Below are 72,089 nucleotides of genomic sequence, written 5' to 3'. Positions count from 1 at the left end.
AAAGGCGTTCGACAAGAGGGTGCGCCCTAGAGAGTTCCATGAAGGCGAGCTAGTCTTGAAAAAGATCTTACCTATACAAAAGGATCATAGGGGCAAGTGGACTCCAAATTATGAAGGCCCGTATGTGGTGAAGAAAGCATTTTCTGGTGGGGCACTAATTCTCACAAGGATGGATGGAGAGGAGTTACCGTTACCGGTCAATTCTGATGCGGTCAAATTTTTTTTTTTACATGATGATTCCTTGATAGGAAGTGCTACTAGGGGATATTGACATTGTCTCCAAATTTTGTTGTATTCTGCTTTGTTTTTCATTCAATAAACACCATTTAGTTCTCTCCATAAATTTAAAGCAATGAATATCACGCTGAGTTCATAAAGAGAATAATAAACAGAAAGAAGGGAATAAAAGTATGTGGATACCAACGAGGCATCACGGGTACATTCACTAAGAGCAGACTCATTTTTGGAAGGTGTCGTGGAAAAAAAATTAATAAGTAAAAGGCAAAAAATAAAGCCGCCTATACATTTTATCCATGCATCCATGCATTTATGCATCCTCACTGCATTACATCATTTGCCTAAAGATTGAATCTTGCTGGCTAAGCATTCAAGCAGTGTTTACTGACACATCAAAATCAAACTTCGGGTTCTCCTTTCATATATAGACATTCTCCCCTTAGTTTTCTTATGTTTACATCAAGGCCATCTCCGATGGAATGGTCATTGATTTTCTTTCTTTACATCAAGGCCCTCTCCGATGGAATGGTCATTGATTTTCTTATGTTCACATCAAGGCCCTCTCCGATGGAATGGTCATTGATTTTCTTTCTTTACATCAAGGCCCTCTCCGATGGAATGGTAATTGATTTTCTTATGTTTACATCAAGGCCCTCTCTGATGGAATGGTCATTGATTTTCCTTCTTCACGTCAAGGCCCTATCCAATGGAATGGTCATTGATTTCTTTGTCATAACAGCATCCTCTCCTTCAGAATGGTCGAGTCTGTTTTCTTCTTTGGATCATTACCCTTATCTTTGAATTGGTCATTGTATATGCTTGATTTGTTTTTTTCCTCTTTTCCTTTAAAACCCAAACGAAATTAGTGTTTTTATCTTTACTCATCTTTTACTTTGATAACCTATGAAAGTTAAAATTTCATACTATAAAGTAAAATCTAAGTAAAGAGGGGCAGCTGTCAACATCCAATTTCGTCCGGGTAACAATGATAAAAATAATAAACAAAAAAAATTAATTAATTAAAGTTCAATTGAGAAGAATAAATAAATAAAGAATTAATAAAAAAAAAGAAAAAAATATGTTTTAGTTTGAGAAAAAAAATAAATATCTATGTTTATTTTATTATTATTATTATTATTATTATTATTTTTAATTTAATTTTGTTTTATTTATTTATTTATTTGGGCTTATTTTATTTTCCTTTCTATTATTACAGCTCCATTTTTGTTTTACGTCTCTCATTCTAGTTTAATAAAAAAGAAAAAACAACAAAACAACAAAACCAAAAAAAAACAAAAAAAAGAGTAAAAAAAAGAAAAGGTAAAAGGGAAAGAAAGAGGTAACGTAAGGTCAGACCCATGCATGCTATGCTATCATGGTTTTGTATTGGGAAGGGCCTGTAACATGTTCATGATGGCTGAAGGAGCAGGAAGCGACATCTGCTCTCAGTCTTATCCCAAGTTTCGCGGTAAGTGTTCTTAACTCCTCCTTAACTTATGTTACCGTGACTTGATATTGTCGTTGATATTCATGGATGTGTGAATTGGAGCTTCTGTTAACGTTTTGATATTACTGTATACAGTTAAGAATAGAGTACAATTTATTATTATTATTATTATTTTATCTGCCATTGTTACGATATGTTCTTGTTTCGATTCTGCTATTGTTTGGGTGTTACTACTGCCCGAATGAGTGCTGAAAAATAACCTCATCCTCAACCATTCACTGCCATAATCATTATCTCCTTTCCTGCCACATAACACGAATTTTATCTCCTTTCCGGCCCTCACTCATTTTCTTTTCTTTCCATCATCCTGTTGCATAAAAGCAAAATCATTCATAATTTCAATCCAGTATCCCGCCCATCAATCTTCATTGTCATCTTCGATCATCTTCCTATTCCCTCATTCCGCCACCTACACGAAAATAAAAACAAAGCAGAACTTTATTCCCTTCACCTGTACAAACAAAAATAGCCAAACCAGTTCGCCTACCACCTCTTCTCCATCCAATACGCAAATTCATTAGACAAACCCAAGCAATCCTTACCTCTGTCACGCCACTGTACCTACACAGAACCACCGCCATTTTTGCATTCCACCTTCTTCCTTACCATGTCATGTGATTCATAGCCCGAAAGCAGAGAGGAAAGAAGAAAAGATTGATGGCGAGGAGTCGGAGTTCGAATAGCACACTAGGGGTGGCGGCACCGAATCACAGTTGTGGCAATAACCTCGACGTGCTCACGACAGCAGCTTCTGCCTCAACGCTTGCAAAATAGAGGAGAAGACGCACCCCATGTCCGACGCAGCGGCGTCGGCGATTCCCTCGACGGTGACGGCGGGGTGAATCGAGGATGGAGGCTAGCGGAAGAAGATAGAAGGTCTAGCAGAAGAAGATGATGGAGGCTGGGTTGTCGCCGGCGGTGGCTAGGGTCGCCGACAATGGCATCTGGTCGAACGGTGTCGGAGACGACAGCTGGAATGACGACTGTGATAACTTCATGAGGCTTTTCTGAGCGAGAGAAAAAGATGATCCCTTTAGGGTTTCTGTTTTGAAAAAAAAAGAAGTTGGGTTTGGGCTTGCAGACCCCTCTTTATTCCATACACCCCTGCTTTCAATCTTCGCACACCTCCTTGTTTTATGTTTTGGATCTATTTGGGTTTACACAGCGCTCCTCTTTATTTACTGCATACACCCCACGTCATTTTATTTCTTACACCTCTTTCTCATTTTATACACCCCACATGTCTACTTCGTGCACCTCCCACATATGATAGTCTTGCACCCCGTGCCTTTGTCTATTACTCATACACCCTGTATTTTTGTTTTCCACTTTTATCCATCTTAAATATTTTCATCCTTTTATAAATCTATTTATTTATTTTTATTTTTATTTATTTTATTTAAAAAAAAACAAATATATTTAAAAATTATTAAAAATTACAAAAAAAAATAGAAAAAATCTAAAAAATGAAAAATATTCTCTTTCACTTTATTGTGTCTGTCCGGTCGCTCGCACCGTGTGACACTCATTTTCAAAAATACTAAAAATAGTTTTTTTTCCCTTTTAGTGTTTGTCTGATCGCTCGCATCTTATGACATATGTTTTTAAATAATTCAAAAACACCAAAAAATATATAAAATTTCAAAATACAAAAACATCAATGTTTTTAAACAAGATATCTTTTTAAGAACTACGTGATCCTTGATTCTCCACCGTGAGATACGTAGGAGCAAGGCCAGTCCTTGTCAGGTTCACCTCCAAAAAATTTAAATCTTTTTGTTCTTTTCAAATGGTTTTCCAAATCATTTTTTTAAAGAACTACGTAACCCTGATTTCTCATTTTTAATGAGAATACGTAGGACCAAGGTCAATCCTTGTCGGGCCCAAAAAATTAAAAAATATTTTTTTGTTTCTTTTTAATATTTTTGTCTTATTATTTTTGGGGAAAATTAATATTTTGAAAACCTCATCAACTTTGCATTTTTAATTAAAGATACTGCCCTCGGGCGGGCGCGGTAGGGTGCTAACACCTTCCCTACGCGTAACCGACTCCCGAATCCAAAATATGGTTTTTCGCAGACTTGTCTTATCTTTATGGTTTTCGATAGTTTTCCAGAATAACTATGGTGGCGACTCCTAATCCTTTTTTAAAAAACTCGTTTTTCTTTTCGGTTCGCCTTTCCGTCGCGATTTCGGTTGCGACAATACCGAAATATATTACAAATATATCCATTACCTTAATAGATATTTATGTTGATAATTAACATTCTAAAATTTGTCGAATTCTTTGTTACCGTCATATTGTTTTTTATTTGTAAAATTCCATCAATAATCTAACATTTGGTAGTGATCTAGCTAGCATTTTAATAATATTTGATACTTTAATCAATGGCATAAAAATTAGGCTTAATTAATTGAATAATACCCATTTTCATTTGGAAGTTTCAGTTTGATACCCGCTTTTAATTTTTTTTTAATTTCGTCAAAATTTTTGAAAAATTGTTTCAATTAGGTCCCTTTCAGAAAAAATAATAATAATTATTAACGTTGTTAATGACATGCTACATGCCAGCCTCTAGTTTTTTTCATTTAATTTTTTTTAATTTGTTTTCAATTTTTTTATTTTCAATTTTTTTTGCCATGTGTCAGATCCTTCGTGTGACACGTGGCAAGGTACTGCCACATGTCAATATTTCTGCCAAGTGTCATTGTCTTGATTTCATTTAGTTTTCACATATGTCTATTTATTTCAATTTAGTCCCCACATATGTTTATTTGTTTCAATTTAGTCCCCACTCTATTTGTTTCAATTTTGTCCCAATACTTTTTTACAAAATAGAAAAGTATTGTCTCTCCCTAGAGCTGGCAAATAAACCCGCCCCCGTGGGTATTGTCCAAACTCGTCCTCATTTTAATGGGGAATCTCCGCATTGACTGGGTATGAGTATGGGTATGGGGAATCCCGACTTTTTCAATTGGGTATGGGGATGGTTATGAGGATGTACATATCTCCGCCATAATACCCGTCCCCGCCATATCTCCGTCATCATTTAAATTATTAAAATATTCACAATTAATTAAGTAACCTTATATATATATTTTTTATTTTTTTTTCAATTTTTTTTCTTCTAATTATTTGGTTTGTCATGAAACTCATTCACATGTCTAATATATTTTTCATCTTATCATAACATTTATGTAATTATGTTAAAATGATGTATGTCAATTAAAAATTTTGTATGTCTCATATTTGAATATTTTTATTATTTTTTAATATTTTTATTTATTGTATATTTTCTTTTCACATGAGTATGTTTAATACTCTCAATTTAAGTGTTTAATAGCATAAATCTTCCATTTACTAGGTAATATAAAAAAAATTCTTTACTTATTTTTTTTTTTTTTGTTTCATTTGAAGAACTCTTTTGTTTTGCTAAAACAATTATTTCTCAACCATTGAGTATATATGTTGATATTTGAAAAGTGTGCTTAGATGTCTAAGGTATTTTTCATCTTATCATATCTAGGGATGGCAACGGGGCGGGACAGGGATGGGTTTCGCTATCCCATACCCATCCCCGTAAAAGAAATTCATCCCCATCCCCATACCCAAACCCAAACCCAACGGGTATTCAACTTTTGTCCCATCCCCATCCCCACCGAGTAACGGGTATAATCTCGTACCCATACCCATACCCATTTTCTTACTACTTTAATATTAATTTTAATTAATTTTAATAAAATAATAAAAAAATTACGGTAAAGGAAACATAATATTGTCAAATATTTAATATTAGGAGGATGGTTGTTTCTTCAATATCAAATACTTTGAAATAAATTATAATTGTTTACATTTTAGATTATAATACTAAATAAAATTTCATGAGAACATAAATATTTATTAAATTTGCAAACATTAATGAAACCTAGTTGATAAAATTTAAAATTATTTTAAAAAAATATAAAAGGAAAAATATTCAAATTAAAATATATTTTAAATGTTTATTTACTTCAATTTTTTAAATTATAATGAATCTTTTTTTATACACTAATAAAATGACGCAAAGAACAAACAATAACCATAATAATAAAATTTTAACATAGATCTTGTATCTTTTGAACTTCAATATATGTTGGATGGTGATAAAAAAATATTCATAGCAATTACATTAAATTTTTATATTGTAGTAAATAAAAATTATGTATACAATTACAGTGAAAAAATTAAAGTATGATTGTAATGAGTTAGAAAATAAAAAATAATTAGATAAAATATATCGAAATAGTATTCTACATGATGCAAATAAACAAAAAATAAAAATATTAAAAAATTAACAAATTAACAAATGTGTATCTTATAAACAATTTGGAGACTATTGAAAGGAATCGCACAAAGGAAAACAAATATATAATTAAGGGTATGATAAGATGAAAATCTTAGAGATCTAAGAAAACTTTTCAAATATCAACATATATACTCAATGGTTAAGAAATAACAAAAATTGTTTCAGCGAAACAAAAAAGTTCTTCAAATAAAACAAAAATTAATAATAATAAGTGATTTTTTATATATATTACCTAGTAAATAAAATGTTTATGTTATTAAACACTTAAATTGAGAGTATTAAACATTCTCATGTGAATGAAAAATGCAATAAATAAAAATATTAAAAAATAATAGAAATATTCAAATGTTAGAAATAATTTTTTTTTAATTGATATACATCATTCTAACATAATTACATAAGGGTTATGATAAGATAAAAAATATATTGGAGATGCAAATGAGTTTCATAACAAACTAAATAATTAAAAGAAATAAAAAATAGAATATAAATATATATATATATATATATATATGGTTACTTAATTAAATAATTAAAAAAAATAAAAAATAGAATATAAATATGTATATATATATGTGTATATATATATATATATATATATATATATATATATATATATATATATATTTATATATGGTTACTTAATTAATTGTAAATATTTTAATAATTTAAACGAGGATGGAGATATGGCGGGGACGGGTATTATGGCGGGGATATGTATATCCCCATCCCCATCCCCATACCCAATTGAAAAAATCGGGGATTTCCCATACCCATACCCATACCCAGTCAATGCGGGGATTCCCCGTCAAAACGGGGACGGGTTCGGATAATACCCACGGGGACGGGTTTATTTGCCATCTCTAATCATATCCTTAATTATACATTCATTTTCCTTTGTGCGATTTCTTTCAATAGTTTCTCAAATTGTTTCTAAGACATGCATTTGTTAATTTTTTAATATTTTTATTGTTTATTTTCATCATGTAGAATACTATTTTAATATATTTTATCTAATTATTTTTTATTTTCTAACTCATTATATCAATCATATTGTAGTTTTTCACTATAATTGTATAAATAACTTTTATTTACTACAATATCAAAATTTAATGTAATTGCCATGAATATTTTTTTATCACCATCCAACATATATTGGAATTCAAAAGATACAATATCCATGTTAAATTTTTTTTATTATGTTTATTATTTGTTATTTGTGTTATTTTGATTAAGTGATGTATTATCATTTTTATTAGTGTATAAAAAAAGAGATTCATTAAAATTTAAAAAATTGAAGTAAATAGATATTTAAAATATATTTTAATTTGAATATTTTTTTTCCTTTAAATTTTTTTAAAAATATATTTAAATTTTATCAACTAGGTTTCATTAATGTTTGCAGTTTGCAAATTTAATAAATGTTTTAGTTCTCATGAAATTTTATTTGGTATTCCAATCTAAAATGTAAAAAATTATAATTTATTTCAAAGTATTTGATATTGAATAAACAACCATCCTCCTAATATTGAATATTTGATAATATTATGTTTCCTTTACCGTAATTTTTTATTATTTTATAAAAAATAATTAAAATTTATATTGAAGTAGTAAGGAAACGGGTATTGGTACGAGATTATACCCGTTACCCGGTGGGGATGGGGATGGGATAAAACTATGATACTCGTTGGGTTTGGGTATGGGGATGGGGATGAATTTTTTTTACGGGGATGTGTATGAGATAGTGAAACCCGTCTCCGCCCCGCCCCATTGCCATTCTTATCTCTCACTTAAGACCAAATTTATTATTTATATAAATGTTATATTGATATTTGTTATTAAAAATGACTTACAAAATTAATTACTCATATTTATATTAAAATTTAATAGTAAAAGTCATAAATGAGGTCATAACATATTACATTTTTTCTTAATTGTTAATTCATGTTTTGTTATTCATGACTTTTACCACTAAGCTTTAATATAAATATCAATACTTAACTTTGTAAGTCATTTTTTAATAACAAATACCAATATAACATTTATATAAATAATAAATTTTGTATTAAGAGAGATACAATATTTATCTATTTTGAAAAAAATATTTAGACTAAATTGAAACAAATATAGTGGGGACTAAATTGAAACAAATAAACAGAACTATATTGTAACAAATAAACATATTTGAGGATTAAATTGATATCAAGACAATGACACTTGGAAGGGACACACGTGGCAATACCTTGCAATGTGACATTGACAATGCCACATGTTACACCAAGGATCTGACACATGACAAAAAAAATTCAAAAGAAAAAAAAAACAGAGATTGATACATGACATGCCGTTAACAGTGTTAATAGTTTTTTTTTTTTAAATGGACCTAGTGGGTACCAAACTGAAATTTCTGAACGAAAGTGAGTATCAATCGACTCATTAAACCTAATAATTAAGATTTTTCTAAACTAAACTTCATAAATATATTACTCGTTACTAGATTGCATTTCCAAACATATATTTAAGTTGAAAAATCCTTAGATAGCTAAAGACTTACGGTTTAGAAATTAAAAAGTGAAAAATAATTAATTAGATTAATTACTTCAACTTTTATATATATATATATATATATATATATATATATATATATATATATATATATAATTAAAGAATGGTAATATTTTTTGTGATTGTTAACATTGTCATAAATGTGGTCTTTTGAAGCCTTCGGATTGATAATGATTGATGAAAGTTTGTTGTGATCTTCTATCATTTGACATCCACCATTTTTATCTTGCCTTGTGGATTTTCACCTATTCTCTTTATACTAATTACTTAATCAGTATCAATGCAATACATTAGACAGGAGTGACAGAATTATACTCTTTCAAGTATTTTTTACACACTTGTTTTTAATAATTAATTAAAATCTCGTAAAACTTATAAAATAAAGAAGAAACATGTATTAAATGAAGGAGGGTCACAGAAGTTTATAATTCTCAGTAAATAATTGTAATAGATAGTAAAAAGTTTGTTTAAAGAAACGAAAAGAAGTTGTGATTAAGAAATGAAATGATATTGGCTTGATGTGCAAGCCAAGTAAAGATACAGCACTTGGCTTCAAAGTATCAAATATTTCCCATCACACTAATCACATTGCCCCACTAGGCACTACCCTATCTCAATAAAAAATACACACATTATCATTGTTTTACATATATGCTTCCAACCACTACACCTTATAGCCTTTATTATTTGGGTCAATAATGAAACTCAAAAGATTATTAGCTTTTTGCCACTGCCGTCTACAACCTCTATTTGTATTTCTGATCTACCATGGCCAATTTCATACATTCATATAGTAATGGAGTACTCTATTATACACAAATTTTTCATCTTGGGTTTTCTTTGTCTTTATCTCTCTTCACAAGTGTGTTTGATTAAGTGTGTTCAAAGCTAAATTTAAATTGATAGAAAAAAATTGACAACCCTATAAAATAGAATTTTTTTACCTCAATTTAAACATTTTTTTTTCTTTTCAGAATAATGTTGTTCCAATTTATTTGTATAGAAATTTGAAACTAATTTAAATGAATGGAATCATACTTAATTATTTAAATATTATTATACTATTTATTATTATATTTATATGTGATATATATGTGTTGGTTTTCAAATGCGTTTTTATCAAATCTCACGAGTAATATGAATAAGGGAGTAGAAGACAATTATAATAAAATTGAATAATTTGATTTGAGAGTGATTATCATAATTTAATAGTCTCTTAGTATATGAAGACTCGGGTAATTACGTAACATTAGAAGGCTCACAATTAAAAAAAAATTAAAATGTTTGTAATTTTTGTTAAAAAGATTGTTTGAGAAAATTTACAATATTTGTCAAAAATATTATATGAGATAATTTGCAGTTTTTATTAGAAAAATATTTTAATTCATGCCAAAAAAAACATAATTTGACGTTTTTACCAAAGTAATTGCATGTTAAATAATAATATTATTGATGAGTACGTGGATATAACCGAGAATTTGGAGACAAATATGATATTTTTAATTTGATATGTGTAAATAAATATATATGATGAAAGAATAACTATATTTTAATATATAAATGAGTTAAAAATCTGTCCTAATAACATAAATATTATATTATTATAGTTTTGGACAATAAAATAATAAAACAGAAGGAAATATTATTAAAAGTAAACAAAAACACGATAATTATTTTAATATTTATATTTTGAATTTTATACATATTTATAAAAAATAATTCTTATAAGTTATACAGTATTTATATCTTAATAAATAAATATAATACATATTTTAATAAAAAAATTTATATGATAAAATTGAAAATGACCTAAACCATTACTAATTGATTTAGTTTTGCTATTTTTTTAATATTTAAACGAAACAAAGCATACATAAATTTTATTTTTATGTTCAATTAAAATATATTTTGAATTAACATTGCAACCAAACTGCATGAAAAGTGACACTCCTTTAGTCTATTTCTTCTTCAGTGATTGCAATTTCTTAATTAAAAAAATTGACACCAAGACTAAAAATCAACCCATAATCTTTCCTTCTTGTTTTGCCAAGAAATCCAGGAAACGACATGTAATCAATCATAGAGATGGTATAATTAATTATGTGTGTTTAATACTTCTTATTATTATTTTTTATTTTATAAATAATTTAAAAAAAATATTAAAATAATAAATAAATAAAAATAATTAACTTAAAAGATTAATTCTGTATATTGTTATTTTAAAATTTAACTTTCCTATATATTAAAAATTTGATAATAACCTTTTACTTTTCCACATTTTTAATTTTAATTTATACTTTTAAAAATTGATAGCTTATATGAATTATTTCTATACTTTTACTTTATAAATTGATAATATTAATAATATCTATTACAATTTCTTTTATTTCAATCTACTTACCTTTTTAATTCAAATAACTTTGTTCTTTATTTTTTATTTTTTTTACTCCTTCAAATTACTCTTTCAAATAAAATTTATTACTTTATTCTACGTTAGTTCAGTGAAAACTTTTTATATTGATTATAAAAAATACTATATTGATTCTGAAACCGTAATAAATATGGTCGATATAAAAACCAATTTCGATGTCATTTCAAAATCCATAATTGAAAATCAACTTAGAGAATAAAATATTTTATGATAAAAGTGATTTTCTGTAATAATTGTGGTCATAATTGACATAGAAAATACTATTTTCTTTTAATTATAATTTTATTTGTTTCTCAATCCATATAATAAAATTCGAATATATATTTAACAAATCAGACCAAAATTGCAACACAAAAATTAAGATTCAATTTCAATCCTAATATATATATATATATATATATATATATATATATATATATATAATAAGGAAGAATGAATCGGTATATATCGGTTTTTCACCTTGTAAAAATTCGAATTAAACACAAAAAAGTGATTGAGTTTGTTTTAATTTAAAGAGTTAACTAGGTTTTTCATTCTTAAATATTAATAAAAATTAGAACTAGATCTATTTTAAAATTTTAGATTAATTTAATCTTTAAATTTTTTAAAAGATTACATAAATTTAATTTTTTTAATTAAAATTTATGAAATTTATTTATAGTTTTAAACACATTTTTTAATTAATATAAAAGTAAAATATATTAAATAGTACAAACAAATCAATTATCGTCATGAAATAATGTTTGAAATAACAATTAAATTTAACGAATTAAAATACATATTTTTTAAATTAAAAAATTAAATTAGATCAAAATTAAATAAAAAAACTAATCTAAATTTCAAATTAAAATTAAAAAACCAAAAATATTTAATACTAGTTTAATCTAACATTTCCTTACTAAAACACGTAAGATGTGATTAGGTTTACCCCAAATTATTTCTGGCACTGCAATTGTGTGACCCACGGAATAGTTACACATACCTCGTACAGTGGATGCCACTAGAGATGCATTGGAGTGGTTATTACTCTCTTTCTCAAGAACATCATGCCATTGTTGATATTGAGTGATGCATTTATGACGTCTATGCAACATAATTATGAAACCTATAAACTATACACTTTCTTTTATTCTTTCTATTTTTTCTTAAATCGATTTTCTATTTGTTTTAATCATTACAATTTTTTTTATGTAATTCCTTTATTATTTTATTCATATTGATTATGTAGGAAGTCTAAGAGACTAGTAACTTTTTTTAACAAACAAATTTGAAATATGATTATACTTTTAAAAAATCATATTATGTTTTATTCTCAGAATACATAGAATATAGATTTAAAATGATATTTGATTTCCTGAAAATAAAGTGTAGGTCTGTGCATATATTTTTTGACTGCATTAAAATATAAATCCAAAGTTTAATAAGTATTCTATATTCTTATTTAATATATTATGATGATATTAGATCTAGATGACACTGACTTTATGAGCTATTGAGTAATTTTTTTTCCAGTAAAGGAAAAGTGAAAATGAGTGTATAAATAAGTATTTTACTACTTTCACCAACCTCATGTATACTTTTATACCTATTATTATCACATACTAACCCAAGCACAGGTCAAGGGTATGTGGGTATGCATTTCATACTAAAATGTCATAACTTTTAAAATTATAAAAGTATTTTTTGTTGTGAAGAAGTTTTTTTTTTTTTAAGAAAAGATAGAGAGTTATAAAGTTATTTTTGAAGTAAGGAATTATATATATGGTTAAGTTGAGGAATTAAGTCGTTATTTATGGATTATTCAATTATATATCTTATTAAATAATGAATACAATAAGAAAATTAAAAATTGAGACAAAAGAAAGTTAAAAAGAAAGTTAAAAAGCAGTATCTGTTTATACAGTAATAATACGGATTAATGAGAACGAGCATTTCACATTTGAAAATTAAATAATAATAAATAAATATGATTGATTTGTAATATATTAATATACGCATGAGTTTTTTAGAAAGTGTATATAAAATTGTGAAAGAAAGCTGAGAATAGACGACAAAAATAAAATGTAACACAAAAATAAACACAACAAAATATATCCCTTTATATATACTTATATATTAAAAAATATATTATAGTTGCAGGTTTTGTATTTATCATTTAAAAGTTATAATTATCTTTTTATTTTTTTTTCACTATTAATCACTCCACGTTACAAAGGCCAAAAGAAAAGTTTGTGAACATAATAAAACCACATGACATTCTATTATTATTTTTTTAAATCACAATATCTTAATTAAACCAGTGCAATATTTTAATTAAATTGATATAATTATTGATTAAATTCATCTTTAAACTAATATACCACAACATATGTAAAAAAAATTCAAATAAATAATATCAAGTTGTGTAAACAATTTTTTTTAACATCTCATTAATTGAACAATTTCAATTTAAAGGAAAACATTACACATGTAAAATTCAGAAGGATGCAAATTATTCCTACATAACACTATTACAATTTTTCATAATATAACTCAAAAACACCTAGACAGAGGCCAAACTAAAAATTCAAGAACTGGAATAATAAATTTAAAGCTAAACAAAAGTTCTTCAAAATAACAGTTTTAGCAAGAAAATATAACCACTAAAAACTAGACAATCTTATTGCTTCATCCTCTCCTCACACTATAATAGTGATAATTGCAAAAGAAGAAAAACAAACACAAAAATCAAGGTAAGCTAGCTATAAAAAAACAATCACACATTAAAAATAATATATTTTATTAAGATTATCATAAGCGATAAAGATCACACACATGTACTTTATCAAACTTTCTAGAACTCCTCGATCTATCCAGATAAGTGCAACTTTAGTAGAATTAGAGATGCTATGCATTTGTGGTGGTGTAACAACTCACCTACCCGAGCTACCACACACAAGATAAATCCTTTTTACTGTTATAGAATCATGTGGTTGTTCTCATGACAAGACCTCATGTCACTCTCACTACCTAATCATCTTCCTCTATATGAGTATGAATGACTAATAGAGATCATGATAACTTCCCAAGATGTAACATTCCTATCCTTAATGCACACCCTAAAGATTTAAGCATTCAATGAGATTCCCTCCCTGGGAATGCCCTCACATTATCACTAATTTCTTCAATCTAAACCAATTACAATTATCGTAACAAAATCTTCACAAGATCCTCATATCCATAATCATACATCAACATACCTTATCATATACATTTTCACCAATTATTCTATACAACTCAACTCATCACACCAAAACATACAATAATATGGTGCCTATATCATTCATTATTCAACATAAGCAAAAAATGTCAAAGCTATAAACAACCTAATCTATCGAAGCCTTATGAGAAACACTTCTCTCACTACAGGCCTCTAATTCGAGATCTGACTGGTCAAAATAAAGAACTATGTATCTTGGACCTGTTGTTAAAATTTCAGCTCAATCCGACGATAAACAAAACAAAAATTCCCATTTTTTCCAAGATGGCCCAAACTAAAATAGGGTGGCGCTCGACGACACAAAGTTAGTACAGTGGCACCCGACAACACTATGACAGCGCCCGACGATGTATCAAAACAATAATTTTGAAAAATATTGAACCTAAGTAATTGACTAATTGGGTACCTTTTCTCTAGTGTTTTGTATTACAAATGGTTTAAAGGATTCAGGATGATACCCAATTATTCAAAATCCATATTTAAGTTTTTCCCCAAATCAAGACCAAACATAATCAAATAATCAAATAACAAATAACTCAACATAAATTTTCATCAAAGTCAACATAGAACATCATATTCACTACCAAGATGATCAATTCACACTAAAATTAAACAGAAAACCTAGTTTTCCTTACTTCAATATACTGATTTACACTTGTTAAAAGTTTCAAAGACACATTTTGTGTTTAGGAACCCCCTTCAACCTAAAAGTAACGACCAAAAGAAGATTAAAAAAACGATCCAAAGACATGGATGTGTTCACCACAATTCAAAAAATTCATAGGAATAACAACATTCCCATCACACTGAAAAATTAGAGAAAATCATAAAATAATTTGGTTTTCCTCTCTTAGAGTTGAGATGAACATAACTTACCCTAACCAACAGTCCTTAATTCTTCTAACAACAATCTCTGATTAAGAAAAAGGTTGAAGATTGAATGAGAATTGGAGGAAAGAAGATTGAGATGGAGAAAAGGAAGGAGCTGGTTTCAGAGGGGAAGTGCTTTTTTTTTTTTCAAAAGAATTGGGTTTTCCATTTTGTCGTGTATATTTATCAGTACTATTTTTCTATTGTTTGCTAAATTCTATTTTTAATCCTTATCTGTATGTACATTATAATCTTATAATTTCTAAAATTTTCAATTTAATCCCTTAAATAATTTATAAAATGGTTCCTTTCTTTTATCTCTTTAGTGACTGGGCTATATAAAATATTAAAATTATACAGTGTGACTATTACACATTCATAAGAATTTTTACTTTCCTGACATATTTTGTAAATTAGCGGTCCAAGTAAGTTATTATTGTAGTCAAATGAGTTAAAAAAGGGAGGATTCATCTGTATATATGTGAATGAGTTACGATCTACCTTTGAATTTATTTGCATTTTTTATCATGACATCATTGATTTATGTTGTATTAACAATATTCAGCCTTGATCATTCATTTGTAGTTCAAGTTCAACAAATTATTGATCATTAACACAACAGACACACATAGTAATCCCCCGGAAAATACACATATGAAGCTGGCCACTATTTTCGACACTAAATTTTATAGTTTCTGTAAAGCCCATTAAATTCTTTATTCTTTTTTTTGCCCTAAATTAAAAGGGTCATCCCATGCGAGTTGGGCCTAGGGCTGGCCCATAGGGAACCAAATACCCTAATCTGACCTAACCCCACTCTTTCATCCCATTTTCAGAAAAACAGATCTCTCTACTCCTTCTTGAGCAGTTGTGAGCCTCTGCTAGGGTTTTGCTTCCACTGTTACGTTGAGCTAGGATGACTCGTTGCTCCACCCTTTAGTTCGTTTCTAGAGCTATTGTGCTCGTTGTCGTGCCGTCAAGGTCCTTGCTAACCCTTTTCCAGGTAAGGGAAGTTAGGGTTTGCGCCTTAAGTTATATTGATGAGTTCTGTGGCCATTTTTCGTGATGTTGTATGTATGATTGTAGTTGTGTTGCTATGAACGTGAACTGTATGCTTGGTTTGATGAAACGTTCGATTTGTGCTTGCGTGAACAGTGGAGGGTCCTGCTTTCTCGCCCAAGCAACCTGTCTCGCCTAAGCGAGATTAGCAGCATTCGCCCCTTTTTGCCTGCGCGAGCTGTCGCTCAAGCGATGAGCTCCAGCTTTGAGCGAGAGCACGTCTCGCTCAGGTGAGGAGGTCTCACCTAAGCGAGAGTGCATGACAACGCCACTGTTCCTCTTTTCGAGCCCTTGCCTAGGCGAAGGGAGCTCGCTTGAGCGAGAGACTTTCTCGCCTGAGAGAGACTCCTCTATATGAGCGAGAGACTGGGCGAGAGTGCATCAGGTTCCGCTTCCTCTGCTGTTCTTGTATGATTTATATATTTTGGGTGATTTGGTCTGCTTAAAAGCATAAGATGCATGATGTGTATGTATGAGATTGGTTCATGGATTTAAAATGATGAGATGGTTATGGAGTTGATATGAAGTATAGAGGGATTCATGGATAAGAAATGACGACCTTGACATGGTATTGGCATGAGGTAAAATTCTGTATTGTGGATTTGGGAAGGCGGAGTTGTTGTTGACTCCACATGGAATATGAATGAAGGATGGTTACAAAAGGATGATATGAAATTGATGTGTGTGATGAATATTATGCGATTGATTGAATATGTATAGTGTGTGGTCAGTACGTAATTCATTGAAATCTCTAGGTGGGATTTCAGGGTCGTGCTTCAGTGGTCGGGACATAATTCAATGGCCCTTGTTAGTGGGAGTTCATGGTGGTGCCCCATCTATATAATTTGGTAAGGATTCAAGGTAAGGATTGCATCTTGACACTCTAAGGAGTCAGTTAGTCTCACTTAGAGCAGACTGACTCTTGTGGTGAGAGTAACAGGAGGCCTGAAACTCATTAAGGGCTAACCTTGTCTGTGGGGGATTAAATTATTGTAACACTTGTAACACATAGCTCGGGGGTGAGCAGGGTAATCCACCACAAGTGCAAGCATCCGCTGAATCCGACCAGATTATATGTATCCGGATGAGTTGAGTCGAGTCTTAGTGTATTGATTGGAAGGTCATAACATGCTTGGATGATGTATGTATATTGGATTGTGAAAGTATACATGATTGCATGATAAAATCTTTTGGCTCTAGCTTACCCTTTGCTTGTTTGATTGCTTTGTATGTTGTTCTTTTACCTTTGCGATGATCATCAATTTATTGATGGGAGCAGATGCGAGAGGTACTCGTGGTCAACATGAGAGAGATGATTCCACTGCATAGTCTATCTGGGCTGAATTTCTTTTATTTGGGCTCTTCCTCTAGGGCCACGACCCATGTTTTATTTTAGCTTTTGGTGTATTATCAACTACTGTTGTTTTATCTTTGTACCTGTTTGACATCTGGTGTGCCTTTTATGTTCGAACTTCCTTGAAAAATTGTAAGGAGTAAGGTTTAAACTCATGGACCGCATTTCTATATTATTCAGCGTGATGCTTCCTTTAATTATGTTATTAAGTAAATTAGGTGTTACAGTTTCTATATTATATTTTTAATGAAATTTATGCTTTAATAGTTATTTTTTTAAATTACATACGAAATTTAAAAACCAACAATTGAAAATAGAAAAACACAAATTTTTATCTAAAAATATGATATCTTAAACATAACTCTAGACGACATAAAAAACTACTGAAATTTCACTCTGGACTAATTATTACGACCAACTAGTTAAAGTACAGGTATGTGTATTTTTGTATGATAATAATAAATAAGAAATATAAATATTTTTTTATTAATACACCGGGTTATATTGACGAGGATAAAATTGATAAAATAATATACAAATTGAAAAAAGCGATTATAAATAGTTATACAGAGAAGTCAAAATAGTTATAAAGTGAAGTCTGTTAATTAGGACAGTGAACAGAAATAACCCAATGAAATGATTAATGAAAAATCCTAGACAAAAAATTCTTATTAAAAAGTACAGTGTGTAAAATACTATGTATTAAAAAACATTAAATTTAACCTTTCTCGATTAATTAATTTGCCATACTTAACTGGATTTTAAATAAAAATATCTAATCAATTTGCATTGTAACCTCTAAAAAAGGAAAGCAATCAAATACAGGAAATTCCATTAACTTCTCGAGTTAGTGTTTGAATTCGCTCTATTCAGTGATGGATAAGAATTTTCAGAAGTTTCTTTTTGGTAAAACTAAAACTTAATTTTTATTGAATTTCATAAATTCTCTCATATAATTTTTGAACATTTTATTGTGATTTGAGATAAACTAGTTTTAATTTATAATAAAATTAACTCTCTATTTTTATTTTCTTTATATAGGTTTGCTGTGACACATATGCAGGTATGTATTTTGAAGAATATACGGAGAGAGTAAGGACGCGGAGCATACGTCGAAGCACGTCGTGAAGAAGTGAAAGCGAAGAAATAGGAATAAGAACTAATCTGAAAAAGAAAAGAAAAACGGCGGATCTTGCTTTTGGTATTTAAATAAAACTAAAACTTCAATTATTTATAATTAGAAAATAAGGAAGGAAAGGAAGGTAACACTAATATATCCACGCTGAAAGTGCAGCCAGCTCCCGCACTTGCATTGCATTGCCACCACACCACTCTCATCTCGCATTTCATAATTCATATTCAATTCTATTCCAATTTGAACGAACCACACACTCTCAGATCTGACACTATCTCCTTCTTCAACGCTTTTCTCTTTCTTCTCTCTCTGCTTCGACTGTGAGCTTCTTTCTTTGTCTTGCTTTGAATTTCGTTCAGTGCAAAGAAGTGCTTCTTCTGTTTTTCGTTGTGCAGTTTTACTCAATGTCAGATTTGGTGCTACATTTGCTTTTTTATTTTTTTGTTACTGTCACTTAGCTCATCACCGCTAAAAGTGGAATTAGGTTTTAGCTCTCTTTTAATAGCTCGCTTAAACTGCAAATTCACGCTTACAATTCGTTACTTATCTTGACCAAGGACTCGTGTGCGCGCGGAAATTGACTGTGTTGTTGATTGTTAGCTCATTCTTTCGTTTTTTTTTTTGTTTTTTTTAATATATGTTAGGGAGCTGAATACCTGTGTTATTGTTTTTGAAGATTTTAGGTTTGGAGTTGAGAATATTTGTTAGAGGTTATTTTTGTGGTAATCAAGTTGAACTTGGAGTGGTTTTACTTGAATACGAAAATTGAAATATAATGGAATTGTGATAGTAAAGTTAGGGAAGCTCGAGAGATTAGTTGGTGGTGGTTAATTTATACACGAGCTTGATTTGTGGAAAACTTGATATGCAGACTGCTTATTTGTTCATGGCAAAGTCGAGGCAAAAGTTATCAAACCAGGATTCTTCATTATCACCTACTGCTGGAAGATCAAGGGACTGGGATGGGCCATCGAGATGGACGGATTACCTTGGAAGGGAAATGACTTCTCCGTTGTCGTCGAGTAGCTCTAGGAATACATATCATGATGGGCAGTCTCAGGGCACAACTCCATCCCAATCACACAAGGGTATCAACATGCAGTGGGTTGTCCAACTCACTGAGGTTGCCGAAGGTTTAATGGCTAAGATGTATAGGTTAAATCAACTTTTGGATTATCCAGATCCACTCAACCATGTATTTTCAGAAGGATTTTGGAAAGCTGGTGTGTTCCCCAACCATCCTAGAATCTGTGTCCTGCTCTCTAAGAAATTCCCGGAACACTTCAGCAAATTGCAACTTGAACGTGTAAGAAGTGATGTCTGATATTCTTTATATTTTGAATGTTGATGATGGCCTCTGCTAATTTCATCATTTGGGAAGAAAATGGATGCAGATAGATAAGACTGCTTGGGACTCATTGCAAGATAACGCGGAGCTTCATTTACAGAGCCTGGAACCGTGGGTGCAGGTAATATTGTGATACTTTTGTTTATTAGCATGTGTTTCCCTTTATACAACTTTTATGGGTTTTTGTCCCTATAGTTTTAAAAGTGTTGGTTTTAGTCTCTATTGTCGGTCTTTGTTACAGAAACACTAATGGGCCTAATGGTCATAATGCTATCTCTACCTCTAAACCTATCTTTACTTCTTTCTCTTCTTTCCTTGTCAACATGTTCTAACACTTTGAACATCACAGCTGTAAGCTTCAAGAAAAAGTGGGGCATTTGCAAAGACAATATAAAATCACACGTCACAAGTCACTAACTATTGGATTTGGGAGATTAGGTGAATGATGACACAAATAATGTCTTAGATTCATGTAGTTGGACCATTCAGTTAAATGCAAATTGATTGGAAAAGAACGTGTTTGAATTAAGTGAGACCTAACTTTAGTTTGAGGTCCACTCTATTTGACATGTAGATTATGGTAAAAGATACTTAAGATTAATTTTATCTTATAATACTACAATACTAGACTTGTGCGGTTAGTCAAGATGAAACCCCTTTATGATTGGAGAATAGCCTAGCACAACAATACACAAGTTATTGCATCCAAGTTTTATCTAGCATATTAATAAGGAAAAGAAAGTGAGAAAAATAGGGTGTTGATACCCCTTACTTCTCATGGAGTTTAGAGTAATAGTTTTGTCCTTGCAAATATCTCAGTTTTTTATTTTTAGTCCCTGTAATTATAGTTTTATTTTGCAAATATATAATGTTTTACTTTCAGTCCCGAATTGTTTTTGGGGACACAGACTCTAACAACGTTTATATGCACTAAAACCAGAAAACACTATTATTACGGGAATAAAAAAAATATTTAATTTTAACTTAGTGTCTTAATATTCTAACTGTTCTGGTTTCATTAACACAAACAAGGATTTGCAACATTGGTGCACTATGCATCAAGACAATTTACATTGACATTGATGAAGAGAACATAGAAGTTGTTTAGAAAAAGGTCAATTTCGTCTTTATTTTGTGCTTTGCATTTATTGTTTTATTTGATCATTCTATCTTTTATGTGCTCTTGCATTTAGCCTTTGTATGCACATCATCGGAAAAATGTAAGTTATATAAATATGGAGCTGCTTCTGCATTCTCCTGCTATCACTGGCCTTAATGAGATGTTATTCGTTTCACTATCGTCGTGATTTATGATTTTATTCAACAATTCTTTTGAATGGTGCTTTTTATGTCATCTAGTCTTGGTTGTTTACGCCATATCTTTGAGATTTTCAATTCATGTTACCTGAACTGATAAAGTAATGATTCTTTTGTGTGTGCAGCTACTTCTTGATTTGATGGTGTTTCGTGAACAAGCTTTGCGACTTATATTGGACCTAAGCAGTACAGTAATTACCTTGTTGGTGAGTCTGAATATTGTTGCAAGGATCTCAAAAGTGGCTTTTACAAATAACATTATATGATATCTGCCTATCCCTCTCTCTATGTGAGTTTTGAGTGCAAAAGCTTTCGTCATCGATGAATACTAGGGCTAATGATAGGGATTTGGATGTTGTGGGGTTGTCTAAGTTCTACATTGAGTAGTATGGAAAGTTAGGTGGAGTATTTAAGTGTTTCGCTCTCCCTTTTTCAAACTTTTAAGGACTACCCATGGAAGGTTTTGACCAACAAAGAAGTTGAGTTAAGTATGCCAAAGTGAGTCAACTCAGTTCACAGAATTGACTCACTATGAGTTTAGCTAAATATGGGTCAACTCAATTTGGCTCACTTTATGGTAGGCCAAAGAGATTGCAACGATACCACGGGTTAGTGGCTTAGCTGTGTTGATTTACTTAAGCATGTTTTGTTCTCCAACTTATTTATATATTTATTATAGTTCAATTAATGTGGGTTGGCTCAACTTACCTATCTACAATCAAGATGATTTGTCATGGGTTGACTCACCTGACCTATTTATCTCAGTTTGAGTTGAGCAAGGGGATTCAAAATTCATCTAGGAATGAGTTACGAATCAACCCACCTCTAAACCAACTCAAACTTGTTTAACGCATTAGTTAAGTTAGCCATTGATTTTGACCCACTTTTAAAAAAAAATTCTTTTCAACCCAACATGACTCGAATCTGTGGTGAGCTATGTTGGCTCATAGGTTTGAACCCATTTTGACACCAGTAAATGTCATTGAGTGAAGTGTTGTAGAGTGAGTAGGTGAGGCGTGAGGTATTTTTGAATGTCTAGGTCTCACGTCAAGTAGTTTTAGATGATTGGTGAAGTATTAAGTGTTTCATCACCCCTTCCTTAACTATATTTTGAGGTTGAGTTATCCCTAGGGCTTGTGTGCTTATCAGTTGGTAGGATAAAAGAATGGCGTCTCATCAAATTTCTCGAAAAGTCTTTCAACGTCTATGAAATGAATAGGAAATGAGGCATCATGAGTTTATCTTTGCCCCTTTTTAGCTTATTCATTTAAAATCATTGCTTCCTTCAAATGGTTTTAATATATGTTGTAATGTTAGAAATCAACTAATATATAATAAGTTAGTAATTTGTGTATATCTCTAATAACTTCACAGTGTTTTGCAGCCCCATCAGAATTCTCTTATACTACATGCATTTATGGATCTTTTCTGTTCCTTTGTGCGGGTTAACCTTTTCTCTGAGAAGGCAAGTTATTTTGCCCTCAAATTTCTTGATTTTTTTACTTATGAGAAGCTTTTATGTTATTGAACTGGTTTTTTTGGTCAACTATATATGAGAGTAATTATCTAAACCAATTCTCTCATAGCAGATGCCAAGGAAAATGTTGCTACAAACCTATAACCTTCTACATGCAATGTCAAGAAATGAGCGAGATTGTGACTTTTATCATCGGTAGGAAATTTTTAAAAGTTTTCTTGAATTATTGTATATTTCTTGTAAATAATAGTAGATAGGGATGGATGTTTACTTGCACATATGGACCTATCATATTCTATAATTGAACTTTTAAGAAAATTTATCCACTTTTCTTTCATTAATAGAGATGCCTAAAAAATGTTTATAGCCATTTGCTATATGCAATTATGTACAGTTGGCTTGTGGTTAGGGATGACAAATAAACCTGTACTCGTGGATATTGTTTGAACCCATCCCAATGGTGACGGATAATACTAGGATTGACCAGACATAGGTATGGGTAATACTTGACTTATAAACTGGGTATATTTGCCTTGTCCGGTTTTAAATTCCTTAGACACCCTTAGTTTATTTGGTACCCTATTTGTAGATTTATGTAATTATAAGCAGCCAATTCCCAACTTTCTCACTCTTTCTACTTTGGGGGAATTCTAACTCCCCTTGAGAACTACTCTGAGTGTCCACCAATTGTTCTGGAGTCACTTAAAAAATATAGTCTTTAGAAAGCGTGGGAGGCAGCTTTTGTGAAGATGTTGCTGGTTGTACTGCTGGCTTAAGTAAAGATACATGAAAGGATGAGAGTACAAATATGTTCGGGAGCTACAACTTGTACGCAACTTGGCCAATGTGTTCCACAATTTGGTAGGGTCTGTAAAGTCTTGGACTGAGCTTTTTGTTAGGCCTTCCAGCTAAGGATCTAAGTCGGCTGTAATTTCAAGAAAACCCAATCTCCTACTTGATAAACCACATCAAGCCTGTGTTTATTAGTTTGTACCTGATTCTGATCTTGTTCCTTTCACAGATTTATTTGTCTTCAATTCCTTCAATAAAATCTCTTTGTATTTGCAACCAATTCACACTTCCCCTCTAGATGGATAGTGGTTACCTTCAAAAGTAAAGGAGGATCACACCCATGGAGTTCTTTAAAAGGAGTCATGTTGGTGGAGGCCCTTTGGTTTGTGTTAAACCAGAATTAAGCCCATGGTAATCAATTTGGCCATTGCTTAGACTGAGATCTTGTCATACAACGTAAGTAACCAAGGGTGCGTGTAGCACCAAATGTCTGTTTTTTCTTTCTGTTATTTCATATTGCCGTCGTGTAGGAGAAAATTTTGATTGATATAAAATGTCATGTGAGGACTAGAACAAATAAAGTTTAGAAGAGAAGTACTCTATGGCATTATCACTCCTAAAAATTTTAATTACTTTTCCAAACTGATTCTTGATTTGTTTGACAAAGGACAGGAAAATAGATAAAAGTTCAGGTTGATCTTTCATTAAGTATACCCAAATACATTTAGAAAATTCATAAAAGTTGTAAGAAAATATCTAAAACCAAAAGATGTTACATGGTTTGGAATCAAAGATTTGAATGAATGGTAGTAAAAACTTAGTTTCATGTTACTTTAGTTTGCTTGAGAAAAAAGACCTAAACATGTTTTCTTAATTGACATGACTCATAGCCTAACACTTTGATTTCTTAAGACTTGGAACCGGAAGTTTCAATTTCAACAGATTTGGATAACCCAACTGCTCATGAACGTGCTTTTGAGACAAAACAACATCTCTAGATACAAATGGCTGCATTTCAAAATTGCAGAGACCTTGAGACACGTCTTCTTCTCCAATCATCTGACCCATACTATGTTCCTGAATGAGAAAAGAATTACATTAATGTTATTGAGCAATTTAAAGACGTGGTCAACTTACTCAAAGGGATATAAGGTTGAAAGGACAATCAGTGATAAATAAAATAGAATTTATATTCAATGAAGGAGAAAGGGAAATCAAACCAATTCCTCTGAAGCAATTTTGCATCCATCAGCCTGCATTTGGCATTTTGAGGCCCAGTTGAAAATACAATTCCTATCTATACTCAGTCCATTATACAAGAAATAAATCATGAACTGATAATAATTGAGGGGTTAAATTGGCAAAAGTAATCCCTTGGGGGTGGACTTGATAAAGAATAATGAAATGAATGTTATACCAGTTTTGATATGAAGTTCTTTAATTTATTTTTTCCTTTCCCATTTCACCCATTTTTTTTATAGCAAATAAATGGTCATTATTTTAGTTGTAATATGTTTCTTTCTCTACTTTACAGTTTGGTTCAGTTCATTGACTCTTATGATCCACCCCTGAAAGGCTTACAGGAAGACCTAAATTTTGTGAGCCCTCGTATTGGAGAGGTTAATTTCATCCTTTCCTAAAATCAATATTATACACATAATTGTCAAGTGCATATGGTAAACAAGACGATTATGTTTTCTGGTCTTCTAACTAATTATTTTCTGTGATTCTGTCTTTGCATGATTAAGTTTAATTTATTTTCTCCGGCCTTTGTACATTTTTTAGGAGCTGCATTTTGTGAGGTTGACTTGGGTCCAAATTATAAAATTTTGATATCTTTTTTCCAGGTGTTGGAAGCTGTGGGTCCTATTATATTTCTATCAACAGATACAAGGAAACTTAGAAATGAGGGATTTTTAAGTCCATATCATCCTCGGTATCCAGACATACTCACAAATTCTGCTCATCCTCTGGTAATGTAAATTTTTGTTGGTGAACCATATTGATATCGACTTCTAAATTGATAAATTTAATTACACTAATGCTCTCTTTTCATTCAACTCTGCAGAGAGCACAAGATCTAGCAAATGTAACTGCATATCGAGAATGGGTTCTATTTGGGTATCTAGTCTGCCCTGATGAACTGCGTCGTGTGACTAGCATTGATATTGCTTTGGTATACTTCATGCTTTACCTACATTGCAGAGTTTCTATTTGATTTTGCAACATGCGGTGTACTGAATTGTTTGCTTTTACTGGGGCAAAACACCTCCATGTTTATATAATTATTGAGATTTGAACGGATGACCTTGTAAACAAGAAAGCCTTATTGCAATGTTAGATGTGCCCAACCATGTACGTTAATATTAAGCAGATGATGATTTGCAAAATGGACCCATCTGAACCATCTGTGGTCCTATTTCTGTTGCCGTTATGATCTCTTTATCCATGTAGTATTGATACTGAAGTCTGAATAATATAATGTGGAGGTAGTTAGGAATATTGAATGAAGAACAAAGTCTCAGTTCTGTACTCAAAGTAAGAGTAGTCTGAAGGGGTAATAAGAATGTCTATCCTTTAGAGAGACTCTGGTCTCTCCTAACTGTCTAGCAATTCTCAGCCTCAAATGACTTAATTCTCTTGCCCTCTCGGGACATTTAGGAAATCTCTCAATTAACTATAACAAACCCTCCTAATTAATTCCAACTAACTTTTGTTTACTATTGGCCTTAGTTTTCTTCTGGTCCATTACTTCTCTACTTAAAATAGACCTGCTTAATTTTAGGTCTTCTAACAATACTGCAAGCCAAAACTTTCACCTTGGCCTCAAGGTGAAAATCAGGAAAAGCAGATTGCAAGGTAGTGAGCAAGTTCCAGGCATTCTCACAGTCTGGTAACCTTTTCCTCTTGACTTGCAATTGCATTGCACATACAACATTTATTGTATTTGAAGATCCTGGGGTTACTGCTAATTCCCAGTCCTTAGATAGCTTGGTTGGTAAAGGCTGAGGTTATGCAACTCTTGGAACAGCCTTCCTTAAAAGACACTTGAAAAACATTGTGTTCTCTTCTGCGGTCAGGCAATTGTGGAAGGATATTTGATAAGAATGGTATAGAGTATTTCATCTGTGCTTTTATTAGATAATATCGATTTACTGTTATTTGGTGTTAAGTTAACTTCTTGGTAAGCCATGCAAAGGGTCTTCACTTACTCATAATCATCCAAATGTTGTCACAATTACAATAAGGTTTTATACTGAAGTAGTGTGGGTTTCAGTTATTTTAAGTTTGCTTCCTTAGTTCTGTTTGGCTTTGGTATTTCAGGTTGTATTGAAGGAGAATTTAGTCCTCACATTATTCAGAGATGAGGTAATTTATTCTCATTCACTTTGGAATAGTGCCCTTAGCTACAGTAGTTGACAATATATGTAAATGAATACGCAGTACATACTTCTGCATGAGGATTACCAGTTGTACGTTCTTCCTCGAATATTGGAGTCTAAGAAGATGGCAAAATCTGGGCGCACAAAGCAAAAGGAGGCAGATTTGGAGTATAATGTTGCAAAACAGGTTGAAAAAATGATAAGGTACACACAAAATTCCTGTTTAAATTTATTGTGTCAGAGGGAATGAGATATCAAGGTAGTCAAATTTTGTGAGTTGTCCATGACTCCATGATTATTCCAGGTTACTTTTTTCAGTGTTTGGTGACTGAATTCTAAGTTGTTTTAGAATAAGTCTGAAAACAGTTATGCATTCTAAAGGCTTGGTAGTTCCTGATTATTGTCCAGTTATTGGACATGCCTTGATTATTTGATGCACTTGAAATTTAATATAATAGAAGGGAGCATATTTTGTGGTATCACTAAATTCTTTGCCATTTTGATAATTGCTTCGCGTAAGAATTTGATGAAAATTTCCATTTTTCGGTTCTTGGATTGCTTATTTTGTTGTTAGGATTAGGGAAGTTTAAGATTTCGCACTTGGGTGTTTCATTTTACGGGATTCAATGGTTTTTGTAGCCTCTATAGATTTGGATGTGCTTTTATTTTTGAAATTTGGCAAGAAGTGGTTCACTTAAAAGGACCGAACTAAATGATGGTCTTCTAAATTCAAGGAGACATATAAAGAATAAAATATTTGTCTATTTTTTATGGAAAACTTTCTGTGTTGTTATTTGTTATGTGAAATCACTCTTGCCTCTACTTTTTTATATGGATATTTGTTATTCTTTTCTGGGTGTTTTCCTGTCATTTTCTAAGGTTGATGCATCCTCACTATTACAACTGACAGTGCAAATTGTAAAACTGTTTGACTTTTCCAGTGAAGTGCATGAGCAAGCAATATTCTCTTGTGATGCTATTCATCGTGAAAGGAGAATTTTATTGAAACAAGAGATTGGGAGAATGGTGCTGTTTTTTACTGATCAGCCCAGTCTGTTGGCCCCCAACATTCAGGTGTCTTTCTTTTGGCATTTTGAAGCATGAAAAAATCTGGTGTCTTTGACACTTGTTGCTTAAGCTTTTGGTATTGTTTTGCTTGTAATTTTTCTTGAGTCGATTTTAAGCAAGTGCATATTATTACATCTATTTTATGGATTCATATCATTAAGAGTATAAATCGTTAGAAAAATTACTAAAAGTAGCTATAGAAAAATATTTATAGTTACTCAACCAGTTAAAAGGAGTGGTTATTATGGAACAACTTAATTACTTATCAACCCAGTGGATAATATTTTCTAATATGGTCTACAAGTAATTTTTATGTGTAGTTTCTAGCTGGTTGGCATGCATATGTAGACACTTGAAAGTTAGTGTTAGGCTAACCGGCTTTTTTATATACATTTCTAGACTTGTATTTGGTGGACTGGTATCTTAAATTTAAATTAAATTCATGTCCAGGGAATTTAATCATATTACTGTACTTGTCTTTAGCTTTGTAAATAGCTAGGTAATTTTGATTTAGTATTTCATGTATCTTAACCTTCTTAAACCAATCTGTTTGAGATGATTTTATATTTGATGCAGATGGTGTTTTCTGCCTTGGCTTTAGCTCAATGTGAAGTGATATGGTATTTCCAACATGTAGGAGTTGCATCATCAAGATCTAAAACTACTCGAGTGGTACCAGTGGACATAGTAAGCTTTTATTTCTTATTCTTTTATTGCCTTCCTTTTAATCAAACTAATGCTCTTTTCTATGCAAATTACAAAACACGAGGCGTCTAAAATTATTAGAATTGGAATCAAGTCTAACTTAATCTCAAAAGCTAGCATAAGGGAGAGGTGTCAATTTAACCCATGGCACGTGGGCCAGCCCTAACCCACCCTTGAATAAGGGGGACCAAAAGAAGCCCCACCCCCAAAACCTTATAAAGTGGGTTAGGGTGAAGGCCCAAAGTGGGTTTGATCCCACTACAGGACTTCAATTAACTCTTTAAAACAATACCTTCAGCCTAGGTTAAAGGTTGAGGTGAGTCGTCTCGGCTTAAAGCTTGACCCAAGTCCACCCAAACCAAAATTTGAGCCGAGTCGACTCGAACTGAAGGTTGAATCAACTCAGCCCGGGGAAAAGTTATAGCTCGAAGTTTGAGACGGGCTGAGAAAGGTAGGAGGTCGAGACGCGGCCTGGACCAAAGGTCAAAATGGGTCACCTAGGTTTGAAGGTCGAGATGGGCTAGGCCAGGCTAAAGGTTGAGGTGGATCGGCCCATGCCGAAGATTGAGATTGGCGGTCCAAGCCGAAGGTTGAGGTGTGTTGGCACGTATCGAAGATCAAAATTGGTTGGTCAGGATCAAAGGTCTAGACCGATTGGGTTTGGGGCGAAGGTCGAGACGTTGAGCAGTCCGAGTGAAAAGTCAAGAAAGGTGGGTCAGACTGAAGGTCGAGATGGCTGAAGGTCGAGACAGGTCGACTTGGGGAAAGGTTGAAATTGGCCAGTCGAGGCTGAACCTTAAGATTGCCTTGTCGAGGCTGAAGATCAAGACAAGTCGGGCCAGGCCAAGGTCATGATGGGACGACCCAGGTTGAAGGTTGAGACGTGCTAGCCTAGAATAAGGATTAGGATTGGCCTTTCTGAGCTGAAGGTCGAGACAAGCGGGTCCGAGCCGAAGGTTGAGATGGGTCGATCTAGGCAAAAGGTTGTGATGGATCAGTCTGGGTTGAAGGTCCAAAAATATACTTTAAACAAATTAATATTTTTTACATGTTGAAAAGAAGGCCCATGGACTGGCCTTGGCCCATAGGGCTTTTGTCGGTATTTTGGCCTTGTGGCCTTTTCCAATTTGGGGCTTTTTGGCTTTTTGGGCTTTTTTGTTCCCAACACATGTGGTGTGTTGCCCTAGCTTTATCAAGACTATTTTTGCCATAATTGTTGCTGTTGTGAGACCTTAAATATTGATTCACCCCTCTTGTCAAAATCAGATGATGGAAATCTAGGTGAATTTTTTGTTTTGAACAGATGTGGATGAACCAAAATCAAGACTAATACCGTATTACAAACAAATTGACCCAACACTTGAAAACTTGAATTGTGACGTAAAGTGAAATATGAATTTTTTGATGATTTTGCAATGTTAGGGAACAATATATACAACCTTAAGAATAAATGCTGTTACTAGTAATTTTAGACTACAAAATAGACATATTATAGAAAATATGGGATCAAAATATTAACCTAATTTCATTAACTAAGGAAATTAAATCTATAAGAATAAGGAAAATATAGAATTATAGTAGTCCATTCTCTCAAGTAGGGGAATGGATATTTATTAGTTTGGGAGATTAAAGATATGACCAAATTCCAGTACATAAGTGGATGTGAATCTCATTTTAGAAGCTGATTTGTACAGTTAAGTTGGGCTTAAAGTTCACTTCCTAAGATGGTACTAGAGTTTATCCTGAAAAGGCTTGTAGTCATATTATGTCACTCACTATGGGGCCACTACCAAACTATCTAGAAATATCTTGTTTGATGCTAGAGATGTCTAATTCTCGACATGAGAGGGTGTATTGGAGATTTGCATTGATTAAAGATGTGACCAAATTATAGTACGTAAGTGGGTGTAAATCTCATCTTACAAGTTAATTTTGTGAGGTTAAGTTCCACTGCAATTTCACTTCCTAAGATGGTGCTGGAGTTTATCCTAACAAATTTTGTTGGGTATATCGGGACACCCATTATCGGGTCACTACCAAACTATCTACAAATATCTTGTCCCACATTAGAGATGTCCAATTCTTGACATGAGTGAGTGTATTGGAGATCTTATTTGACTAAGAATGTGATCAAATTATAGTACATAAGTGAGTAGAAACCTTACCTTATAAGCTGATTTTGTGAGGTGAAGTTAGACTTAAAACACTTTCTAAGAATTATTTCCAACTTACATGTAAGATCTTGGAAGTTCCATATAGGAAGTCTTTCGGTCAGTACATTTTCCAACTAAAGCCAAAGTGACTCATGTAGTAACTATGAGAATATGAGAATAGTATGTAATTTTTCCTTGATGAAATGCTATTCTATCACTATCTTTTGTCCTGTCATCAAGTATAATTTTTACCTATAAAAGTTCTGAAATCCTGAGCCATTGCACAATATTCTACCTTTGTACTAGTCCTTACAATCATATTTTCTTCTCACTCTTGCATGTTACCATATTACCACCCAGACTTACCTATTGGTAAATCTCCAATGAACATCAAACTTTACATAATCTACTTCTGTACATAGTTGCATAGACAATTGTCCCTGCTTTTTGACTATCCGTCCTTGTGTGGATTGAAAAGGAGAGTAAGGGGAAAGAGTCAAATTTGATATAGGGACTTCATCATGTGAAAAATGTGATCTATTTGTCATAGACGTGTTGGTAAATAGTTTGAAAAATGCCTTAATTTGTGAGTTTATTAAAGGGGATCTTATCTCTAGTTTCCATTACCATACAGTTTGAATCTATTGATAAGGTTGTTGACTTGAAATTTCATGATCTTGTTTTCAGGATCCAAATGACCCAACAATTGGATTTCTGTTAGATGGAATGGATCATTTATGTTGTTTGGTACGCAAATACATTGCAGGTTAGATTAGCTTTATGTGTACTAACTTATCCTGCATTAGGGAATATGTACTATCTCTGATTCTTTATAAAAGAAACAAGTACGTGTATCATTTTGTCCTAACTAAAAAATATAGCCCTATTTTGAGGTATATTAATTGCTAATTTTCTTTTATACCCTAAATTTATTATGAAGTCTATTAATAAGGCATTCCTGTATTCCTATGCCAGTAGATGCATTCATTGGCCTGTTAACTAGTTGATGTTTCACTAGCATTTCTTTTCTCTTTAACTTATTTTTTAATGGATATTTTGGTTGTTAAATGTTGTTTCATTTTGAGTGCAGCAATTCGAGGTTACTCATTATCATATCTTTCATCTTGTGCTGGAAGGATCCGGTTTTTACTCGGCACCCCCGGAATGGTGGCTCTTGATATTGATGCTAGCCTGAAAGGACTTTTTCAGCAGATTGTTCACCACCTTGAAAACTTGCCCAAACCACAGGGTGAAAATATATCTGCTATCACTTGTGATCTGTCGGTATGTGGGACATCTGTACTGGCCATTTTCCAATATCTTAGTTGTGCGATGTATATGCTTTTTGGATTACAGTGCTTTACAGTTATTGATGTAAATATTCTTGCATTTAGTTATTAATTCTCAGAAACTAGGGTAGAATAAATTGATTTCATACATTTATGCAAAGAATACATCAGTCATATATAGAAGGCTGGAAAGCTAATTTAGGAAATCCAATGACAGGACTTATTTAATCAGATCCCTATGATTCAGGGATATAGCCCAATCTCTGTGATTCAGGGATATTTCCCACATTTACTTACTTGTAGTATGCTAAATAAAGAAATAGTAAATGCGGTCGGTGAAACTTTCCCTCATGCCGGTGAATTAGGTATTTTTCCATTCCTAGCTTGGAAACAATCCATTCAAAGTTGTTGCTATTCAGCCCCCTGGTTAGAAAATCTGGAAGGTTTGTCTTGTGAGGAGATATATGGAGTGAAGATCAAACCACTGTCTACTTTTTCTTTGATAAAATGCCTGCCAACTTCAATGTATATGGTTCTATCATGTTGCATTGGGTTATAGGCTATGCTAATAGTTATCAGAAAGTCTCATTGGTTCATCATGCTTTATTTCCAAGTCTGTCAAGATGGTTTTCAACTATAGCAGCTCATAGATCCTTTGTGCTGTTGCTCTAAACTCTGCTTCAGCACTAGATCTAGCTATCACACTGTTTTTTGCTCTTCCAAGTTACAAGATTCATACCAAGGAAAGTCCAATATTCCGTAGTTGACCTCTTATCCATAATTGACCCTGCCAAAATTTGTATATACTTCAAGTCCTAGGTTCCCATTCCATTGGAACAAAATTTCCTTAACTAGGGTTTCTTTCAAGTATTGCACAGTCCTTAGCTCAGTCTGCAAGTGAATCACTTCTGGTTGGTGCATGAACTAGTTGACTAGACTCACAACAAATGCAACATTAGGTCTAGTGTGAATCAAATAAGAGTTTGCCAACTAATTTTTGGTACATTTCCTTGTCAATTGCTGTATCTTCTACATTTCCCAACTTCAGATTTGGATCAATTGGTCTTGTTAGAATACGTATTAAGTATAGGTAGTTAGTAGTTGTGTTGGAAAACTGCTAATTATGCTGTACCTATGAGCTGTTTATTTATCAGCATTAATTACATAGATATAGCCTTTTTCTTGTACCTTTTGGTGTTCTTGATGTAATTTTCTTCTATAAATAAATAACAAAGATTAGCCGAGAGATAATCAATTTCTTAAGCTCTTTTTATCATATTTTCAGTCTTAAGTGGTGTACTTCCAGGCTTGTATGCTATCTTACATTTCTTTCAGCAAATCAGTAATGTATTTATGTTGGGATATGAAAATATCCTCTTTAAAATAGGCCACTTCAATCCCCTAAAAATTCTTTAATTTTCTCAAGGTTTTAGTTTCAAATTCCTTAGCTAGATGTTGGCCTAATAGTTGTTGCTCCTCTTCATCATCACTTCTCATTGTAATATCATCCACATGCACCAGGAACATTGTTGTAACATTACTCCCCCTGACTCAATATATTTAACAAAAAGATGTGGTCTACTTGACTTTGTGTGAAGCCTAAACCTATGATAACTCTAGTAAATCTTCAAACGATGCTCATGGTGATTGTTTCAATCAATTCAATGTCCTTTTTAACTTGTAATCAGTGTCAACATCTTAGCTGCTAAGCTTGCCTTGTACCTTACAATAGAACTATCAGCCTTGTATTTTAGTATATACCCATTTGCATAATATTGGTTTTGTTCCATTTGGTAGAGTAACCAATTTCCAAGCAATAATCATAACCAAGTTGCCACTTGGCACTTTTGTAGAATTATTCCATTCTGTATATTTTGTGCATATCATTTGCTTAATTCATTGGTATCGTAGAGAAGAATAGTTGAAATTCATGCTAGAGTGCCAATGCATGTAAAGTTTGTATAGCCCTTTTAGTGATAGAACCTTAATTTCTAGTTTTTTTTTTTTTTTTTGTCATTTCTTCTTTATTTTCTAGTTACGCACAACCTAATGTTTTAGAGCATACACTTAACACTTACTAGTACTATTTTCAGGATTTTCGAAAGGATTGGCTATCAATTTTATTGATAGTCACATCTTCACGTTCATCTATAAACATTAGGCATTTGGAGAAAGCTACAGTTTCCACTGGCAAAGAAGGATTATTGTCAGAAGGGAATGCTGCTTACAATTGGTCCAGGTTTGAATCCACAACTTACTACATCATTCTGATACTTATTTGAGTTATTCATTAATCAAATGATTAGCCTGAATCTTTAAAATCCTCTTTCTCCCCCTTCCCCGCCCCATTTATAAATAACATAAAAAAGAGAGAAAATGAGATTTACAATGGTAGAGTCAAAATCATCACCTTTTGTGTAAGATTGTATGATTTTACAATCATGAGTGTTGGCTGTGTTGCAAGCACAACATCAATAAGTATTGTGATTTGCCATGGCAGCTGTGCAAAATTGTGGGTTGTGATGTCTCCATGACAATTTCTTTATATATAATATATTAAAAAAACTTGAAGAGATAATTATGGCATTGTGGTTCTATTTTATGCAGATGTGTAGATGAATTGGAATCCGTACTTTCAAAGCATGGTAGTCTTAGGAGGTTGTATTTCTACCACCAACACCTGACAGCTGTGAGTGCCCTTATTCCACGCAAACCTTATTGATTTTTTCAATTTCTATAGAATGATTCCTAGTTAGTATGCTAAGACGTTGTATGGATTTAAGTTGTGATTTTATTTTCCATTTTAATCCAAACTGTATTCCTATAATAGGTTTTTAGAAACACCATGTTTGGTCCAGAAGGGCGTCCTCAACACTGCTGTGCATGGCTTGGGATTGCTAGTAGTTTTCCCGAGTGTGCATCTCCGATTGTTCCAGAAGAGGTAAAAACAATTCCTTGCCAGCAGTTTTACTTGAACCGTCAAGTAATGACCAAAAATTAGTGAGCCGTTACTAACACATTTTGATGGAGGCTCGGAGTTACATTTTTCTTCTTTTAATGTGGTATTTTGTTGCTTTCTTTTTGTTAGTTGAATAATTCATCTTCAAATATTCCAAATATTTACTGAATGCAATCTTTTATTTTCATTAATACTTTTTTTGAATGAAAAAACTTATTATTACGGAAGTAAAGAGTTAATGTTGCTTATGGATCTGTTAAAAGTGGACGATTCACATATATAAGGCTTCATACAATTTCTGAATAAGGAATTCTAATGTTCTGTTCGAAGCTACATAGTCATTGTGGATTGTGATTTCACTGGAAATCTGTATTTTTCTTATATCATCATTAGTCAAAAAGTATAAATAATGTCATTACCTTTGAAAAATGAAATCTCATATTGACTTAATAGTCATATGAACTTCCGTTTCCTACTTCCTGATTGATCATTAGGTGTTATATGTGATGATAGCTAGAAATGGAAATGTTGAACAAATGTGGTGTCTTAATTTTGCTGCAAGCAGGTTACAAAAATTGGAAGGGATGCTGTTCTTTATGTTGAATCTCTGATTGAATCTATCATGGGAGGATTGGAAGGATTAATAAATATTCTTGACTCTGAAGGAGGATTTGGTGCCTTAGAGAATCAGGTAAATACTTTTAGCTAACGAGTTACCTCTATTTCTAAGAACTAACCTTTGGATTTCATCAGCTTCTTCCAGAACAAGCAGCTTCATATCTGAATCAGACGGCAAGAGTTTCCATTCCATCATATAAATCTCCGAAAGGAACAGCTGGTTTTCCTTTACCTGGCCATGAGAGTTTTCCTGAAAATAATGGTTCTATCAAAATGTATGTCATAATAATCCTGTCCTAAATATGTATTAATAACTACATAAGTATATTCTTTTAATTTGTCTACTGTTTTTAATGACAGGTTAGAAGCTGCAATGCAGAGGCTGACCAATTTGTGCTCAGTTTTAAACGATATGGAGCCTATATGTGTTTTAAACCATGTCTTTGTGCTGAGAGAGGTTAGGGATGGTTTTTTCTTTTCCTCCTCTTTTTTCTTCATGAAATTTATTTATCTATTGTGAAGAGTCAATAGTGCCATATTTCAACAAAATTTGGCCAATAAATCTATGCTTGAATGGGTATTGACTTTCAGCTCTTTTGAAGAAACTGTGTATAGCATGGTCAAGTGTAAATTAACTAGCAGTAAAATATGTCATTATTGATATGCAAATCCAGGAAAAGGACTGTAAAACAGTAAAAATATGATAAAGATATTTGTGTAATAGAATGGAGAGAAATAGGAATAAGTGAGTCTTTTGTTAATGGAAAATGGAAATGCGCATTATTTTTTTGGATATTGTATTAGATATGGAAACATACAACTATTAAGAGTTGCTTTCCTAGCTAGTTTTATTGCTTAATGGCAAGGTTTCTGAATAATGGAGGTTTATAAGAAAGCATGCATAATGGTTGTAAAAGATGTTTTAAAGTAAGCATAAGAAAGAGGTATTTCTTTTTTGAAAAATAAAATTATGGAAAAGCCCTGCTTAAGTATCTGAATTTAATCTTATCTCATTTTCATTAGATTTACTTAAAAATTCTTCTTTGTGAAATCTCATAACTCTAGTGCAATTTTCGTGAGTTGTTCCTTGTTGATATATTGATTTTGGTAAATGATGTTCAGGAATATCTTTTATCTGCCTCTCTTACACCTAGGGATCGAGCTTTGAAATTTTGTCCTACAGTGGTTGCCATCAAGGAAGAACAGTAGGGGAATAGTGAGGTCAAGAACCGTGGATAATGCAACTTTAGGTCTAGAACCCTACAGAGAGTTTTAGATGTAAAAGTATTGTTAAAATGATAGCTAAATCTGCTTACTAAAGTTCTGTTGGAACTCTTGTTAATAGAAGTTTAAGCCAAGAGCCCTAGAAATCTGCTATCCAAGTCATATATCTAGATTGTAGTAGTATTATCAAATAAATAATTGTCCGTAGGCATCACACTACAATGATAATGATTGAACATTGGTTGGAGTTAGATCTAATATGGGGTAGAATTTGGGTAGGCATAGATTGTGTTAGATCCTCATGGAGAAGCTCTTATGTGTAAAAGGTTAAATTTGAAGGTATCTGTATCTCTATTATTCAATATGAACTAAACTCTGAGCTCTTATTTGAGTTAGGCCAACCAGGTTCACGGGTTGAAACCGTTCCAACTTAGATGCCTGCTTTAAGGGTCAAAGTGAGTATATTCAGCAATAAGAAAGTTAAAGGATTAGATTTGTAGATATCCATGATCTCTTACCCCAGTGTTAACATTTATAAAATTGTAAGTTATTCATTACTCATCAATGGTTATCAATGCTGCACTTTACTCTTGAAGTGCACCCCTCCATTTAGAGGGTCCAGTTGCATCATTAGTCACTTGTTCAAGTAACAATGATGCATGAAACCCAAGTCTTATATGCATCCGCTTCCACTCCACCGAATTTTACTGTTTCTTAACCATACGTTGTTCATTCTGTCCTTATTTTAACCCATCAATCTGTTTGTGCAGTACATGAGAGAATGCATTCTTGGCAACTTCAGAAGAAGATTGCTTGGTGTTCTGAAAACTGATAATGATCTTCAACGGCCTACTGTTTTGGAATCACTGATTAAGAGACATATTAGCATTGTTCATCTTGCAGAACAACACATCAGCATGGACATTACTCAGGGTATCCGGGAAGTTTTGCTTTCAGAAGCCTTTTCAGGACCAGTTTCTTCTCTGCACTTGTTTGAGAAGTCAACAGACCAACATACGGGATCAGCCACAGAAACAGTATGCAACTGGTATATCGAAAACATAATAAAGGATGTTTCAGGTGCTGGGATTTTGTTTGTTCCAATTCATAAATGCTTCAGGAGTACAAGGCCTGTCGGTGGATATTTTGCAGAATCAGTAACCGACCTCAGGGAATTACAGGCTTTTGTACGTATTTTTGGTGGATATGGAGTTGACAGGCTAGACAGAATGCTAAAAGAACACACAGCTGCTCTTTTAAATTGCATTGACACTTCACTACGCTCAAACCGAGATGTGCTAGAAGCAGTTGCTTCAAGTCTTCACGCTGGTGATAGAATTGAAAGAGAAGCCTCTGTGAAGCAAATAGTTGATCTGGAAACTGTGATTGGATTTTGTGTTCAGGCTGGCCTTGCGCTGGCTTTTGATCGGCTACTAGCTGAAGCTTCTGGTGCTATACTTGAAGAAGGTGCCCCCTTGATTCATTCATTGCTAGCTGGGGTGGTTAAGCATCTACCTGATGGAGTACCAGAAAAGGAAGAAATCAGAAGAATGAGAACAGTGGCAAATACTGTAGGTGTTGTTAATGATCACGATTCAGTTTGGGTAAGATCTATTTTGGAGGAAGTAGGAGGTGCAAGTGATGGATCATGGGGCTTGTTACCGTACTTATTTGCCACATTCATGATGTCCAATATTTGGTCCAGCACAGCATTTAATGTTGACACAGAGGGTTTTAGTAACAATATCCATTGCTTGGCAAGGTCGGTATGGTGTTTAATACTTCAGTGTTTTGTGTTGGCACGATTATAACATAAGTCCAATGCCAGTAGATTAACTTCCATACAATAATTCCATAGGGTTGTAACTGGAAATTATTGGCATAGTATTTTGACTCCATTACTTGGCAACATTTTAGAAGTCAAACTACTCATTGCCGTTAGAATATACTAATTTTGGTATCTGTCTAACCCTAATCATATGATATCGTGCAGGTGCATTTCTGCAGTGATTGCCGGAAGTGAGTTTGTTAGATTGGAACGGGAACATCAGCATCGGCAGTCTTTAAGAAATGGACATGCCAGCGAGGGAATGGATCCTGAATTATCAAGTCATATGTCAGCCGAAGCTAGTATTAAGTCCACATTGCAGTTATTTGTGAAACTCTCTGCAGATATCATACTGGATTCTTGGAGCGAAACACACAGGTAAATGTGTGTGGTGTTGCGATTTTTTTGAAACACAAATGACTGTGTATTTATATTAGGTAGGTAATGTTGCAATATACTAAAGCACAATTTCATCTGCGGTTTGGCATCAGTTCTCTGCTCTGGGAAACAGTATTCTTTGATTTTGTACTTTGCGGTTATCTTAGATGTTTTGTATTTTGGTATTGCACAGGTCTCATCTTGTAGCACAGCTTATCTTCTTAGACCAGCTTTGTGAGATTTCACCTTACCTTCCAAGAAGCTCGCTGGAAAGCCACGTTCCATATGCCATTCTCCGTTCAGTATATGGGCAATACTACGCAGATACTCAATCCACTCCGTTGGCAATACTGAACGCGTCACCCCGTCATTCACCTGCTGTATTGCTAGCACATGCTTCTCCTGTCTTAAGGCATCCTCGTGGGGACTCACCACAGTATTATGGCCATGATTCTGGATACTTCAAAGGATCATCATCGTCACATAGTCAGGAACACCTCTATGATGCTGATATTGGCAGTTTAAGAAACATGGAGAACAAGCAAAGGAACTATCGTAGTTCTGGGCCTTTGGATTACAGCGCCAGCCGTAGTAGGGTAAAATCTGTTGAAGGTTCAACTTCTGGAAGCACTGGTCCCAGTCCTCTTCCTAGGTTTGCAGTGTCTAGATCTGGTCCATTAGCATACAAGTAGTAAGTTGTTTGATATATACCAACAGAAGATGGTAAGTTATTCACCTTCTGCTAGTCATCATTTTGTCTATATCCGTAAATCATCCAGCAGGTTCGCACAAATTTTAGCAAAATGTATATCATATTAAAGAGTCCTTTTGTAGTAGCCTCCCTGCTGTTTTAGCCAGAACCAGCTGTTCATTCTATTTAATGCTCATTGCAAAATCTTGATATATCTTTCTTTCTTTAATTATGTTGGCAGAGGTCTTCTGCAGCTTGGAATGAACCAACTGTTTTTATACCAGCTGTTTTTATTGCAAAACATATAGCAAAATTTGTATTTTAGAATACAAAGATTATATTTGGAAGGTAGTCTAAAATACAAATTTTGTATTTGGGATTGCCCGAACATATTGTGCTTTCCGGAACATCTCTGGATTATAGATTCCACGACTCAAAATGAAAACCTTAAAAACTAGGGTATAATTGGCATTTGAGTTTATGTGAGTGTAAGATGAAATTATGGAAGGTAGGAAGAAACGGCCTAATATCGGTACTAGTTCCAAAAAAAAAAAGCATTTTGATTCACGTAAATTTACAAATTTGAATAGCAATTAAAATATGCATTTAACATTAAAATAAAACGTAAAGATGAATAACACTCAAGATTAATTCTTTTAAAAACGTGAAATTCCTTAAATTCTTGAAAATTCTTTTAAATGTTATCATTAGATATATTTTAAATTGTTTAAATTTTAAAAAAGAATGCATTCCCCAAAATCTTTTACAATTTTCAAGACATTAATAACGGATTTCTTTCTTGTTTCACTTGCACTCCTGTTTGTCTTTCTTCTTTCCATGAATATTGAATTCACAACTGCACAACTCATTGCTTCAACCCTTCTCACAGGAAGGTTGTCTCCACCAAGTCTTTTTATTGTGTCCAAATTACGTTATTTTTTTATGTATTCAAATTACTTCTAATATATTTAAAAGGTACTAAAAATCAACCAAGGGTGAGTTCAGAGACCGGTTTCTAGCATGTAAAAATGAAACTTCTCCGATTTCCAAGGCACCGAGCATAAAAGGAATGAAGGGAAAAGTGACATTCAATTGAAGAGGAATTCCATAATATCGAGTATATGGTAAGCTTACAGGATCCAAACAACAAAAGGACAAAAGCTTTTAAAGGACTTGGAGCTGCTTAAGCCATGCAGATTCGAGTTTTTCCTTTCCACCATTATAAACAAAATAAAGGAAGCAAGCATGGGAAGAGGATAGAACTTTTGTGTGCATGAATCTACCTAATGATAAGAGTGAAACATAACAACTATCTATGTTGTTCTTCAAGGGGGAAAATAGTAATTAGCATCTTCGACTCACCAAGTTAACACTTGCTGCAGCTATTCAGTTAAGTAAAAGAAGAAAGAAACAAGTTCAGTGAAACAAATTTGATATCCTTCTAATACAATCAACTCAGTTATCCTCCTCGCATATGTGCACCTAGCTCACCAAACTGATCATCAGCCTCCACTGTATCTTCAGATAGCCGCACAGCATCCAGCTTCTGCTTGAGAATTTCTATGGCATTTAGTACTAATTGAGAAGTTTTAATTGCTCCAGTAGATTCAACTGTGAATATGAAGCTATCTTGTCTTGCAATGATTTCCACAAGCCCAGGCTTCCCCATGGCTTCTGCTTTCTTGAGCACCTCATCATCATATGAGTATGCCTCAGCGTCAACCACCATTACCTAATAAATGCAAAAACATCACACTTGATTTTCAAAGATGGAAAAATGCAATCTTCTAATTCGATAATACAAATTATATGAAGGAAATATTCATTACAACAAAACAAATTGAACCTAAAAAAGGGTTATTAACTATTAAGTTTAAGCACCGCATATCAACATTTCAAAATAGACAAAAATATGTATAGCATAGTGGTTGACAGAATTAGCCAGATAGATCATACACTTAAGAACTCTTCAGTAGATAATGCTCCAGAATACCATACATCCACCCCTCATGAGCTGGATAGCAAATCTTGATACTAAATTGCTTTGCGGCTCAAGATTCTCTATGAAATTGATAGCTTAAAACTGAATCGGTATAAGTCCTTCACATTCATTCTAGCAATGTTTTGTTTTTCTTTTTCTTGGCACTTGAGATTATAGTTATCAATCTCAGATAATGGCCAAACCATAAAAGACTAGCATGTAGCAATAGCAGAAAGCAGGATAATGAGGAAAAATTGAAAAGTCAATCACTTACTCAATATTCATTATATATACATGTTTAGCAATAAAAAGCCACACCTGTAACGCAAAACATAGTAAACAATGTTTTAAATCACAAATTGTGGCATGTAGCAGCTGGCTCTAAAAACAGTAGCAATAGCCATGGTTGCCTTAGAAAAACATATATGCAATACCACGAAAGTCAAATACAAGTTTTCTAAATAGGAACTATCAATCATCTCCTAAATCCAAGTCGTCTTTATGATTTTCACTATTATTACATCTATGGATTTAAATTTGAAAATTAAAATCTAAAAATTAAGCCCTCCAAGAAAATGCTAATGCTCTGTTTTAGTGATTTTTGTAATCAACACATAGCACCTACTACACTAAACTGTTCTCTGACAGAAGCTCTTGTAGCAGAAAGAGGCTGCTCCACTGCTATAGAGCACTACTTAAAACACTGGTAGAAATAACAATAAAAGTCACGGAAGCACCACTTTTTTGTCTTGTTGCTTGAGATATTGCCATGGTTGTCTACTATCATGCAGGCGAGAATGGAGAACAGAACAGAGGATATGAACTGTATTAGGCATTCAGAAGAACAGAGAAAGGAGTGAAAGGTCAGTGTCCTGGAAGACCATCTGAGATGGGTGGATCAAGTCACAGAACACCGAGGAGGTCACAAAGTGGATCTCAAGAGATGATAAGCATGGGAGGGAACTCAAGATTGAGTTTATTAAACATTCTGATCAAGTAGTGCGAAGGGTGCAAATTCAATACATATTCATAATTAACAATAAAAAGTCCAGGGTGTAAAGCAAACTCATAGTAGTAAATAACAACAAAAATCAAGGAAGCACCACTCATTTGTGTTGGTCCTTACCCAACCCCCAACCTATTAAAACAACAGTGTTTAAGGGTAAAAAAGTTCACAAAACAGGAAGTTCACAAAAACATTAGTTCTCTATAAGATTTGTAAGTTCATGTATATTGGATGAACATGAAGTTCACAAAAACATTAGTTCTCTAGTGCTTATGCTCTGGAAAACATATTGCGTCTTAAGTACTGAACGTGCTTTCTGGATGCCAGTCTATAAGCCTATCCATGTTAGCTAAAAAACAAACTTGCGAATTATTTATTTTATACACAAGCAGCATCATGCATTCAAAAGCATCAAATTACTAGTGTCTATCGTTGAACACACAAAGAAAACAAACGAACTACCTCTAATTGCACTTTATTCACCACTTTAACCCAAATGGTTGAAGAGAAAGCACATAATGTTCAGGTTAAAGGATTTGCATAAACTTGCGAATTTGATCAGAAATAATCGGCATGCATATGTTATGATAAATTCAAAAAAACAATACACTAAAGTGATCAAACAAACTAGCATTTAAGCACCAAACACATAAGACATGCGAGGTAATTTTGTAGTTCTGCACAGAATATGATACGATAACAATGGTAGAAAGAGCATAACCAAATTCATAAGAGAACAAATGAGAAGAACCCAAACCTGTTGTGTTACTGGATCAATTTCAAACACACGTGTAGGGCTGCTATCAACCCATTCTCTTTTCTCCTCAAGAGTCAGTGTCTCCATCAAGTCCTCATTTATATGAATCTCTGGTTCATACATGAAAGTGACAGTTGCAGCAGGTGACCACTTGGCATGATCTTTGCCAATCCCCTTCCTAGCTATCGCTCTCAGCCTCAGCTCTTGTCCTCGCCTCAGCTTCACAATGATAACCCCCCTGAATCCACGCAATTCAAAACGAAGAATATCCATATGAAAAAACTAAATACCCAGTTGAAAACGAAGAATGCCAATTCAGAAATAAACACATGAGAAATAGAAAACCCATACAGCAAAACCAAATATCCAGCTGAAAACGAAGAACACCCATTTGAAAACCCCAAATACCCATTTGAAATCAATTGAGAACATTTCAAAAATTCAAATACCCAGTTGAAAACGAAGAACGCCACTTTGAAAAAACCAAATACCTAGTTGAAATCAACAAAGACCTATTTAAAAATCAAGGGTTTAAAACCAAAAATAAAATGAAGAAAAGCACGCACCTGCTCTCGGAAGAATCGGAGGAAGCAGGGTCAGAGAAATCGACGGGAACGACGGAGGGGTCGGAACTGTAAAGGTCTTTGCTGGAGACATCGAGGGTTTGGTCAGTCATACACTTAACCCTAAGGTGAAACTCCACGGAGCAGAATTCACACTGGCCGTCGCCGTCACACGCGTCGCAGTCACGTGAGAAGCGCATGGACATGGCTCGCTCACTCGTGAGCGGAATGAGTCCGAGTCTGTGCGCTATGAACTCGTCGTTCAGTACCGACGAATTCACCTCTATCTCCACCAGATCAATCGCGATCGTCGGCACCTCCGCGATCATCACGCGCCGCAGCGCGTTCGCGATACTCGCATCCGTATCCCGGAGCTCGAACTTGGCATAATCATCCTTCAGCTCGCGGATTTTCACCCTCGGCATGCGCGCATACGATGCACCCTCCATCGCCTCACACTCTCTCTGCTCTTCCTCTTTCAGACAACTCTGAAAAATGTAAAAACCCTTTTCAAAACCCAAACTTTTTAGTTTATGTTCTTACTACAGGGCTAGCATCGTCATAAGCAATGGATAACTACTTTTATTTTTCTAAATTATATTATCAAAATTAAGATGAAAAAGATGTGAAATCATTTCTATCTACTTTAAAAAAAAATGTTTTTTTAATATTTTGAATTAACTAAAAAAATCATTTACATAATATAGCTTTTGGAATAATTTATTTTAAGTACAAAAAAACTATCCATTTATTTTATTTTTTTGAAAAATATTTGTTTTCTTAATTTGATATTATTACTTTAATTTTAATATTAGTTTAAATAATAACTAACTGAGTTGGTGAATTATATGTATGTTCATGTTTGTTTGGCTTAATTCTTAACATGGTGGTCTACTTTCATTTGAATTTTTAAAATGATTCTTAATTATTGGTTTTTTTCATTTTTGTCCTTTAATTTTTTAAAGACTACCAACGTTAAAATCAGGGCAAACAAACCAAAACTCAGAGATTAGGACAACTTTAACATTTCTCATTCCTAAACACAACATCGTCCTCCATTTTCTGCTCAACATTTAAACATTGTGCTACATTTCCATTACATTCTTCCACCTCAGCACAATCAAAACGTGTTTACTCCAAATTAATGGAGATAACCAAATTTAATGTTTTTAAGAAACTAAAAGACTAAATTGAAAAAACCAAAAACTAAGAAAATTTTCGAAAGAAATTAAAAAACTATATTGGGAATTAAGCCTTGTTTTTCATAACAAAATCTCTTATTTAAAAAAATTATATATTATACTACAATAATAAAAATCATAAATAAGTAGTCGAGATTTAAGAAAATATATATTTTAAATAATTCATTTAGCATCTTCATGAGAGAAAAGAGGCAAGGAAAACTGAAAATTAATAGAAGATGAGAATAGTTAACTGGATTCAAACAAGACTTTAACTTTGAAATATTATTAATATACATTTTTAATATAAATTAATCAGAAATTGAGCAACGATTCTTTGTAGAAAACCGAATTTTATATTCATATAGGGAAATAATTTTTTAACCCTTGGATTATGCATGCACCCTGGCTTTAATTTTATTTCACTTTACAAATTTTATCCGAACATGACATTGTGGAATAAATAAAAATGAAGCAAGTTTGGTTAATCTTCTCCATTCTAAAATGAGCACGATCTATTAAAGATGACAATAGCTTAATATGTTTGGATTCTGCTCTCTCATTTAAGACTTACTCACATATTCGTATTTTATAATTTCACAGAATTTAGAAAGAAGATTTCATTTTCTTATTTCATATTTCATCACAGTTTATTTTTAAGTGGTTTATAAAGTTTGAAGTTTTATTTCATCACTTTTCATGTAAGGTAAGGTTAGGAGTTATAAGGTTATTATGGTGATAAAACCGAAAGGGAAGGTGAGAGAGGTCGTAAATTCAACTCTCTTATTTGTTTACTTAAAATGAAGATATATTTAGCATTAAATATTAAGGAACAAGAGATTTGATGATGATAAATTATAAAGAATAATTTTAATTATCACTTGTTAAAATTGATTATAGACAAATTTATAGGTTGCAATGATCTATTATCTTAGAAGAATGAATCATAAATTTTTCTAGAATAATTGATTATCTTCACATAATTTTGAATTAGTTTTTTTTTTCTGAAATGGTCTAAAGTGTGATTTTCTTCTATAAATTAAATAGAGCTCTATGTTTTAAAAAAATAAAAGTTAGATTGCAAAGATTAACTCTGTAACAAGCTTTGATTTAACCTAGTTTTGAAGAGAATGACCTTTAAGTTTCTCCAAGAATGTTTTTGAGTGATAAGTTGTTGTTGCTGCTACTAGAGTTTCAAAGCATGATTCATCCCTTAATGTTTGTTAAGGGAAGCGTGTTTTATATCTTGTGGAAGAAAGGTGTTTATCATCTTTTGTGGTATTTCAAGAAATGTGTTTTCATCCCTTGTGGTTATTTAAGGAAGGTGATTTCATCTCTTGTGGTTTTAAGAGAGGTGATTTATAATTTTTTGTGAGTTTTTGGAGAGAATGTGTATTTTTATCTTGCGTGTGATTTTGCATATTTCATTTATGATTAGTGGTTGTAATATAAAATTCAAAATAGTAATTCGTGATCTTTGTTTGAAGTGATTGCAATTGGATGTATGATTTTTTTTATCTGAAGTAATATATAAAATTTTTGTGTGTAACTTTAAAAATCAAAACTTTAACTTTAAACAAATTCACCCACTCCCCTCTTGGTTTTGTTCGACCTCCTCTCTTATTCTAACACCACTAATATTAAGGAGTTATAAGTTGATAGAACTAGCTTTGCAATGGTATTATACATTGCCCAAGAACTTAATATACTTTTTCCAAACATTTTGTGTTAAGTTCGTAACACATTTTGCAATTAGTCGACCAATAGTGACAAACTTGATGGCTATATAAAGGAGAAAATGAGAAACTTCGGTAATGCATGGATTTCTTCATACTCTATCCTTCATTTTCAATGGTAGTTAGGATCATTTCCTTTTTTTCTTGCAAATAAATAATGCCAAAATGTTATCTTGATACCAACAAAATAAAAGTTAGCTCTAGAAAAAAAGAGGATTTGAATAAAGTTAAAAACTTCCTTTGAAATATTTTTTCAAGTATTCCTATTAGATGCCAACAAGGGGTCATCTAATGATTTAATAAAAGAGTTTACAGTATCTTTCAAAAATATTTTATAGTGGATAATCGAGCAAGCACATGTGAAAGGCAATAAATAATTTGTTTTAACACTAGTTCACCCATAACCTAGGTTACATATAGTTTTCTATTGTGAAAGGCAAAGCGTTCCATTAAGCAATCAATGATTAAAATTAGGAAAATGATTTTTTAACTACTAAATTTTAACAATTTTCTCTTACAATCTTAGGTGACATCTTCTAAGTGATTTTTTACTTTTCCATTTTTTCATTCTCAATATTTCAAAACCACTTAAAAAATGATACAACATACTGTAAGAGAAAGTTGTCAAAATTTAATAGTGAAAATATCATTGTCTTTAAAATTATTCTTTCTGCCTATTATGCCTTATAACAAGTATACGAAAGCATCCTTGAGCTATCCACCGAACTCACCTTGAGTTTAAGCACCAATATGCAATTTGTATTAAGGATAAATATACAAACTCTCTCTAACCTATACAAAAACAAGTTGCTGCTTTACAAGGTTCACTCAAAAGATTGGATACAAAATCTAAGTTCTCCTTACTCTAAGAGATAACTTCATAAAAGTGATGCTTTTATGCATCTAGCATTTTTATCAAACTTTATCTTCTCTTTCTTATGTAAATTTTGGAAAACTTTAATTATTTCACACTTAGGGAACTCATTAGATAAAATCAAAATTTTGTACTATTTGTTATCATCAAAGTATTGAGTGATATTTTAAACAAACATTTAGATGTAGAATTGTGTTCAATACTGTATAACTCCTTTGTGTCCTAAAATTTGTAATAATAACACAAATATTGTTGTTATTATCGATAATAGTGATACTATTCCTAGTGGTAATATTGACATAAATAATAAAGATAATATTAATTATGGCAACAATAATAATACAAGGGGTGGTATCACTGTGAAAATAGTAATATTGTTGAGAATGGTATTACTGACATTATTTGCAATGTTGATAATGATACTATTAAAATTAATAATGTTGAGTATAATAATACTATTAGTACCATCGGTAATAATAGTATTTCTGGTGAAGCACTATGTTATTGGAAGTCACCACAATATTAGTAGTAATAGTTATAGTGGAGGTAATACTACTATTTTTTTAATGTTGTATGTAATACTACTATTGCTAGTGATGCTATAATACTATTGGTGGCAGCGACACTAGTATTACTATTGTTAGTGGTGGTAGTTATTGAGTTTTTTTGGGTTAACTTTTTTCACAAAACACTTCAAGAGAAGAAAAATGGAAAAAATAATTAGATTGATTTCTTCATAAACTAAAATTTGCTTATGGATAAGTTAAAAGTAAAACTTTATAAAAATTATATCAGAAATTTTTTACAAATGAAGCTTGCGCATAAACTAACTTTAATTACTCAAAAACTAATTCAAACTTTTCTTCTTTTTCATTTCTGTTATAAATGCTTACGAAAAGTTAGTCAAAACATGTCACTTGTACAATAACTAGTGTGTGGGAAAAAAATGCAGAACTTTACAAAGACTGTTTTTAAGAGAAAAAGTGATTTGTCTAAAGAAAATTTCATTCCAAATTCAAGTTGCATTGTTATTTTAACTCGAAAGATTCATCTAAGGATGAAGCTTGTAATCCATAGTATTGCTATAGTGAAAGTTTAACTGACCTGCGAGTTCCTTCACTTTTACCTTCATTAGAGAGGGTTTCCCATTCTTAAAAATTTTAAGCATTGTTGTTCTCGGCATTTTGTTTTCCCTCCTTGATTTTTTCTTCTTAATAATTGATCATAAAAGTTCAGACCTCGAGACATTCACATTATCGAAACAAGTTTAGCTAAATATGTTATTTTTAAGTAAGGCAACAGATTTTGGTGTTGTTTTTTGATGCAAGAGAAGGGTAGCAGATAATAACGCTTGATGTTGTTTATTGTTCCTAACTTTGTTATCCTTTTCTGGGTGTGACCAGAAGAATAGTGCTTTCCTACAAAGAACTTGAGGAAGCAATAACAGATGCAACATAACAGAGTTAAGAGAAATCATATATAAAATTTGCAATGTCCACAGGAATCACAATGCCATGAGAAAAAGAACACTTCTGTGTTGTGTCCTGTCATTGCTAATCATCATGTACCAACTTTGAACAATAAGATGATCACAGCTTAGCGCAGATGGTGCCTGCACAATTCAAAACGAAAACCAATACACTGAGATGATGAATCTGAGTCACATAAACTTTAGAAACGAGTTTACCAAACCTACCTTAGAGTCTCTTTTGTACCACGGCGTATTTTGCAACGGATGGTGGGGAGTCCAAGGCGCTGGTGAGCCTCATAGCGATGACAACCAGAGAAACCTACAAACCAAAGTTTTCACTGTGAGAAGGCATGGACGGATCTTCATAACATATTGATTTTGATGTTGGTGGAATCTTATAATTTTAACTGTGAGCAGCACCACCAGGTAATCAAATTATAAGATTCCACAGACAATCCAGAAAAGAACATACCGTAATAGACTCCATCAACCTCCAGGACATCAATCTGCATCACTTAAAAGAAACTTGAATCAACAGTTCAGCAATATATTTTCATGAACCAGACATTTATTTAATAATAATGGTATTGTAGTCGGTACAGGCCTGCCATCTGTAACTGGTGTTAATTTTTGGTTACTTTCATCAGTTTCTTCAGAATAATTGTACTAAAATTCAACCAAGCTTTGATAACAACTATTCACAATTCCACTCAAAATAAATGTTAAGGGATGCATTCTGTCTTATTGTCCTCTATAAATTGAATGTATGCTTAATATGGTTGTCTGAAGCCAAACAAGGAGATATTTTTATTTTCTAGTGAAAGTCATGATCTGGTGAAAGTTCTATTAAACAAAGTAGATGCCTAATGTATCAAGTAATCATCATAAATGGCCAATCTGAAAAGAAAATACAAGAAGTGGAGTATACATGTTTTAGGATTGTTGTCTCAACTAATCCTCAGTCACAAGTACACAATATAAAAGAAAATGGTTGTAACAATGAATCTTTGCATCCATTGATCAACTCCTAAAAGAAATCTGACTCTGAAAGAGAGGACCTTGATAACTCCTAAAGGTTCTATCTATGGCTAACACACATAAGGGTGGCCCTGTTAAGTTGAGATACTACAAAGAAAGACACATCTCGAAATCTCCTTCAGCGAAACATGAAACTCTTACCTCTTAATGAAAGTAAAAAAAAGGAAAACGGGAAAAATCTTTCTTGATGCAAAGATACTGCTATTCCAAATTTCACTGAAAAATTGTTGCAACAAATCCATAAAAATCGTTTTAGGATACCCTCTGAATAGACAAAGCTTGATGACCAAAGAAAGATGCAATTTAAGCACATAAATCCAATTGTACATCCAATAGATCCTCAAAAAACGTATAAAAGCCAACACCCCTAACTTCACTTTCCCATAAACCTGTTAGGTTTATAGAGACATACCCAATATAGCAGAAACAGTACATAAACTCCCAAAGCAATGGCAAAGATTTTAAACATGAATCAGCATAAGGGAGAAAGTAGTTACTGGCACTTGAAGACCAATTTCCTTGATACTATCCATTAATTCCTGAACTTTGTTTGGATCATTTGCTCTGGTCCTCATCAAAGGCCTTCTAATCTTATCTATAGGAATTTCCAATATCACAGGACCTCCACCCCCACCACTACTGCTTCCAGAACCACCAGGTGGAGCACCTAAACAATTCAATAAACCATATGAAAATGAAACAAAGAGAATAAAAACGCAATTTCAATTGACAGAAAGAAATAGAGAGAGTATTGCACCGTTGGGGTTGGACGAAGCAAACGTGGCGAAACTCCTTAAAGTATTTGGAACCCGCAAAACAAAATTTGCCATTTTTCTTCTTCTTACCAAGTTTATTTCATTTTTTCTCTTACGGTTCTAAATATATAGTAAAAATGGTGGGAACAGGAGAACATGTTGATGGCTATCACAACTCAAGCATGGCCCACCAAAATTCAACGACCAAGATTGTTCTTTTGAAGTTATATAGAAGACCCTTCAACACAGAATTCGCTCCACAAATTGGTGCGAGGTTTTTCCTTAAAATTTGATTCAACACAATTTTCAACTTCTCAGGGAACCATGGCAGCGATACCTTCTTTCTCATGGACTTGTGCAACACAGGCCATTCTGGATTGGCATTAACCTTTCTCATTATTCAAAATGCTCATATAATTTTGGTTAAAATATAGACGTTTTCTTTTCTTTAAAAATCTCAATTAGTTGTTAAGATTTTTTTTAATCTTAATTAGATCCATATATTTTAAAATGTGTAGCAATTAAGTTTATTCTATTAGTATGATGTTAAGGATGTGTTATATGTTAGCTTCTATTTTTTAAAATTTTTTTAAAATTTTCTTATTTTTCTTTTGAAAATTATTCATGTCACATGTCATGTTATTAATATTGTGTCACATGTCAAGTCAGTAGGTTGACGTGTCAAGTATTGTCTGAATCTCAATTTAGTCCATATATTTGTTATTTGATTACATTTCAGTATATTTTTTAAAAAATTTTAAATATATTTATTTTAACTTTTTATAAAATTGTTTTAAAATTTTATATTTAAATTTATAAAATTGTTATTTTTAAACCAACTCTAACATTTGTATATAAATTATTTAAAACAATTTTGTAACAAGTTAAAATAAATATTTTAAAATTTTAAAACAAAATATAAGTAAAGTTTAATGTAAAATAAAAATTTAAATAAACTTAATATTATTAAAATATTTAATAAAAATATCATTATAAAATTTATATAAAAATTAAATTTGGTCTCAATTTGGAGAGGATGAAATTGAAAATTAAAAACAAATGGACTGAAATGAATCAAAATAACAAATATATGGACAAAATTGAGATTTACACAATGACTTGATACGTGTCACCTTACTGACTTGACACGTGACACAATATTGACGTGAAAAGTGGCATGAATAATTTTCAAAAAAAAAGAAAATTTTAAAAAATTTTAAAAAAATTAAAAAAAATTCAAAAAAATGAAAAGCTAATACGTGACACATCCTTAATACCGTTATCATTATAATAACGGGATGAACTTAATTGTTACGCATTTTCAAAATTATGGACCTAATTGAGATTAAAAAAAACTTAGAACCTAATTGAGACTTTTGAACAAAAACGTGGACCAATGAATTATTTTAACCTATAATTTTTGTACAGAATTAATTTACTTTGTAATTGAGATTTTATAAAAAAAAAAATATTAAGTATTTAAAACTTTCAAGTAGATTTTTATTTTTAATTTTTTTATCAATTAGGTGATCTGATAATTCTTACATTTGTTAAAAATATGAAATTTATCGTAATTAATATAAAACAAATTTAATATTAATGTATTATAAGTAAATTTTATTAATTTTTTAAAAACGTTACTTTGATTAAGGAATCATTATCATTTTCTACAGAGTGACCATGAAACCTAACAATAAAATTTAATTATGATTTTATAAATACCATTTTATATTAATACTAAAACAACATCACATTTCTCAATATATACAAACAAAACGGCAATATCACAATTATCTTATCTAATTAATAGAAATATTAAACTACATTGACTTTCACAATAAACAAATTTAATAGAAACTTAATAAAAATTATCACATTTACGAAAGGTTACAAATTAATTAAACTTTTATATATTTATAATAAATTACTTGTTTCTAATTTAGATTATTGAATGATAAATTTGATATGGTATAATATAATGATATTAATAAATACATTCTATAATTTATATTTAAAAAATGATTTCTTAATATAAATGTTGATAAATAAAATTGAAGATTGAGCTGAGTCGGTCTATGATGATGATCTAGTCGATTCGGTCCGAGTTAAGGTTAGACCAAGATAAAGGTCAAGTCAAGTTAGCTTGAACTTGATCGAAGGTTGAACCAAATTAATCTGAGCTAATAGTCAACTCAATAGAGTGATTAAGTTTCTTCATTCACTTCACCTTCTTGAGATGTACCCAAATTATGCACCAGCAAAGAGAGCAAGAACAAAAGTACCAATAGTGACAAACCTAGCAACAAACCCCACAATACCATTATAAAAGACTTAATCTCCTTCTACTCAGGTGCTAAAGTGGTGAAGGGGGTTGATATGGTGGTAAGAGTCACCACGGAATCTAAAAAGGAATTGAAACTCCACCACTAAACATTGTGCACCTTCGTGCTACCTTGGGTAGACCCAGAAAATCCCACATACATGAAATCATTAACATACATACGCACATTGATATCCACCTTTAAAATTACATCTTTTGACCACCTAATCAAATATGAGATCCATACACGCAACCTTATGTTGCTTCCATTGTATACGTGATCATCGAGACAAAGGATGGATCAAGGTTGGTGAAGACGAAGGAGGAGAAAGTGGTGAAGCTTACCGAAGAAGGGGAGCATGGTTGTTGGAATCTAGTTGTGGCCACATGTAAATAGCAAATAGGCCACATGTAAACATTAAAAAGGCAAATGTGGAAGGTCGTGTGCCATGTTAAGAAAAATAATTAATGATATTGAATGAGAAGGACTACATCCATTTAGTTTTAAAGTTTGTGAATAAAAATGAATCAAAGTTTAGAATAGGGACGAAATCCAATCTCCTATACAAGTTTAAGGACTAAAAACATATTTAACCTTACTTAATATTTTCAATAATTGCTACTGACTTCAGCGATAGAAAATTTTCTATAAATGGATCACTCCTTCATCTTGGGATGTTGCTCACATCAATCGCGTAAGATGGGAATCACAATATATTTCTTTTGATGTTTGCAATAGTGGAAGGTGAGACAAAGGAAACATTAATATAATTATTTCAATTATTGTGATAACACGTTACACCATAATGAAATTTGTGTTCGATAACGGATAGAAGCAAGAACATATTGTCAGCCTTACAATCTGAACAAGTTGGTTTAGAAGTAGAAGGTCTCCACTTAGTATATTGTATGCATCATTTGGCCTCCAACTTTAACAACAAGTTCAAAATCCTGAGTTGAAGAAATAATTTATTAACATGGGTAATAAAATTACTTATCTTTCCTAACTTTTTCATTGACAAATCCATTCGAGGTTATTCTTACTGAATTTATTACATTGTTACAGCTTTCCAGGTCAAGCAACCCATGTTAGATGTAAAGTTATCCGCAATAAGATCCCAATCTCCCCAAGCAACTTTTTGGATCAATATAATACCATTACAAAAGTGAACTCAGATCTATGATGGAGGCATCAGGGTTGGCAATATGACAACTAATATGGCTGAATGTATGAACTTTGTTCTAATGGGAGCTCACTCATTGCCCATTTGTGCTTTAATTAAAACAACCTTTAAAAGAACAAAATGACGGTTTGTTGAACGAAACCTGAAGGAAAAGTCCATGTTAATAGTTGGTCATCATTTGGAAGATATAAATGCACTACTTAGAAAAAAAAAATCAACAATCGACCATGTGTCATGTGCATCAATATGATCAAGAAAAATTTGAATTGAGGTTTTAGAGATACTTACTCCCCACCATCAGTGCCAACCAATGTCTTATGTAAGACCTGAGAAAATTAAATAAATATTTATTTAATAATAATGCATTTAAAGGGATCTTTATGGTAATTAATGTAGAGAGTTATGACAAGGAGTAATGGTAGCTCATGTGGTAGAAAGTGTTGAGTGGTGTTGAGAGGATTTGGATTTGAGTCTTATGTATGCCATTTGTGTGAGATTTTAATTGTTTAATTATTTGGTGTGCATGCATTAACACATGACTTGGTGTCATCTTTATAGAGATGCATAAAATGTTAAGAAATATGGAATGACTTGTTGGTTGTGTACATGCCTGGTAATTGGATGGGATAAGGGTTTGAAAACCTTAGCTAGCGCGATATGATTCTTTTATCATTTATCATTTTTTTGCTACAATGGAGAAACTCTAGAAACCCTAACAGTCGTAAAGGGAGCCAGAGAAGTGAGGGTTGAGCAGTTACTTGACATGAAACCACAAGTTAATGAACTTAATGATCATTTTCGTTTTCGGCAATCAATGAACTTAATTCTTAGGTTAGGAATTGATTAGAGAGAGGGAAAAGAGGGAGAGTGTGGTTTGTGAGTGCCAATTCGTGGGGACTGCTAGGGAGGTTTTTCAAAGCATGAAAATGTGATAAGGGGAAATTGTTGCAAAGGCTAGGAAGGGTCTTGAAGTTAGAGCAACGTTTGGTGCAAGAAGGAATCCTTAGAATGCTATGGAACAAGATTTTCAGGTGAAGGGAGCTGCACTATATGCTACATTGTGTAATTATATGTTTTTATCGTATGATGTATGGCTGTGGTGCTTGTTCTCTTTCAATTCACGCTGAAAGTCAACTTTCTAGGTTTCTTCCCAGAAACCGTTTGGCGGTGTTCATGGATCGCCAAGTGACTCATACAGTGTAGGTCTAATTTCTAGGATTTCCAGAAATTGTCTGGCAGCAGTTATGACCCGCTAGGCAATACGCACTAAGTTGTTCAAATTCTGCGTTTTGGTTGAATTTTGTGCATTGTTGGGTTTTCCTATGAATATATATATATATGTATATGTGTGTGTATATATATATATATATATATATATATATATATATATATATATATATATATATAAATTTGAATGTGGGTTGTTATAATTTATGAGAATTGTTATGGATAGCATGTTCATGATGGATTAATGATTGAACCAAGATGCAGGGGAACTTTGGGGTTTGGGGATGAATGGAAAGCATGAGTGTCGAGTTATTATTGTTGTGTTATTGTGTTTCCTGATCAAACTAGCCATGTATGAAGGCTGGAAACATGGACTAATGTGATATTCGTACAATTGGATGTTGGTTTGATTTTAAGGGTTTTAGGGTTTTATCACAGGTGCATAATTTGGATTCTGTCTTGAATCTTGATGCATCGCCTGGTGGGAAGCAAGAACCGCCAGGCGATGTGCTGCGAACAATAATGTTGTGTTACAAATTGGTCGAGATGATTGTCGTTTTGGTCTTGATTTAACTTGTTTAGATTTATGCTTGGTGTACTATTAATAATTTGATCATTGTTATTGTTGGGAGTCTAATGCATGGAAAGTGATTGTATGTGACTACTATATTTGGTTGGGCATTGATATTAGAATAGATGAATGTAATAATGCTATGATAATGGCTAAGAGCATGCATAAAGGGGGATTTAATTGTTTGAGTATATGTGAGCTTAAATGAGTAAGTGTTGATGTTAATCTTAATTTGACATAAAGAATTGGTAAAATGGGGGTCCCTATGGCTATTGATTGAGGTAAGGCTTATGCTTTGCATGAATAAATGAGTTATGTGCCTGCTGCCTTATTATTTCATAATTTCATATAAGCATGGTTTATTATTGGGTTCAAGTTGAATGTTGGCATTGATTTAAGATGTGAGTATATATGAATGTGTGCTTATACTTGAATGATGCATATGAACTCTGATGATGTAATTTAGAGTATAAGAAGTGTACAAATGAATATTTTGGTTTCTGGATGTTTGAGAATTGAATGGTTGGATGGTAAGAACTGAATTAGAGTACCTATGTGGCGTGATGCCCGACTGTGTTGTGGAACCGCCAGGCGGTCTGCATTGTCATTTCGCCTGGTGGCACTTAGGCTATGCCAGACGATAGTGGAGTGACAAGGTGCATTTATGATGCATTTTGCATGGCTTGCTGTGTTGGTTCTGGTATGGGATATGCTTAACAATATCACGAGCGGGTAGATTCGTGATTAGTTATGGAACGTGTGATGAATACGAGCGGGGAGGTTCGTATGTTCCATGCTCACACTTGAGAGTTGCTGCGAGCGAGGAAGTTCATGACTAGATGGATCACAGGTGTTGGACTACGAATAAGGAGGTCCGTAGAGTTGGACTACGAACGAAGAGGTTTGTAGAATTGGACTACAAGCAGGCAAGTTCGTAGAATTGGACCACGAACGGACAAGTTCGTGGAAGCATTGGAATCCCTAAGACCATGTTAAGTGTGTACTGATCTAGTATAGGTCAGGTTATATGAGATTGAGAATTCTACACGATTGGGGTGATGACTTTAGGGTGGAAACTTGCTAAAACATTCCTTGAGTTGTGGCTCAGAATGACATCCCTTGAGTTGTGGCTCGGGATAGAGGGTAAACACATGGCATTCCTTGAGTTGTGGCTCATAATGACATCCCTTGAGTTGTGGCTCGGGATGAAGGGTAAACTTACGACATTCCTTAATTTGTGGCTCAGAATGGTGAGTGGTACCGATGTGAGTGTGCGAGTTGTGGCTCGTACGGATGGTCTCCACTTGATTATGCAATCATAGGTTGTGGTCAGTGATGTGCTAATCTTGTGTTGAGAGTACGAATTGTGGTTCGTATTGGGAACTCTACCTGGCATTGCAGAGGGTGGTCCGTAACCTGATATTCCTGCATGTATATCTACGAGTTATGGCTTGTAGATGGTGGAACCACGTGTTGTGGTTTGTGGCGGCAAGTGCCATCTTAAAGTTATTACTAAAGTGTGTAGAATCTAGATGTACATGGTGGTGGCCATGATTTATAGTTTATGTTATGCTTATTTTATGTATAATTACATGAGCTCACCCTTTCTGTGTGTGTGTTTGACGATGATCGTGTAATTCGTTACACGAGAGCATACATTGTTTCAGGTGGAGTTGGTGACGCTTAGAGCTAGAGAGGGGCTAGCTTGGGAAGTTTTTATGGACTATATTTGACTATTTTGTAAACATTTATTTGATCAGTTTTGAACTATGCAAACCTGGAGTTGAATTTATGGTTTTGAATTTCAAGACATTTTATTAAAGTTCTAATATTTCCACGTTTTGGGTAAGAACTTTGAATATTAATGGCAGATTAAATTATTGACGGTGTGATTGTGATCATTTTCAAACTTTTCAAGTGCCTTGTCATCATGTAATATTTGTATACTCTTTTTCACATTTAAACTTAAGAACATATATTCACCTTGTATATAACCTTCAATATATTAACAAGGCATATGAAGTCCAATTTCATTCAAATAAGAATAAAGATTATTGGTCCACCTATGCGAGACTAAATTTCATACTAGATCGTGACACACTACAAAAAAAAAGGTTATTTTATGGAGATTATCATCTCAATTTATGAGGGTTTTTACCCTCTGCAAATTAATTTGTGGGGATTTTTAAATCTTCTTAGATAGTTTCTCCAAAACTTTTTTGCAAAGGTTTATGACGACATTTGTTATCTCGTTTATATTGTTGAGGTTTTTTTGGAAGGTTTTAACTTGTTCTATTTATGATTATTATGTTGTGGATGTTTGAAACCTCCTTTGTTTCCAACTATTTTATTGTAGAGATTTAAAACCTCCATTTTCCCACTTTTTTTTTATAAGGGTTAATACCATCTTTAATATGGCAATTATATTGTAGAGGTTTTAACCTCCCTCATTTGTATTATTTATCTTTTGGGTTTACTATTTTATTGTGCTTGCGTTATTTCTAATCTCCTAAACACAATAATTTATTAGTAATTAGAATCTTCTATACATGACAATGCATGTCACCATTTGAGGTGTAACTCCCCAATTTAGGATGTCACGGAAAGCTATAAAATGTACACATTTAGCAGAAAATGATTATCGTTGAAATCATACTTAAGTAAAAGCTTATATTTTAGTCATTAAGTTATCTAGTTCAAAACATCAATTGTCTAAAAATATTCTAAATAACAATGAACAATAAAAGAAATTACATCTCCTTTAATATTTAAATTAAACAACTTGATAAAAGAGAGTAAAGTCCTGAGTTCACCCCATCATCTCATGTATCTGCTCTACGCCAAAAGCATATGCATTACCACCTACTCCCGTATAGCACACACGTCATATGATCATCGTACACACAACAACCACACAAAACAAACAAATAGGGGTAAGCTAACAAAAAAAATGATATATGAAGGAAATTTAATGAGATAAGACATTAAAAGAAATACAAAACATCACACCCAACCAAGTAAATACTTAAACATGATAATCACAATTATACTCTAGTTTTCTTGTCACTTGTTCCCTACCATCGTAGCATCGGACTTGTCTCCCCTACTCCTCAAGGAATTACAAGTAAAAAACTTCAATGAATAATTCTAGGTCAAAAGATTGCAATATCTATTCAACAACAGACATGAGTCGGCCCAGACCGAAGGTCAAGCCACGTCGACTCGAGTTGTAAGTTGAGTCGAGTCAGCTCGAACTGAAGGTTGAACCAAGTCAAACTTGGTTGAAGGTCGTGCTGAGATAAATTTCGAGTTGAATCAACCTAGGGCAAAGGTCGAGCCGAATCAACCTAGGGCAAAGGTCGAGTTGAGTCTGCTTAAGTGGATGGTCAAGTCAAGTTAGTCCAGGTTGGAGGTCCAGTCGAGTCGACTCAGACCAAAGGTCCAACAAAATCGGCATGGGGCGAAGGTCCAATAAAGTTGACAAACACCCAAATGAATTATTTATGTCTTAACCAATGAATTTTCATCATCTCATATCCCAAAATTATAGTCATTTGACCTTGATCTTCCGCCATCAACATAGTTTGATCTTAATTACTTATTTAGATTCTATAAATGTACTAGTTCTTTTGGAAATAATTTCAGCCATAAAATTTTGTTGACATCCACGAAATTTGAAAGATCATTTAAACCCACAAGAGTAAATTTCGCTTGACTATTAGGGAAAAAGATTTTTTTTTCTTAATTATTCGGATGGTCCCTAATTTTTTGGCTTATTTTTTTAATATTTTATGCAAAAATGTTTGTTACCATGTGTTAGGTCCCTGGTGTGAAATATGGCATTGCCTATGTCACGTTGCAGGACATTGCCACGTGTCGGTGTCAGTGCCAGATGTCATTGTCTTGATTTCAATTTAGTCCCTGCATATGTCTCTTTGATAATATTTAGTCCTTACATATGTCTTTTTGATTCAATTTAAACCCATTTTTTTTCAATATAGAGTAATGATCCCTCTCCAAATTGGGATCACATTTATTATTTGTGTAAATGTTATACTGATTTTTTTTATATTAAAAATGACGTTTTAACATATTGTCATTAACACCGTTTGTATTTTTTTTAAAAATACCTAATTGAGACACTTTTCTAGAGGTTGGAATGCAATTGAAACTTTTTTAAAAGCATATACCAAATTGACACATTCCCACCAAAGTGAGGACCATCTGAGTAATTAAACCAACTTCTTTTTATCCTGCCACTATCTTCAAAGAGGACAACGACAAATAGTATTGAGAATAGAAACAAAGTCTAAAACTAAACTTTAATACCAACCACCTCAATTGATTTTAGGAGCATCACCACTTAATATGGAATCATCCCTAGACTTATTATGGAATCATCCCTATGTGCATAAATATAGGGCATGAAAGGCCCGATATTCTGAATATATTGTGAATTGAATATTATTGTCCTAAAGAAAAGGGGTAATTAAAATAAAGTGTACTTTCTGTCTCGGTATAAGGGCATAACTTAATGGCAAGGGTGATTAAAGATGACAACTCTAACCATAATTTGATAGTGAATGCCTTTACTTTTGACTCCTTCATCTTTAACTATAACAATTGAATAAGAAGATAAAGAAAAAAAATATCTTATTAATTATAATCATTGTTCTCAAACTATCAAATTCCTCAATGTATGGTTTCATATCAAGATTTGATATGGTTAAGGACAAGCAATTAATTCGTCTCTTTGTGTTTGTACTATATGTGTCAATTAGTACAGCCAATCGGAGTTGGACATGACTGGTCGACTAGTTGAGAAAAAAATCGATCAGTCAATGCTAAAATAAGCTAAACACAATATTAGCCTAAACAAATCATTAACCAAACTTAAAGGAAATTTTATCATAATTAGGTCTTCCCTAATCAAAAGTCCAAGGAGAAAACTATAAATATAGGTCAAATATATGGTTGTTGGTATATTTATTACGCATTTATTATAGCATTAACTGCTTTGACCCATCGTTCTTAAGTTAACTTTAGCACCAAAGTACCCACAGATCGATTGACAAACAAATTACCCAAGCACAAAGAGGATCACATTGGAGTTAGCACACTTGAAAATTGTTTAAGTGGACGTTCGACCCTACATCCAAAACATTTTGGCGTCCATCATGGGACTAAATGATCATTTTCCAAAACTCCACTTATTAAACTAGGTGTGTTGACATGTGAAGTCAAGGTGGTATGCTTCTTGAAGATTTGATGAAGATTTAATGAAGCCCTTTTGAGCTATCTTGAAGTCATTACCATTGGAATGAAGCCTACATTAATGAAGGAAAGGAGATTTGATGGTATTCATGTTGATCAAGGCAGGAATGTGTGCTCTCCACATAGTTACATCATTAAGAAAGTGTATTTGAAGTTTGTAATTCATATTGTAGACCTTGTAGCATTAATTAGATGTATTTGGTCTTTACTATGTTTTTTAATCTGTTGAATGGTTGTTCAATAGGTTAAAATGTGTCTTTTAATTTGTTGAATGGTTTTTCAACAGGTTAAAAGGTTGGTTATGTAACACCCCATCAAGGTGCTACCAAAAAAACTTAACTATATATTATTTTTTTATTCATATTCATTCTTTATCAACAAAAAAATAATAATAATAAAATAATCTCTTATTTATTTCCTCAAATAAATGTTCAACACATTAAAATTTATTCAATACTAAAAACATTTAAAATTACTCAATAATTAAAATCGTTCCAAATACATCTTATATAAAAACAAATTCTTCTTCTCAAAGCAAACCCACGCTCCTCACTGCTGTGCATCCAGAACATCATCTGCAACCTTATTTGCTCTCGTATAACACAAGTCATAGGATCATCAAAGGTGAGAATCACAACAAAATACAAGGGTGAGCTAACTTAATATCACATCATAATTGAAATAAGTTATCTAACAAATAAAATTATCATATAACACCTCACCCAAGCATTTTTATTACATCATTCAATATAATATAAGTAAGCACAATGTCTATTATCTCATTCACGTCAACAAAATCACGTCAAATCTCAATTCAAGAGGTTCAATTCTTAACACAACCCTTGCATGTAGTTTACCATCCAACTAGCTCACTTATAGAACAAAACACACTCTTCCTTCCTACTCCCCAAGAGTCTCCAAACAGAGTTTACTTTCCATTGCCCCACCATAAGTCTTACGGCAAGGTCAAACATTGGTACCACTACGTCGAGTCTATCACTCCTTGCTACTCTCCCAGAAAGTATAACCGGAGTCCACAGAATCAACTCCCAGATCCCCTCAGGATTAGCTCCCAGAGCCCCTTCACCTCTTGCTGAGACTTACACGCTTTCAATCACATCACATATAAAATTCACATATACTACCTCATCATCATTTTCAAACTTTCCGAATAAAATAATATGTCACCCATCATTCACACATAACTAGAACATATCTCAAACAACAACATACTATTTTTAAACAGTCATGCAATAAACCAGTCAAAAGACCAAAGTCACTTAACGACTTTATTTCTCACACTGCGAGAAGACTCACACGTCCACTTGACGTGAAAAAAAAAACAAACTCTTAACCGACAATTATTAACCGCTATCTCCAAATACATGTGCCTGCCAATTCAAAATGTATTCATCTATTTAACTCTATTAAAACTGGACCACATGTTATTATGACAATATTATTGGTACTAACCAGATACTTCCAAAGACTTTTGATACACCTAATCATTGTTGATCTAAAAAGAATCAAGTAATCCATCTTTATACAGGATCTATACTAATTTACTGTCCAACTTTCTCTGAGAATTTCACCTTTAAAAGAAACATGGTTGGATAATAAAAATCAATTTGTACCTAAAGTAATATACCAACATTCTTACTCACTTCGCTCCCTGGAATTGCACCAATCCAACTTATATTAAAGGCTCCAAACTAAACCACGTTTCCGCTTCAACACTCTGCACCACCAATAACTAAAAGCTTGATTTTATTTCCTATTATTTCTATCTTTTCTTCTTCTTTTTTCCGCCATATACTCCTACTTAGCTCAGGGTGAATAAATCAATGCTCTACGTATTTTATCATATTCCAAGTTCATTCCTTTTCTTTCTCTATTGGTTCACTTAACCTCTTTCTAAACCAATAATATAAAGGTATCTATTTCAAAGAATATATAATATTTTATATGATTCACACCTAATGAATTTTTTCCTATAATATAATAATATAATATACTATATATAAACACTTTAAAATATACTATATAATAAAATATTCTATGGATATACATATCTATCACAAACTTGTTCACGTATAGTTTTAAAACTAATATATACTCATGGCTACACTTCATGCGAAAAACACTTAAACTTTTATTCATTTTTATTTCTTTAACGGCACATCATCTCATGCTCCTTTGCTTTTCCTTTTATTGACTTTCCAATTCATATATATCTTTCTACTACCATAAGAAAGAACTCCAAGAATCCCCATCACAAATTCTAGTTAATTACGAGAAAAATCAATCCCATTACACAAATAATACCAACACTTAACTTCCATAAGAATATATCAGAAAACAAAAAACAAATATAAATTGAATAGCTCCCCTTACCTGTAGCTGATAACACCTTTTTCTCTTGCTACTACTTTTAAAAGACGTCTCTGAATCCTGTCTTATCACCTTTCCAAAACAGTCTTCTTCAATTCCGGTTAAAATGCTTATGTTGACCAACTAGTGACAAAAAGCACTTGCTTTGTACCCTCTTACTCCTACGGACATGAAATTTTTCTCCTGCCTCACACACTCTGTATTTTCTCCATGCCCGGTAACCTAGCTTTTCTGACCTAAAAAGCTACCAGTTCAACCCTAATATTCAATTCCTCTCCTTAATTAGCTATTACTCTACCATAAAAAAAATAATTACAAATTAAAGCTGACAATGTATTCACTCTCCATAATTAGCCACTTAATATTTTTTATTTCTATTTATATCTTTGTCTTATGTCCATTTACATTAGTTCCTCAATTTTGATCGATGATCAGCCTTGGCTCACGTTAATTTGTTCATCATCATCCAAAGTTACATTTAATTGCCAAAATTATAATATTGAACTAAAAAGGATTGAATTTGACCAACTAACTCCTGCTCCTATTGATAATAACTAATATAATAATACAAATATAATTCTACACTTTCACCTTATTCTCCAAAAAAATAATAATTTTGATAAGCATACTAGTAGGGAAATCTAACTCATGATCTTCCTTGCTACAAAGTACTTACTAACTATCACATTCTCTAATAAAAAAAATAATGATAATAAAACATATTACGTCATCCCATTTAATTTTATTTAAGTAAATAAAAAAAAAACATTTTTTTCTGGGTCTTACAAGTTGTAGTAGTCTGCAACAAATTCAATCAGTTGATTTATTTTTTAATTGAATGATTTCACTTAAGTCAAGTGAAATCAACCGATTGATTTGAAAATCCACCTGTTAAATTTCATAACAGTTTAACTATAAAAGCTGTGATTTTCGAAAGAGAGTTTGGTTGATAATTTTTTAGCGCAAAATTGTTTTGGAAACTCGTGGAAACTTTATCCTTCGTGATCATAAATTTTGCAGCAGTTAAAGATTGATCTTGGATCAATTCTTAGAGCTTTTGGCTTGGTTTGAAGCTTGGAGAAAGTGGTTTGTGGTAGGCTGGGTTGTACTACCACTGAGGTTTGATCTTTCTCAAGGTTTGTGTGTGTGCTTGGTGGTTTTCCAGGTCTGCAAGAGGGTTCTTGCTGTGCTGGTGTGACTCTTGTGTGATTCAAGAGTCTTTTATGTGATTTTTGCATGTTTTGAAAGTGTAAGGGTAGATACTTTGTAAATCTTTTGAAATAGTGCAAAGTCAAACTTAAGTTGCCTTGATAAACTGGATGTAGCTCAGGTTTGAGTGAACCAGTATAAAAATCTCGTGGTCTCCTCTCTTCTCTAACCTTTCTCTCTTGCATATTCATTTTAAAGTTTCAAGAACTTGTGTTTTAATCATATTTTTCATGTTCTTGCATATTTTCATGACATCTGCAGTATTGAGCATGTTTGCATAATCATTTAGAACTTGTCTTGATTATTGTGCATTGTTCCTGGTTTAAAACTCGAATATACATTTCTTCATTTTTCCCAGTATTTCAGTCGTCTGTTTTTCTGTTTCAATCGATTAACTCTGTTTTTGACCGATTGAAAGTGTACAGTTCAATAGTGTTTGCATCCTAACTTGGTGATCTAATTGATTCAATTAAAGGTGGTTTTTAGCTTTCAAAGATAGCCTAAATTTTTAACTAGCCAATTCAACCCTTCCTTCTTAGCATTTCAACCATTTCAAAACTAACAAGGTGGACTCACCTTAACCTTCAGTCCAAGCAAAGTTAACTTCACCTTTAACCCAAATTGACTCACATTGACCTTCGATCCATGCAGAGACATCTAGATCTTCGGTCCAAGTTGACTCATTTTGGCCTTTTTCCTCTGCCAACTTGACTTGATTAGGGAAGGACATAGGTAGTAGCTTCCCGCTATCCGACCCACATTAAGAAAATCCATTCATTACCTGCTACATTACTCGTCGAATACCTGTTTAAAATAATTTACGAGTATCGTGAATAATCATAAATGAAAAATTATAGAGAATGGAAGAAACCCTAGAAAAGATAAAAGGTGTAGACTTTGAGTGGAGAAAGGAGAAAGGTGCAGACTTTGCTAGGTAAGTTTTTATTTTCCATAAAAGGGCAAAAGCGATGTCGCGGTGGTTATTAGCCTAAAGTGGGCATCCCAAACGATGGTCACTGGTGTCATTGGTGAAATTCTTGGTTGCAAGCAGTGAAAAAAGTAACGGTTTGCCAGAGGAAGAAAACCCATGGTGGTGTTCAATTCAGTAGTAGCTACAATGATTTCTGTGACATGTCTGAACGAAGAAACCTCTAATGGTCCATGATCGTTGTCACGTGTTGTGTTCGCATCTGGAGGGGAAACCCTTACATGAAAAAAGAGGATTTCAACGTTAGTAATACTGGTGAGGTCGTCGGTTCCAACGAAGTTGTGCGACTACTGGTAGGGCTTGATGAAGCATCGTGAAGCAATCACAACTGGTGTAGAATGACTCTTGCTCATAAAAAGGAGAACCAAGATCTAGAGATAAAATTGTAATGTGTGAAACACTAATTTAGTGATGGCTGAAATATAAGAAAATCTTTAGACAAAATTGTAATTTTAATTTTTACTTGGTTAATGTATTCATCTATTACTTGTAACAAATTTCACCTATAGGATATTCACAATTAAGGATATTTTTATCATATCTAATCTTAATCCTTCAAGTCCAACCAACTCAATTAAGCCTTTTGGTTCCTATTGGTCATGGTTGGGATGACTAATTTGTATCTTTTAGTTGAAAAAGAGAAGATATTAAGAATGTTTAGAATCCAAAGTCTTGACGTGATACCGTCTATGCTAAAAACAAAGGGTTAACTATGTTTTTGGTCCCTAAACTATAACACGATTTTGGTTTTAGTCCTTATTTCAAAGTTTGATCCTGTTAAGTCCTTGTCCTTATAAAACATATGAATTTGGTCCTCAATATTGGACGACATTAACGATTTTTGTGACATGGCAAACAGTGTGCATGTCCACCATTCATTTTTTCAAGCGTGTTCTCTTTAAAATTACTCGTGTAAGTTTTTTTTGTACTATTTTATTCTTTTTTTTCATTTTTTTTTCTTTTCCCTCTTCTCCAACCATGTTCTTCTCCCTTCTAACCTTCATCTTCATCTTCCTTTTTCTCTCCACCATCTCCATCCTTCACCTCTCCCACCTTCACCTAGTCAATCCTTTCTTCCCCTTCCTTTCATCAATTTCAATCCAACACATCACAAAGACACGTGCATAAATTTTCTCCTCTCCTCCAGGCACCTTTTTCTCCCTCCTCACCTTCATCTTCATCCTCTTTCCCTACTTCACCATCTCCATCATTCCTCTCCATCACCAATTTTCTCACTTTCTCCAATTCCAAAAAAATAATAACTCCTACCTTATCAATGTTTTGTTAAAATTTTGACCCGTTCACCTTAAAATAATAACTCCTACTTTTATCAGAGAGAAAATAAAATAACAGTTTTAAAAAATTTTAATTTATTAAGTACATTCTTTTGAAGAGCTTAAACTAAATACTCATGCTATGAATTATTCTAAAAAAATAAATTCTTAATTATTAAAAATTGAAAATGAATAAGTGTTTTTAAATTTTTTTCTTTTAATATTTTCGTGCTCTTTTTTCATTGTTTTTTTGAATAAGCTTGTTAGAGTAATTTTTTGGACAAATAGTAGGTTCATTATTTATATATATTAAAAAAATATATATTTTCAATACAAAATTTTAGTTTGATTAATTTTGAAGAATTGAATGTGTTTGATATTTAGTAATTGTTGTCATATTTATTTGTTAAAAAAATTAGTTAATATATAATCAATTTAGAAAAAAATAACCATTTACCTTTTATTTATAAATTTAAAATTCTATATAACTCTTTAAAAATTAATTATATATTAATATTATTTTTTTATTAAACACCCAAATATTAAGTTCTTTTATTGTATTAAAAATAAAACATAATTAATATCAATACTACATTAGTTGTTTATCTATTTTATATATTTCTTTTGTACATCCCGTAGAAACATCATCGTTTTTCCAAAAAATAAAAATGTAAGCTTAAAAACTTTATTATGTATTTTGAAGGATTTGAATTTGATAGAGAGAGTTGAAATAATTATTGGAAGAAAAATTGGATGAGTCCGAAGATGAGTATAATAAAAGGAGAGAATTGATGGAGAAGATGAAAATAGAAGAAATGAATTATCGATTAACTCTATAATGGAAAATAAAGGAAGGAAGATGATGCTGGATGGAGATGGTGGAGGGAGAAAGGAAGATGAAGATGTAGGTTAGAAAGGAAACGAAGATGGTTGGAGAAGGGGGAGAACAAAAAGAAAACAAAATAAAATAAAATGATAAAGAAGATAAACTTACATGTATAATTTTAAAGAAAACATGTGTCAAAAAATAAATGGTAGACGTATACATCATTTGCAATATCACAAAAATTGTTAACTTCATCCAATATTAAAAACTAAATTCATGTGTTTTATAAGGATAAAAACTTAAAAGACTCAAACTTTAAAATAAAGACTAAAACCAAAATATGTTATAGTTTAGGAATCAAAACCATAATTAACACAAAAACAAATTCTACTACACATTAAAAACAGAAAAGTGAGATCCAGAATCGAGCATTGAAACACAAATTCTTCAATTTGAAGTGTTTGTCAAAACCAAAATTCAAAATCTTAGATTGAAGTACGATGTTATTTTTTCAAACATTTTTTCAAACAAGACTTCCATTATATAAATATTTCGTTTAAATTTTATCCATTTCGGTAAAAGTCCATGTAAAATTGCAGCAGTCATAAATTTCCCCAAATTGCATAATGTACATCTAACGAGTCCCATATCATGCCCCACGTCAATAAACGATGCAACAATACTAGTGCTATTGGTACATAGTCAAACCAAGAAAGAGCCTATATTATGATGCAAAAGAATAATAATGCCTTTATTCTCATCCTGTACAATTCAATGCGCTATAATGTTAATTTTCCTTCCTACTCTAGATCTGAACGCTTAAACTTAAAAGGGGCATACTGGAATCTACAACAGAACTTGTTGGGTATACTCGCAGTACATATCAGGTGACAAGCTATGCACAGAAGACTCGACATATCGTACTTGAGTCAAACCCCACAGTACATGGAAGGATTTTAATGTAATGGATAATGATAATTGTGCATGACTTTCTGTTGCATATCTCATACGCATTCCCTGGTGGACAAGTTGTTGAGTAGACTGAGATTATCAAGTTTCGTCAAGTCACCCATATGCGAAATGAGAGAAACCATATTTACAACTATCATTATCGCTCATACAAATGTCTCCTCATCACCTCGGAACGTCCTGACAAAACTGACCCTGATTTCACGGAATGCCAAACCTGATAGAAGGACAAGTGCTATAGGTTAATAACCGTAGTCTGGTTTGTGCATACGCAAGAGCACACCGATTCCCTTCCAAAAAGCCTTTTCTCACGGTTAATCATCAATTTAATCAAGGGAAGTTTTTTCGAAACTTGGCGCCAGATCTCATTAACTGTCCCGTTGGGTTCTTCATATTCGAAGTATCGCTTAACCTGAAACAAGTTTAAACTAAATTAAAGCTCCTGTAACCAGGGGAAATTTTCAAAATATAATCAATCAATCTAGAATTAATGCTCTTAATCAAACTTCGCACACCAAAGGTATAAGTACCATAACAGGAATACAATGAGAAATTAGCACCCTATTACTGATGAATAATTAATAATTAATTAACTCCCGAGTTACATAACCATAATGAGGGATCTTGTCTTCCGATCAATAAAACATCACTGTATATGAATACACAAAAAATAATAAAGGAGAGAGAATCAGGATAAGATAAGGTGTTAGAAAACCTACTCTACTACTTAGAGAAACAAAGGTGACTGAAAAATGAAAAATATTATTCACCTTAACCTTGTAACCCTGAATACATGGTCTTATAAAACAGAATTTGTAAATACTAAAAACCAAAAGTGAAAAGATAATACTACTAACAAACTAACAGAATGTCAAAACAAAAAATAAAGCAGACAAACAAAAACATCAGATTCTAACAGAATTCTGTGTATCCTAACAGTCCCCCTCAAACCCAAAGTCATTGAAAATAATCAATAACTGAGTTTGGAACGCAGAAGAGAGAAACGAGCTTGAGAGAGGGATTTTGTCAATATATCAGCAAGTTGATCCTAAGCAGGAATGAGTATTAACTAAGGAGGAAATCCAGCACTTTTTCATGAACAAAGAAGATATGCAATTCCATGTGCTTCATTCTAGTGTGTAACACAGGGTTATGACTGAGGGCAACAGTGCTTTGGTTGTCACAGTAGGTGATAGGTGTAGGTAGAACTGTCAAAATGGGTTGGAACCCGCGAGCCAACCCGGGTCATCACAGGTTTGGGTTGAAAAACTTTTACAAACTTTACTACAAGTTGATTTTTTACCCGGCTCATCTAGAACCCGACTCACCAACCCGAGTGAACCGGGTTGGTGAGCCAACCCGTAGATAAAAGGGTCACACAAGTGTTTTTATTTTATTATTAAGTTGGCTTTACATTTGGGTCATGTTAGGTTGTTTTTTTATCCAATACATAAATAATTTGTATTTTTTTTTATTTTGGTTTATATTTAGATTGTCTTAAAGTTTATTTAGATTTTAATTAGAATTACAATTTAGTTTTGATTGAAAAAAAATAAAAAAAAAATTGTATTTTTTTAAATTAAGTGAACCCGTAAGCCAACCCGTTTAACCCGCCAACCTGTGGTGGGCCGGGCTGGGTTCGAATTTTTTTGACTCGCTAAAAAGTGAGCCAGGTTGGGTTGGCTCACTAAATCATCAACCCATGGTGAGTCGAGCCGGGTCGGACCGGGTTACCCGTTTTGACAGCTCTAGATGTAGCACAGGGAATATTTAACTCCTTTAGAAGAGACTGCTGGCACAAAATTTCAGAACCAGTGTTTGTTTCTATAGAAATAATGACTGTACCTAGGCAATCATTATGTGTTAGTTAGGGGGTTGAGTGTTGGTTAACCCCTGCACCTAGTTATAGCTAAGATGATTAATCAATCTCCAATATTTGCTTTTCATATCTATAAATATGAGGAACATGAGAAGGGTCTCATAAGGCCTCAAAATATATTTTCACTGTTTAATCTTAAGTGTTTCTTAGACCACTAGGAGACCAAATTATTTCCAAAGAATATACACGCACCAGAGGTTGACCTTCATCAACATCTGGTGCATCACAGTATGCAGCGAGGGTGTACTGGGCAGAATTAGAAGCAGGGTGAAGATTCAGACCATAAGAAATGTGACCTTGAGATAGCGCAATGTACGTTTTACTGCCTTCCTGCATTCTATCAATGGTTGAGACATGAATTGGCAGACTTTATTGACCCTGTAGCAAATCTCAGGTCTGGTGATAGTAATATACTGCAATACACCAACAATAGACCTATAGAGTATCGGATCATCAAAATAATGTAAGCCGAACCTGCTGAGTTTTAAGCCACCTTGAAGAGGAGTAGAAATACCCCCTTAGCATCAGCCATGCCAGCATTTCGAAGCAAATCACGAATGTATTTAATTTGGGAGAGCAGCAGAGAACTGTTAAGGAAATGTTTTACCTCAATACCCAAAAG

General features: G+C 32.7%; 4 protein-coding genes across 8 annotated transcripts in view; 1 reads left to right on the top strand and 3 right to left on the bottom strand.

Annotated features, from left to right (window-relative positions):
• The first annotated feature begins 18,864 nt into the window (after positions 1 to 18,864).
• On the top strand, positions 18,865 to 40,207 carry GRL (transcription activator). 2 transcript variants are annotated; one of them, XM_028062504.2, is made up of 24 exons: positions 18,865 to 19,083; positions 19,635 to 20,069; positions 20,158 to 20,232; positions 21,554 to 21,634; positions 22,813 to 22,893; positions 23,018 to 23,100; positions 25,232 to 25,316; positions 25,545 to 25,670; positions 25,766 to 25,873; positions 27,022 to 27,066; positions 27,142 to 27,284; positions 28,022 to 28,154; positions 28,725 to 28,835; positions 31,694 to 31,772; positions 32,097 to 32,290; positions 34,389 to 34,534; positions 34,903 to 34,984; positions 35,126 to 35,236; positions 35,820 to 35,945; positions 36,008 to 36,147; positions 36,233 to 36,329; positions 37,867 to 38,858; positions 39,090 to 39,302; positions 39,496 to 40,207. In XM_028062504.2, the coding sequence occupies exons 2-24, from the start codon at positions 19,650 to 19,652 to the stop codon at positions 39,992 to 39,994; spliced, it is 4,170 nt and encodes a 1,389-aa protein (XP_027918305.1). In that variant the 5' UTR covers positions 18,865 to 19,083; positions 19,635 to 19,649; the 3' UTR covers positions 39,995 to 40,207. The 2 variants fall into 2 exon arrangements, with proteins under 2 accessions (XP_027918305.1, XP_085527641.1); XM_085671515.1 differs by having other exon boundaries at positions 34,377 to 34,534.
• An 856-nt stretch (positions 40,208 to 41,063) lies between these two features.
• Positions 41,064 to 44,853, bottom strand: LOC114179231 (DNA-directed RNA polymerases II, IV and V subunit 3-like). Its single transcript, XM_028065494.2, has 3 exons — positions 44,304 to 44,853; positions 43,738 to 43,975; positions 41,064 to 41,725 (listed from the first exon to the last, which is right to left on the bottom strand). Exons 1-3 carry the CDS (start codon positions 44,747 to 44,749, stop codon positions 41,453 to 41,455), a joined length of 957 nt encoding a protein of 318 aa, XP_027921295.1. The 5' UTR covers positions 44,750 to 44,853; the 3' UTR covers positions 41,064 to 41,452.
• A 4,573-nt stretch (positions 44,854 to 49,426) lies between these two features.
• SRX (sulfiredoxin) lies at positions 49,427 to 51,710 on the bottom strand. Its single transcript, XM_028061928.2, has 5 exons — positions 51,358 to 51,710; positions 51,098 to 51,267; positions 50,035 to 50,068; positions 49,788 to 49,881; positions 49,427 to 49,703 (listed from the first exon to the last, which is right to left on the bottom strand). Exons 1-5 carry the CDS (start codon positions 51,428 to 51,430, stop codon positions 49,688 to 49,690), a joined length of 387 nt encoding a protein of 128 aa, XP_027917729.1. The 5' UTR covers positions 51,431 to 51,710; the 3' UTR covers positions 49,427 to 49,687.
• Positions 51,711 to 69,318: 17,608 nt separating this feature from the next.
• ARAD1 (Exostosin family protein) overlaps positions 69,319 to 72,089 on the bottom strand; it is an 8,737-nt gene continuing 5,966 nt past the window's right edge. For 2 of the 4 annotated variants that reach the window (XR_003603202.1, XR_003603203.1), the window contains one exon: positions 69,815 to 70,000. Coding sequence is in view for 1 of the 4 variants with exons in the window: in XM_028063280.1 (XP_027919081.1) it covers positions 69,824 to 70,000 (177 nt within the window). In the remaining 3 variants the exon portion in view is untranslated. Of the gene's footprint in view, positions 70,001 to 71,941; positions 72,055 to 72,089 lie in introns of all 4 variants that reach the window. The other 2 variants (XR_014993862.1, XM_028063280.1) reach the window with 2 other exon arrangements.

The sequence above is a fragment of the Vigna unguiculata genome, chromosome 3, assembly GCF_037176805.1.
Source record: "Vigna unguiculata cultivar grain cowpea cultivar isolate G323 ecotype 2 chromosome 3, ASM3717680v1, whole genome shotgun sequence".
Lineage (NCBI taxonomy): Eukaryota > Viridiplantae > Streptophyta > Magnoliopsida > Fabales > Fabaceae > Vigna > Vigna unguiculata.
This window is presented reverse-complemented; position numbering and strand designations above follow the sequence as displayed.

What these genes read in the sequence shown, in the direction of transcription:
- GRL (XM_085671515.1), top strand. Translation starts at nt 19,650, where the DNA reads ATGGCAAAGTCGAGGCAAAAGTTATCAAACCAGGATTCTTCATTATCA. An exon ending in GTACAGTAATTACCTTGTTG is followed by an intron (nt 21,635 to 22,812) that starts GTGAGTCTGAAT and finishes AGTGTTTTGCAG; the next exon opens with CCCCATCAGAATTCTCTTAT. An exon ending in GCTGCTTACAATTGGTCCAG is followed by an intron (nt 34,535 to 34,902) that starts GTTTGAATCCAC and finishes TATTTTATGCAG; the next exon opens with ATGTGTAGATGAATTGGAAT.
- LOC114179231 (XM_028065494.2), bottom strand. Translation starts at nt 44,749, where the DNA reads ATGGAGGGTGCATCGTATGCGCGCATGCCGAGGGTGAAAATCCGCGAG. An exon ending in TCCGATTCTTCCGAGAGCAG is followed by an intron (nt 43,976 to 44,303) that starts GTGCGTGCTTTT and finishes GCGTGGATTCAG; the next exon opens with GGGGGTTATCATTGTGAAGC. An exon ending in TTGATCCAGTAACACAACAG is followed by an intron (nt 41,726 to 43,737) that starts GTTTGGGTTCTT and finishes TGCATTTATTAG; the next exon opens with GTAATGGTGGTTGACGCTGA.
- SRX (XM_028061928.2), bottom strand. Translation starts at nt 51,430, where the DNA reads ATGGCAAATTTTGTTTTGCGGGTTCCAAATACTTTAAGGAGTTTCGCC. An exon ending in TGCTTCGTCCAACCCCAACG is followed by an intron (nt 51,268 to 51,357) that starts GTGCAATACTCT and finishes TGAATTGTTTAG; the next exon opens with GTGCTCCACCTGGTGGTTCT. An exon ending in GGTTGATGGAGTCTATTACG is followed by an intron (nt 49,882 to 50,034) that starts GTATGTTCTTTT and finishes TTTGGTTTGTAG; the next exon opens with GTTTCTCTGGTTGTCATCGC.